General features: G+C 45.5%; 2 protein-coding genes and 1 non-coding gene across 3 annotated transcripts; all 3 read right to left on the reverse strand.

The window, feature by feature from the left end:
* Window positions 1-19,040: 19,040 nt before the first annotated feature.
* Window positions 19,041-19,113, reverse strand: Trnak-cuu. Its single transcript has one exon. It is a non-coding gene; the product is annotated as a tRNA-Lys (tRNA).
* Window positions 19,114-33,434: 14,321 nt separating this feature from the next.
* Window positions 33,435-40,351, reverse strand: LOC115321854 (mite group 2 allergen-like Ixo r 2). Its single transcript, XM_040221695.2, has 4 exons — window positions 40,157-40,351; window positions 38,785-38,889; window positions 37,589-37,758; window positions 33,435-33,746 (listed from the first exon to the last, which is right to left on the reverse strand). Exons 1-4 carry the CDS (start codon window positions 40,233-40,235, stop codon window positions 33,666-33,668), a joined length of 435 nt encoding a protein of 144 aa, XP_040077629.1. The 5' UTR covers window positions 40,236-40,351; the 3' UTR covers window positions 33,435-33,665.
* Window positions 40,352-63,150: 22,799 nt separating this feature from the next.
* Window positions 63,151-71,490, reverse strand: LOC115329202 (mite group 2 allergen-like Ixo r 2). The gene is made up of 4 exons (XM_040221694.3): window positions 71,179-71,490; window positions 70,501-70,605; window positions 69,272-69,441; window positions 63,151-63,449 (listed from the first exon to the last, which is right to left on the reverse strand). The coding sequence occupies exons 1-4, from the start codon at window positions 71,255-71,257 to the stop codon at window positions 63,369-63,371; spliced, it is 435 nt and encodes a 144-aa protein (XP_040077628.1). The 5' UTR covers window positions 71,258-71,490; the 3' UTR covers window positions 63,151-63,368.
* Window positions 71,491-71,910: the final 420 nt, after the last annotated feature.

A 71,910-nucleotide genomic window follows, 5' to 3' on the forward strand; every position in this document is an offset into this window, starting at 1 on the left:
ATCGAACCTGGGGTGGTTCGCGACATCCCTAGTTACAAGTCAAGAAGGTAGGAGAAGCTCCTCCCACAAGTGTGATGCGCCTGTTTCAAATCTCTCCGCAGTCGAAAGAAGAGTTCACTGGAAACACTCCTTGTTGCGCTTCAATGGATTCCCAATTGTCTCCGATCCCACTTTTTAAGAAAGCGACCTTTGTATTCATCGGAGAGGAAACCGAGCCCCTGAAAGCAGCCTTTGTATCCATCGGGGGGGAAGCTAATCCCCGAAGGTCGTATTTGTTTCCGTCGGTGGGGGAGAACTCTAATCTCCCTCTCGCGGCTTCTACAATGCTAAGTCAAAGTCGAAAGATAAAGCAAATATGTACAGAAAGGCAAGACCCCCCTCGCGCGTTGGCCGCGACGTCAAGGAAACGGTGGGACGCTATTGGATGCGGAGGTGGCGGAGGGATATCTGATTCCCTTTGAGGGGCATTTGCCGCTACCTTCTTAACCTGTAACTGACTATAGTTGCTCCGTGTTTTGTAGTGACGGGCCGAACTTTTGCCGAATCAAAAGTTCGGAGCCGAATCTTGGGGTTCGGCAAAACCGAACTTCTGCCGAACATTTCTAAAGATTCGGCCAAAATACATTGTTGCCATACTTAATGTTGGTATTTAGTTTTTCCTGGAGAAAAAAAAATTTTTTTTTTATCCTTAATTTAAATGCAACATGTAATGGATATTGAGAGATATATATTACCGAAGAAAGTGATATTCTACAAGATAATTGTATCGGTGTCGTTTTTGTGTGTTTACTGGCAATTTCAGTGACTGCTTGCAGAAGTGGTGTTACAGCGAGGTTGGCTAGTAGCGAGCGTGGTGCAGTCACGAATCACGCTACGAGTGTCTCGGTTTTGAAGCATCATCAGCGCAGGCCTGCCAGTGTGTCTACATTGTTAAAATGAAGGCAATAACACCGCGTTTTTGCTTTCCCTGGGATCGGTGGCCGAGTGGGCTAGGTGTAGCCCGAAACAACCCATTCCCGTTTTAACCCATTCCCGTTTTGACCCTTTCCCGAAACAACCTTCCCGTTTGAGCCCGTCCCGTTTCGACCCGTCCCCGAATCCCCCGTCCCATTTGAACCTGTCCCGTTTCAACTCGGTTTCGAAACGCCCTTTTTATTTGAACTTGTAGCCGAAACACCATCTACGTCTGAGTCCGTTCCGTTTGAACCTATTGGTATAAAGCCCCACACATCTCAACCTTTTCGCGAAAAGTTCTAACCCTGGTTTGCGCACCTTTTCTGCTTAAGAATGTGCCCCTAGATGGTGTTAATGCAATTGATGCAAAGGTGCAGGCGAGCTATTTAGCTATGCTATGAAATACTTTGCTTGTCAACGCATTCTTAAAGTATACAACGCTTTCAGACGAGCTTCAACGAAATATATTTGTACTTGAATCACTTAAAATGTTTGTTTCGAGATGGTCCCCAAGATGTGTAACTATGAAACGAACTATGTACACTACGCGACAACGTTACCGCGAACACGATGTTGACGATTTTACTTCGAAATGGTATTAGAAGGTACGAAATTGTACCGCTTAGGTTAGTGGCCCAGATGAGTACTTTCAAAGACACTAATAATACTGATGGCAGTCTTTTGATTTTTCGCGACAAACAGCGAAAACCAACAATCGCTTGTTCGCGCTAACAGTGTCGCGCTCTGTACGATAATGAAGTCTTAGAATAAGGTATAGGCAAGCACTATACGCAAAAATCAGCGTTACCTTAGGTTTTATGTCGCGACGCTATTTTTAGGTTACCCAAACCGCTTGCGTACGTTATTCCAAAACTTCCTTATGGTGAACGGGATATTTCGAAGAGTAGATAAATCAGACAGATTGACAGGCATATGACTGCGACTTCATTTTTTTACGAGTTCAGACACAGAACCCTCGCGCACACAGGCAAAAATCCTAAACCACAAAATGCTATCGTCTTGGTTGAGGAAGTCGAGCAGGCAAATCGCTCCATCGGAAGGGTAACACTTAAATTTTGATAGTTCGCGGCTGTCCCCTGGTCCTCTCAGCACCACCATTTGCAGGCTGCTGCAGAGATATCATTGTCAAGGCCTCATCCCGTTTGATCAGATCGATGAAGCTGTAAATGTTCGGTTGAGCCCTCCCTGACACAGCGTTTATCTTACGGTGCCATGTCTCCAAGGTTGTTTCGGGAGCGGGTTAAGTGAGCTGGGGAACAAGGAGGACGGATATTGGACAACTGAAACTAATCAACTGTTAACGAACAATACAAACGAACCGACCCAATTGATAACGAACGATAGCCGAAGCGGGAAGGTTCTTTCGGGAAAGGGCAAAATGGGAAAGGATGAAACGAGAAGGTCGTTTTGAGCCGGGTCGAAACGGGAAGGTTGAATCGGGAATGGGTCGAAACGGGAACCACCCAGTAGACAAGCGCACATCAGCTCGGAGCTCGTGGAGCAAAACCTCGCGCTGCAGAACCCAGAATCCCTGGTTTCAATCCCCACCCCTGCCTGTTTCGATCTGAATGAAGATCATGCCAGCGTCCGGCGCGTGCGGTCGTGTATCACAACAGTGTGGTGCACGTTAAAGACCCCACGCTAGCGGTTTTACTGCACTGGCTAATCTGTCTATGCTGGAAAAAGTGGTGGAGAAACTGCATCGTGACGTTGCCGGTGGGAGGAGCCTAATCTCCATCGCCAGCAAACTACATCGGAAGAGAACTGCACCGTCACGTGTCCGGTGACGCCGCCGAACAGTTGCGATTGAGTTGAAACTACAACGTTTTTTTTTTCTTCCTAAAGGGAATTTCGGAGAATCGCCCAGTAGGCTAGCGCACACCAGCTCGGAGCACGTGGAGCGAAAGCTCGCGCTTCAGTACCCCGGGATCCTGGGCTCAATCCCCACCCCTGCCCGTTTCGATCTGGATGAGCATCGTACCGGCGTGCGGTCGTATATCACCGGGCTAGCAGTCGTACTGCACTGGCTAAATTGCCTATCTAAAGTGGGTAACAATGTCGCCATGTTCAGGCAGACTAACCTCCTGCTGTATAAACAACTAACGACAAATTTTACTTTTTGACTATGTTTGACTGCGTTACTGCAACTTCTCTCGTGCTGCTCGAGAAAAAAAAAAAAAAGGTTTCTTCGGGGGCTAAATTTTCGGTGAAGTAGGAAGCAAAAAAGAAGAAAAGAGAACATTTCCCTCAAGTGCGGTTCGTATTAGAAGAGGAGGAAAAAAAAATCAGTTGTTAGTCCCACGGCGTGCATGGTCTTTTCTTTATGTGTATGTTTATTCTAGTTCAGCTGGCCTTACTTGAAATAGTTGGTTTAAAATAAAGCATATTTCACTTTCTTTCTACCTGAAGTATGAAAGAACTAGCTCAACTTAAGCCTGTTACCGTTGCTTGCTTGGCTTTTCGCTCAGCAAAATCACTTATACGGGGTGCACTCAAATGAAAACACAATCGTGTTAAATCGTGTAAGAGTATTTAGAATATTTATCGATAACGCCGTTGAACTTGCATCCCTCGAACAACTTCATTTTTGTGAGCGCCTTCTCTGCTTGAGTTTGTTGTAAACACAGCCACTTTGATCCGAGGCAATCGAGGATAGCATTGGTGACATCACCAAGTACGCGACTCACAGAGCACTGGAGAACACCAATGTTTTCGTTGCTCCCGACGGTTCCCTGGAAGCCGCCAGCGGCGTAAAAGCGTAGAGCTGCGAGGACTTGTTCGGCCGTCAGCACACGGGGCCCTTCACGACAACGCTGGAGCTTTCCGCGAAGCTGGTCACACAGCCAGCGAGTCACCCCTTTGGTTCATCCGGTATTCGCCCACCAACCTCGCATCGCTCGTCTCGAAAGCATCCCGGTGATCTCTAAAAACTCAATCCGCTGGCGAACCCAACAGTACAGATGCATATGTTAGGGGCGTCATCTTTTACGATGCAGATTGATCTCTGGCTTCGTATCGACCGCTCAGTTAACTGCATCGTCAAAGTGCACCGTGACGACAGGGCCGGCCTTTGGGGTGGGCGACCTCTGCAGCCGCACAGGGCGCCATTCATAGGGGGACACCGAAAGGGCCGCCAGGCCATGCAGGACTCATATCTCGAGGGGATAAAAACAAAAACAAAAACAAAAAAAATCGGATCGCTGAGGGCGCCCCCCCCCCCCCCCCCCCCACACACACACACACATGTACAAAAAGCTGATGGAGCTCGCTCTTGGACATTTCGGCCGCAAAACCAGTGACTATACTTTGTTTCACTTTAGGTCCGAGCGCGGCCCATGTTACGAACCGAAGGGCCAATCTAACGGCGAAAAAGGCACACCGTTATGGCGTGGTCTCCGCAGTTGATAGAACTCAAAATTCAGAAACACGCCGCAAGAATCCCGAAAACCGCTAAAAATCGCTAAATTTATAATGTTGCACAGGAGTGGCCGAATCACCGAAGGAAGACCCTGGCGTCCGACATGAAGCTCGAACTCTTGCAGGGCAGCTCACGGACCTTACATAGCAACCACCCAGCTGCTGAAAGCATGCAGTGATTACATCGACAATAATCACGAAGTTGGGTACGAAACTGCACTGGCAACTGCGAACGGTCTTGCCGAAAGCATGGGTGTTGACAAAGTGATGAAACCGGCCCCTCGACTACGGCGTAAAAAGCGCCAATTCAGTTATGAGTGCCAATACGAGGTTGATGATGTCGAGACAAAATTCAAGCGAGAGTTCTTCTACGAGGTGATTGGCACCATAAAGTTATCTATTGAAGAACGCTTCACGCAGATGGAGCAGCACGTGAGCCTCTGGAGGTCCCTGTAGGACCTCACCCGACTTCCCGACAAAGCAGGACTTCTTAAACTGCGCCAAGGCCTTGCCCATGCACTGAGACACCTAGAAAGTGCAGACATCGTCGGTACAGATCACTGCGAAGAGCTGAGCTACCCATGCAGCCTGCTGCCCACTGGATGCAGTGATCCCCAGGACATCCTCTAGTTCATTCTGCACAACGATCTACGTGACAACTTTCCTTATACGTGGGTGTCATTGAGGATCCTCCTCACTTTGCCAGTGTCAGTGGCCACCTTAATTACAAAAGCGCAAAGCGCTTTTGTAATTAAGATGTCTAACCAACTAGCCCAACAGATAATTTTAATTCAGTGGCCACCGCTGAGAGGAGTTTCTCAAAATTAAAGCTTATTAAGACATACCTAATATAAACCATGGAAGAAGACAGGTTATCGTCACTGGCAATTTTGTCCATTGAAAACAGGATAGTCTAGCCTGGATATGTCGCAAGCCGTAGACCAATTTGCGATGTTGAAGGCTCGGAAGGTTGCTTTCTAGGGTATTTGACATGGTTAACTTGTGCTTTTGTTTTCTCTTCTTATCAGATGTTAGCTTGCTATGGGAGATCCACAGCTGAAATCTGGTTAATCTGAGAAATAAATGTATTTTGGACCATTTGATCACGGTGCCAACAGAAGTCTCATTACTCGCGAACGTCGTTTGTTTTTAGGTTGTGTTTCTCGACTGACAACGAAAAAATCGCGATCATTCGCGCTGGGTCACTTTGGCATGTTTACTTACAACGTGCAGTTGGGTGCGAAAATAGGGGGGGGGGGGGGGGGGGCGCCACGGCCACAGTTTGCCCAGGGCGCTGGCTGCTCTAAGGCCGGCCCTGCGTGACGACATTTTGACGTTACCGCCAACTGCATTTTTACGAGCATAGCTCGAACTGCATAGGGAAAAACTACATTTCAACGTCATGTTTCGTGACCCTATAGAATAGCCAATCAGTGCCCGATGCATTTTTGTACATCATTTAGTTTGCGTTCCAGCATATTTCAAATCTACAGCTGGAACTGGGAGACTCGTCACCCGTTGAGGCGCACCAAGTTCTAAGCTGTATAAACATACACACTTCCTTCTTTTTTTTTTTGGGGGGGGGGGGGGGGTGGGGAGGGGGGGGGGGGTGGAGTCAGCGTTTTGTGAGCGAGGACGAATGCAACAGTTACTGAGCCTTCACCAGAAGAGGTAATATTGTTGTTAATAGGCATGTTTTTCTATTTGAGTCACTTGACGTCAGCTTTGCGTGTAAGTGAGCGTCCCATATTCACAACGTCTCGTCTCTAACCTTTAAGATGCCGGTTTCTCGTGTTAGGACACGCACAGACTTTTAGGAAGATGGCGAGAGTTAGGAATAATGGGGTGTGCAGTTCGTCGAGCATTATAGTTCTGTGTTTAGTTTTATACAGATGCATAATAATCGCGAAATAACGCTAATTGAAAAAATCAATACTATTTTATTTTGGCACACACTACTTCTGAGCCGAAAACAGGATTGTTATAATTGCGAGGAGTGCTTTAAAGTAATTGTGAGCCAATGTTTCAACTACCTCGTTGCATCACTGGCAATTTTAAATGAAAATCCCGTTATCCAGAATGTACCGCATCACTTGTCGATTGCACAGTGGACTGCGTACATTACTGGTCGATCTTCTATTCTAGAGGCAGAACATACTACAGGTCAGTTTGAAGCGCAAGTCAACAATTTACGTACATACTTCTCGAATCAGTGAATTTCGGAGCCTACCCTTCGTAGAGAGGCTGGGCTGCTGACGACCAGGTTTAAATAGTGATAAGAAAGAACACATGTTTAAAGTGGTACAATTGGAACGAGTTTAATGAATCAAGATCCTGTGCGCATATTCGGCGCGTGTCGCGTGCATTCTCTCTGCCGGACGCTGACCTGAGTCGGTCACGGCGCTCTCTTGGCACTCCGAGGAGGAACATTTTTTTTTTCCCGTTTTGCCTGTAGCGATCAATGTTCGTTTCTCCTTAGTGGCAACGCAAGCTCGCGACCTCGATCTGCTTTTCGCCAGCTATAGGAGACTTTACTTTCAAAGATATATCTTTTCTGCGTCTACTGTTCTTGCTAAAACAGCTGTGGTTGCGAAGTGTCGGACCGCGTACACTTCCACAAGTGACAGGACTGAATTCCACCCACAACGGAAACAGAATCCCACTCCTTTGCCTTCATGTCCCTGAACGCTTTGATGCCAGCTTTTGGGAGCTGGATTAGTTCCACGTTCGGCAGTTCAGTGTTCGGTGGGGCAGCCATCTCTAACGCCGACTTGATCACCGGCGTGGTGGGCCGTCGGAGGTTGTACGACGCTGCCTGGTGGTTAACACGACCCCCGATTCTATCGCAGGCACCCTTGCCATGTCCAGTTGGGGGAAAAAAAATACACTTCGCTGACATGTACTTGTTGCTCTGTACTGCAGCTTATGTAGTTGGTACTTGTGCTTAAAGTGACTCGCTGCACCATCACTGACGTAGGTCACATAAGCATACGCAAATTGGATTTCACGATTCTCCGAGCCAGTGTCATATAAATTAAGTTACAAACAATATCATTCAATCGCAATTTTTTTATTATGTATCTTCTTTTTTTACGCGTTGTGCGGCCCTCCATGGCGGCGGATCTATTGGCGCTCACAGGCGGCGCAGGTTCAGGTTCTGCGGCGCCCTACTTCCCATATCATGTTCCCGCCAAGGTTGTAGGCTGATCTGTTCGCAAAGTCGCTCCGGTTGCTTCCTTTACGTCGCGTAGAGGGAGACGCTATACGCCGGCTGTGGCAACCGCGTTAGCGTCAATTTTGCCACATTTCTCACTTTATAACTTAAACACTTAAATATTGCATTACGTTTGTGCAAGCACTGTTAGTACATATTATAAACGTTAATTTCAGAAAGATTAAAGAATACTAAAGATGTTTTTTTTAATGAGTTTCAAAATAATGCATATTTAGTTAAATACCCCTGTGTGAGCCATTCTTGTAAATTTTTCCCGCTAACCAGGACAACAATATTTCATGCAGAGATGAACTATATACAGGCCAACACACTGTCAAAGTTTGAAAACCTTAGGTTTTATAGATACGGAGAAAAAAACTTTAATCCAGAGCGTTATTGCGCAAGTGTGTCGTATTTGCGATTTTGTTTCTCAAAATAACGACCCTTATACTCGATGTAGTAATACTGTTGGTCAATCCTTCCTATACGTAATTTGTCAGTAAATATTTCTAGACCCGTAACCAGAACAGCTTTTTTTGGGAAGCCGCCCGAAATGTCAACATCGCGCGATACGCAAAACGCGCGCGTGAGTGAGAGGGTGCTTAGAATTGTTTTTTGCAAAGACAATTTTCTTTTCCAGAACAAGGGTTGGTTTTATTATTCTGGGCATGGAGCCAGCAAAATATCGACATCTTGTAGACCCTGAGATGAGGAACGATAAAAGAACGGACGAACACAACGAAATTTCAATGAGTTGTTTTGTTCGTCCATTTTTTATTGTCCCCCTCCCCTTCTCAAGATCTACAAAATATCGATTAATTACCAGCTCACCTACGCTCTATCGCTGCTAGCAAAATTTATTTTTTCATCAAATTTAAAAATGGTCGCCGGACATGGTTGCTCGATCTTATCTGAAAATGCCCACCAGCAACTGATGTAGGCTGCAGGGGCAAAGAGTCAGAAGTTTGACTTGACAATTGCCTCTGCAGCCTTACTGTTGGTACACGGCGACGTACAACCAGGGTTGTAAAAGTTACTTCAAAAATGTACCTAAGATACAGTTACAGTTACTCATACGAAAATGTACCTAGGTGCGTATCTAGCTACTCGCTTAAAAATGTACCTAGGTACAGGTACAGTTACTTCAAAGATACTTTTTATTTTCACGTCAAGTATTTTTCTCAAATTTGTCACATTATTATTAAAAGTAAATCCTTTGTATACTGGGATGTACACAAAAACAAGTTCGATAAACATGCTTTATTGGAGTCAATGGGCCCGCCCTGTTCCCGCCCTGTTCCCGTGCCTAGCTACCAGCGAAGTCAAAGCTAGCGCGAGCCCAATGCTCTGTGCATTCCTGAGTCCTGACTCGCGCGTGGGCTCGTGCAGAGTGGGCACCGTTACGGGCTCCATGCGCGCGCTTGTAGCTTCGGCTGCGCTCGCACCGAAGCAGAAACGAACTATAGGAGGTATTCACTGGACGCCATATTTGAGGGCTATGTTTAGAGTGCATGCTGAGAACGAGCTCACATTAGTAGCCTGCCAAGACCGGCAACCATGATGGTGCTAAATGCACGCTCCAAAAGGACTGCGGAAGCTCGCCGTCAGCACGCGCTCAGCAGCAGCGCACGCGGATATGGCCGCCAGTGAATACTCCCTATAGTTGAGTTGCACCAAACTCTGGATGTAGTGCCGGTAAAGCCTCACCGTCCTTTTCGGAGCACAAAGCACTGCGCGACTCGCGCGGCTACGGTGTCTGCTCCGCGGCTGTCGCTTCTCTGCAGCGCGTCGGTGCAGGCCGAGGAGCGCACTCAACGGGTTAACTCGCCGTGATCCGATCGTGACTTCGCCAGCACATCTAAAATGAATCGGAATTTTTGAAGCGAATATCAAATACCGCAATATTGGAAGCTGCTGCCCAAAAAACAACTCTAATCTGAACTAAAACATTCCACAACAGTGAGAGTCGTTAGATGCTGCTGCAGATACCTTAAAAGAAGTGCAGGCTGATAAAACTAAATATCCTGTACCATCAGAACTCAGTGTAACATATTTAATTGTATTTTTTATCTGACGAGCAAATAAACTTTATTTAAAAAAATGTTTTTTTTTTGTGTTTACTTTGTTGAATTTTATATATCATGTCTTAAAAAGGCGACAGACGCTGTGTTCCAATAATAGAGATGGACTGTATATAGCAATGCAGCATTATTTCATTATCAAGTAATATGCCAACATATGCCGGACCCTGCTCCAAAAGGGCCACTACCTGCTCCGAAACAACATTTTGCCTGCTACAAGGCCTGCTCCAAAAGGTCAAATGGCACTTCCATCACTGTGTAAGGTTTGTTATGCTCCCTACTATGTGCGCTTACGTCCGTCAGTCGGCCAAGAGATTGACGTTGCGTCGCACGTCAGGGTAGCAACTTTTCGTGCCTACAATACGCCTGCTACCGATTTCTCGTTGTTCTAAACTGCGGATGTTCGGTAACTGGGACTTAGAACTTTGCAGGACCCCTCGAAACCGTTGTTTAAAGTCTGTCCCTGCGTCAACTCACTCTTCGTTTTCGACGTGTTAAGACCCATTCGCCACTCTGACATCACCTATATAGTATATATGACGAAATAGAGGTCCTTCGGTAGAACAACGGAAGCTTTATTTTCGACGTTTCAACCGGAGTCCGGTCTTCATCAGAAATGGGTAACAAAAAAAGGTTTGGTCATACTTATACAAAATTACGGTGCAGGTCCACTTTTCATGGCGTCTGGAGCGACGGTAAGAAGTCGTTACAAAGATGTCCGGGTGCGCTAGGTAAACTAGGCTTCCGAGAATATGAACCGACCCACAACAATTATCTGTAAGCTGCCTTGTCATTGGTCATTTAGATATCGTCTTCATTTTAGTTTTACTGGAAGCAACCACGTTTTTCCCTTTTTAATGCCCGCAGGTCAGGAATTTTCCGCCGCTGTTGACCATCTTTGGCGTCTGGCAGAAATATCGTTTTCGTCTCAAGTGCTAATGCTGAAACCTAGTTGGACTAGTGTCCTGCGCCGCTGAGCTGTTCTGATACGGTGCAATAAGTATTAACTAGTCATGCTTTGCTTTTTCAAGAGGTCTCACAAGGAAGCACTAAAGAGTGTCGACAAGAACAAGACTAATGTCGACGGGGTAAAACGGAAAGCCGCGGCACCCAAGGAAAGACCCGAATGTAGCACAGGGCCTCCACAACATAGAATAGCAGCAGCCCAGCCATCAGTGGCAGACTACATCAGGAGCTCGAAGTCCCCGTTCGGCCAGAGTACGAGTACTTAGATTATCTGCCCTTGATGTTTGTATCCTTCTACTGCTGCATTAAGTTTTGACAACGAAGCCTGCCAGTTTTGTTGTGCTTAATTATGTGAAATGAACATTTACATATCTAAGGTCTCCCAATACTATTTTCCGCACGTAATTATAACTGTAACTCTGGAAGTAGTATTTGTAGGGGGTGTTTTAGAAACCAGAAGGGAGTTTCTTCAAAAGTAGCATTTTTAGTTTTGTAAAGTGCAAAATTTGAGCTCGATTTATTGCGTGGAAACACTACGTGATGTTAAATTGCTTTGCGACTGTAATTATAATTTATTTTCAGTTGTATGTTATATTGTATTTTCTATGATTATGACGAAGTGAATAGAAAAGTACCTGTGAAAAGTAACTTCACTTAGTTACAAGTTACTGGAAAATGTACCTAAGATACAGATACAGATACTGAGAAATGAAAGTACCTAGGTTTGTACCTCAGGTACAACAAAAGTACCTAGTTACCGATTTACAGTTACTTGTACCTAGGTACTTTACAACCCTGCGTACAACACATCAAGCGTTAATATTGCCGCGCGCGCAGCTGCCCAAGTAGACAGCGCGCGCGTGGCCTAACGGTTATCGTGCCCAGTCCCCACGCGAAAAGCCAGGGTTCGATTCCTGGGAGCGGCGCATCTTTCCGTTTATTACTGCAGACTAGTATTCTGGTAAATCCAAGAATCCTGTCGCTTGTTCGAGGTCCGAATGTTCTACGCGTCGAACTTTCTACGCCGATTATTCCATAAGCCCACGCATGTACATAAGGGGCTCCGCCTTGCGAACCACAGTCAGTTTTCGCCCCAGCGTTCGACTCGGCTGTCACGCCGACTTCGACGCCGGCGACGCTCTACTTTCTTTATTTTTGGGCACAAGTTTGCCCCATTAAACGTTTCGTTTCTTCAGTTATTATCGCTTCATCACTTGTCATTCGTGACAATATTTAGTTTTCAGGTTTTTAACACTAAACTAAAAAATAATAAAAAATAACAAAAAGAACCATCATCAATTAATCACACTATCAAAGATAGCATGGATGAAGAAAGAATAAAACAATTAAAACGGAGACAACACAACCACATGTTTTAATGTCGTTGTGTTGTCCCTGTTTTAATTGTTTTATTCTTCATCCATGACTTAAACCAACACGCTCTTCTCCCAAGCAAAGATAGCAAATAAATAATATATATTAGGCACATGACGACATATTTCGGTACATGACAGGACTGTAAAGATAATAATCGTATTACCTCAAGGATGACCGAAATATACAGAACACAGGACCCCAGAATACAAGCAAAATTTTAATGCAGTAAAATATTTCTAATTGTACTGAGATCCACAGTCACTCGATATTTGTCAAATTATGCTTCTGAAGTTTATTTAGAACAAATGAAAGATTATACCTCATTTGAAACCCGTAATTTGTACGATTTATTGGTATTTTCCAATGCTCCCCCTCACGAACGTCGTACACCCTAATATTTGGTGCTAGGTTTGAAATATGTCCAAGGAAAGGCTCGTTAGAACGAAGGGCAGATCTTAATCGTGTCAGTAGAGTATACCTATATAGGTCTGGGACAGTTATTAGACGTAGTTCTTGAAACAGTGCAGGTGTATGTGTGTCGAAAGGAACATTGAGTACTGTGCGAACAGCCTTTTTTTTTCAAGACGGTGTAATTTGTTAGTATTTGACAAAGATGTGGTACACCACACTACATTACAGTAGCTCAGATCGGGTACAGAAAGGGCATTGTATATAAGCATCTCTATGTGACGAGGCAATAAATTTATGAATTGACATAGTTCTCGGAGCACTCTTGACGGATTTTTAACAACATTATTAACGTGAGAGTCCCGAGACATTTGTTCATTAAAATAGACCCCGAGCGCCTTAATGTTCGGGACAATTTCTATGACCCAGGGGCCCAGGAAAATATTAAAATAAAAAAGAAACATGTCTATTTTTAGGTTTAAAAAGGACAGCCTTGCTTTTGCTCGTGTTGATTATTAGTGAGTTACCTTCACTCCAATCATATAAATCCTCTAGTGAAGCATTCGTTTCATTAACAAAACATTCTATTTCTGTACCTGAAAAACAAATACTGGTATTATCGGCATAAATGATGAGGGACGGGGCTTTGCTGATATTAACAATATCGTTTATGTATAGATTAAATAACGAAGCACCTAAAATGCTTCCTTGCGGTACTCCAGCTCTAATGGGCAAAACAGAAGAACTGTGTGCATTTATTACGGCATATTTCTGGCGAAATTTAAAGTATGGTTGTAAAAGAACTAAAGGTACGCCACGAATTCCATATAGCACCCGAGCTTTTTTTATTAGGGTATGTGGTCGATACGGTCGGACGCCTTCGAAAAATCAATGAAGACGCCTATAATTAACTTTTTTTCTTTAAACGACTTTAAAATTAACTCCTGCTCTAGCAGGGCGAACTCCGTCGATCGACCTCTAGAAATTAATGAAGATTTAATGCGGAAACTTGTAGCTCTATTGTGAATAATCTTTTCAAGGCATTTCGGAAACACAGGTAGTGTGCAATACTTGCCTGTGATTCAAGTATTCATTTTTGTTTTCTTCTTTAAACTAAACAATAACTTTTGCAGTGAGCATCTTTTTATGAACAATACCACTGGACAATATGAAGTTTATAATGTGTGTTAATACAGATGAGAAAACGTCCAAAACGTGCTTTATTGGTTTGATCTGCAAATCGTCTATATCAGTGGAGTTGCTGTTTTTATGAGATGACATAATTGAAGCTATTTCATTTTGATCCGTTGTAAAGAAAACTGCTCTGCGTTCGTTTCTAGGCTTCATATACGCTAATGAAGGTATATGTATGCTACTAACAAGGTTAGTCAAATAACCATTGAAAGCTTCAGCGAGGACTTTTCCTTGTAATGTTACCCCATCTCTTTTTATTACGTGCATAGCTGGTTTAGAGGGACACCGTTTTAATACTTCATTTAGACATTTCCATACCACACCTGTTCTATCTATTCATGACTCATTACATAAATTATAAAGGTTTGTTTGTTTTGCTTGACGCAGATCATTGTTCAATGTATGTCTAAATTGTTTCAAAAGAGCAAGGTCCTCACGGTCATCTGTTTTAAGAAAGACTATTTTTTTCTGTATAATTTTAGCACCTTTTATTTACCCAGAGCTTGCGGTTTTTTAAGTTGTTTTATTTGTTTATTTGGAAAACACTCGTCGTAATTTTTTTTTAAATATTCAAAAAGTCATCGTACGCTTCATAGGCGGTTGTTGCAGAGAATACAGAGTCGGAATTGGTGCTAGAAATAATTAAGCGTAATTGTTCTAGTGTGGTGGGATTTATTCTTCGGGTCAGTGGCCTCGGGCGCAGTTTTGTTTATAAACCTAATAATTCGTAAGTGATAAATAGACCATAACCTAAAACACCAACACTAATGCGACTTTCCTCGCGATTTGTCACGAACACATCAATCAATGTTAATGACGTGGTTGTGACACGAGTAGAAGGGACAATGACATTACGAAAGTTGTGAGACGTAAGTAAAGTAAGAAAGTCGTCTCTAAAACACGATTCCTCTAGCAGATTTATATTCACATTTCCACCAAGCAAGAGCTCACATCCTTCCTTATTTGCAAAACAAAGTAATGTTTCTAAAAATTAAAAAAAAAAAAAAATACTTCAACGTTCCCGCCAAGTGGACGATACAAAAAAAAAAAAAAAAAGAATATATATCCTGTTTTTTTCTAATACAAAGTATTTCATAGTTCCGTGTCACGATAGAATAATCGGAAGGAATTACGAGGCCAGAAAAGTTTGCTTGCAACGAGACACCACCTCCAGTTAAGTCCAGAAGGGATCAAGGGTTCACCGACAATTGGTGGTGAACCTTGTTTCGAAACAAACACCTGTGAATTGATGCCGAATTCGTCGATATCTGTGGAAGCTATGCTGCATTGTGCTTGTGAGTCGTGCTCGTAAATATGGTGACGCGTACGACAGGCGTTTGGTGTAGGCTGGATTGAATCATTTGTCTGGACTTATTCCAAGACCTTCTTGGCACGTTTTTAATTCCTCTCTTAATAATCATATACTCTATCAAGATTGCAACCGGACCAGGCGAAAGGTTGTGTGCGGCGTTTATATTCCAGATTTTTTTTTAAATATATAAATTTGTTTTAAGGAATTGCTTGGTTTATGATAATACATCTCGCCACCAGTACGTATTAATGATAAATAATGAAGTAAAAAAATATATATTACGTTCCTCGTTTCTCCCGTTACAAGTAGGTTTTTTGTTTGTAAAAATGTACACTCGTTTCGATGACTCGTTTGGTTCAATAGTACAGCTCGCTAGTTAGTACATATAACTGAAAAATAATGAAATGAATATATGCACACACACACACACACACACACACACACACACACACACACACACACACACACATATATATATATATATATATATATATATATATATATATATTGCGTTCCTCGTTCCTCCCTTTACGCGTTCCGGTTACAAGTTCCATACGGGAAAAAAGGAACTCGTTCCCGTTACATTTAAAGAAATGGAAGGTATCGTTACATATGCGTTACATTTGTATTTTGCTGATTACCATATTTAGTTAGGTCGAGCAAAGTTTTCTTCTTTTTTCTTCTATCTATCCCATCAAAATAAACAGGAAACGTTATTTTTTCTGAGAGATGTATCACAGTATTACTTGATTACTGTTATTTAACTTCTATTACCGCTCTTGAAATGTTGCATGTATATTGTGTTATTTTAAGTATTATATAATGTTTTGTATATGCAATCTTTGCAACTGCTGCGTATTATATAATGTCTTGTATATGTAATCCTTGCAACTGCTGCGTGACTGTAAGGGGGCCGAGGACCCGTCAAGCTGCTTGAACAGCTTTTTTCCTCAGCTCCCACCATACTTATATGGTGAATAAAGCTTGTTATTATTATATTAATAAATGACACCATACGAATTTGAATGCGTGATGAAAGGGCACCAGGAGAAGAAAACAAGTGGAAGCAAGGTTTCATTTGTTGAATATTCACGTTTACAAATCTCAGCTTTTAACCATATTGATATTTGCCATGGGCGATCTAGACGACCCAAATGTACTGTTACCCCACATTACAGGAGCGTTTTACAACAACCCCAAACGTTTCAATCTAACAAAGTCCCTTGTTCAGTTGCTTTTCGATGTTGCTGTCCGCTAAGCGAGACGACGAAGAAGAGGGTAAAGCTTTTGGAAGGTCAGTCTTGAGAAATCAAGTCCTTCTTCGCGAAGGTTGGATTCGTTGTTCAGTTTGAAGCTGGGGGGGACGGGGACAAGGGGAAAATGAATAAAGGTTAAATTTTGTGAACAATGTTCAGGATACAAGGGTGCGTTCGTTGTCTGGTAACCTGTTATTTTGTTGTAACTGTAGGTCTTTTTGTGGAAGTTCGGTGATGGCTGTAGTCGGCCTTAGATTTCTGGGTACATGAGGATTTGTGGAAGTGAAGAAAGTAGCCGAGTTAGAAACGACCCTCTTTTTGTGTCTTTTCCTTCGACTAAAAGTTTTGCTTTTGGTACCGCAGTCTCGGACACTGAAAAAAGAATCAATGTCTACTAGCTCTCCTGCACCCGACTTTTACCAAGCGTTGGCCACACAAAATAAACCCTAAGATAAATAACCAAAAAGTTAACAAAATTGTACTAAAATATTAAGGTGGGCTAGTTGGCTATGCAATTTAGAAATAAATAGCGCGAAGGTCAAGTACAAACTGAGGGAACAAGCGCGAACTCACAACTGTCGTTTTAATAATCACACAGAAGACGAGAAAGAGGCAGGTTTCTCTCTAGTCTTTCCTTTCGGCATGAAGAAATTCCCAAAATGAAATTGCCTTGATGGGAAGAGGAACGTACGTTGAAAGAACTGAGAAATAACAGTAAAGAAAGGGAAGGGCGTTACGTTAAAAAACAAAAACAGAAAAAACCCCAAAAAACTGAGAATTAGCAGAAAGAAAGGAAGAGGAAGTTGTTCACAGTAAACCAATGAAACAACATAAAGTAGGAAAGTTAGGACAATGAAGTTCTTTGTCAGTTAATGCCACTGATGGTGCACTGACACACGAGTTTTCCCTTTTTTATGGTCATTGCCTCGTATAGTTCCCTGGATTTCTTCTGACGGAACCTTCGAAGGACCTTTGTCTCTGTAAGTATCGGTTTGCAGTGACAGTCTCTTACGTGCACTGTTCACGTAACCTGGTGTTCACGCACCGGCCAGACTGACCAACATATACTCTGCCACAGGTGAAAGGTATTTCATGTATAACCTGGCTTTGGCAAGGTATATATGTTTGCTTGTGCCTCTGGTCGCATCCTTTGCGACATTCCTGTGGGGGATTTATCGTAGGACAAAGCTTCTTTAGCTTGTCTGGCGCTGAAAAGACGACAGGGATGTCATACTATTACCTGACAGCCACCTTTTTCAAGTGTGACACCCGGTGAATGTACGGTATCACAGCCGGACGTTGTCCTTTGTTCTTCGCTTTTTCTTTTTGTCTGTGGATGTTGATCATTCTTTCTACTACATCGTACAAGGTGGTACTAGGATAACCAGAAGGCTTGAGTCGGTGTATTTGTGTCTCAAAGCTCTGTCTTGCCTCGTGGTCACATTACGTTTTGAGGGCTGCGCTAAGACAGTTTTTGATAATTGCCATTTTAATGAGTTTTGAATGGGAGGACTCATATGGGAGTAAATGTTTTCTTGATCGTGGCATGTACAGTCGTCCTCAATATGAGCGTGAACACGCCGCCGTCGACCGATTGGTACTGCCAGCTCCAGCTAGCGGCGCTTCCACGAGTCACTGCGAGAATAAGCGCCTGCGCAGAAAGGACGGATGGGCTGTTACGAGAACATACGCCACCCCCTTTTGCATGTCAGTTTGGATAAGGCAGTGAGTGCAGCTTTATATATTTATAAAAATTGCGCGGTCAGTGCAGATGCGACCTTCCACGCGCGCTCCATTTTTCTGATCTCGCTTCGTGCGCTATCTTTTCGTTAACGCGGAACTGATTTTTTTTTTTCTAAGGAGGCGTGCATGTATTTTTTTGACGAACAAGCATGATGGCGCGCCTTTGACCCTGTCTGATTGGTCCGATTAGCTCGTAGCATCGGCTGCGTCTGAATTTAAGGTGAAAGGAAGTATAGATAAAACGTCTTCACTTATACCAACTTCAAGACCCAATCATAACGCCCCCGATTCCTACTTCCTTGTCAAACAGATTTGTTTTATACCATCAAGAGTGACTATCGACTATGCCGACACGCACAAGCTACACAGCAGGATTTGCCGTCTAAAAAGCGCAGTCCGTGGCCGATTGCTTATCACAACCAGCGCTTCCAGCTATGAATAAAACAAAACAGACGGGCCTGCGGGCAGTTTTAAGATTCCAGAACGGGGGTGATACACGCTATCGCAACAGCGCATCCGTCCTTTCTGCGCAGGCGCTTATTCTCGCAGTGACTCGTGGAAGCGCCGCTAGCTGGATTCGGCAGTACCAATCGGTCGACGGCGGCGTGTTCACGCTCATATTGAGGACGACTGTACATCCAGCAAGTGTGGTTTAGTTGGAAAATGATCCGCAGATCAAGAAATCCTGTTGCCTGTCAGTAGCTCGTGTGTAAAGTTGAGTCCTTGTGCAGTTTCAGTGAAGATTGAACGTATGTTGTTGATTTGTTGCTCGTCTTATTGGTGATTATTAGAACGACAGTTAGATAGCACTTGTTCCGTTAGTTTGTACTTGACCTTCGCGCTATTTATTTAAAAAAAAGAAAGTAAACAAGATCCTGTTCTTCGTCTTTATGTTTTTTAAAATTTCGCTCTGGAACATAAAATAAAAACTGCCACACTTAAAAAAAAAAAGAAAAAAAAGAAGCGCAGTTTTTTTTTTCCAGTAAAAATGTTTAAAAGGAACCGTTCCAGGAACGCTGTTCTGTATAACAATGAATGCACGAAAATAACGCAACATCTGTATGTATATATATATAGATATAAAACAAAAAAGATTACGCCCAACGTGGGGCTCGAACCCACGACCCCGAGATTAAGAGTCTCGTGCTCTACCGCCTGAGCTAGCCGGGCGACGAAAAGGAACGCAAAAACGTGCAAAATGATGCAAAAGCCGCTCAGAGCGTTTCGGTCTTACCGCTCATTTACACTGGAAACAGATCCGCGATCGCAACGCGGTTGCGAACGCGGTCGTATAAAGATCCAGTGCAATTGCACGCGCACTGGATGACATCGAGTGCGCGTGCAATTGTACTGGATCTTTATACAACTCGTTCGCAACCGCTTTGCGAAAGCGGATCCGCTTCCAGTTTGAATGAGCGGTTAGAGTTATTACAGTAAACGCTAGAGGTTCAGGTGGCGATAGTGTGCTGTTGCCAGAGTCGACAGCAACCAGTAGAAATTTGACTACCGGTAATGCATTCCTGTAGGAAACCGGAAATGCGTTTTCTCTTCGCGCTCGCTTATAAGAGCAAATATTGCTTAGTGTTATCACAGAATAAAAAGTTTGGAACGTTTTACAATCGCATGTACAAAAATACTTGTGAGAGCGTTTTTCTTCGAAATTCATGGCATCCAAGGCTTCGCATATATGATTCGTGTTGACTTTACAGAATGCTGTTGTAAGGCACGTATTTACGCATATGGTCAATGCTATGAAGCACACAAAGTGAATCAGCTTGACAAAACACAAAAAGGATGCTAATATATGCGAAATCAAACAATCGAAACAGACGACAAGAACGGAGCATGGAGTTATGGAACGAAGAACACGTACTGGATTAGTAACAAACTGTGCACGAATGCTATTACAGCATGAATAAACCCTACGCACTTTTTAATTGTTATTTTTGCATGAATTTATGGCTTTTTTGATATATTATGCTCTACAACATAGACCTGGGCCTGAATTTTTGCTAACTTAAACGTCGCTGAGTAATAAAAAAAAACAAAAAAACTATTAACTAAATAAATTACACATGTTTAATGTGAATAAAGCTACATAGTACCCACTACGTGTAAAGAAACTGCGCTGATTTCTATTATTCCCTGGCGAAGAGAAAAATACCACGCACGTTTTCCCATAGGAATACTGTGATATCGTGCCAAGTGACGTCGTGCGGTGACGCGCAGGACCAGCGACAAGCCGGCGGTGTGATATCGTGCCAAGTGACGTCGTGCGGTGACGTGCAGGACGGGCAGGCGAGCGTGCGCCTTACCTTCTCTTTCCTTCTCTTAAGCGTCGATAAGCATCGGCGCTGAACTATTTAAGCCGCGCTATCGCTTCAAATAAACCTTCTTGTTGTTGGAGCTGCTGTCTCTGCTTGGTCACTACAAATACACAGGAAGACTGGAAAAGTAGACCGGTTGCTGTCTGCTTCAATTTGCAACCGGAAGTCCCGTAGACACTAGCGCCAACTGAGCCTCTCGCGTTTATAGTAATACATCTATTGTTTCAGTGGACTCGCGGGACCGGAGCGACTCGCGTAAGGAGTGTGGTGTAGATCCCAATAGGTGTCGACACCGGCGCATCGTCAGTAAAGCCCCTCTATCCTGGGAAAAGTGGCGCCATTCATTGTCTAGCTCAGCGCTACATCATCGCTGCGCTGTGCTGCCGTGATCTTCCCAAGGGCTGCACGTTGCACGTGCCTCGTGCATCGACGCACCTTGCGCTACTTTTAAAACATAAAGGGGCTTTAAAGGGGTACTCCACCGATTTTTTGAGCTACCTCAAATAACTATATTTTCTGACTCCCCGGCCTTTACTCTCTCCGGTATGCTATTTAGAATCGCGAAATTCATAATAGTTATGGCGAAATCGGCAAATGAAAATGATGCAAAAACTAACATTCAAATATACGCGCGCTTTTCAGGGCCGTGACGTCAGTGGCAGGCAGGCTTGCCAGTCGAGCAAGCAGCCAGAAAATAGAATATGCCAATCATTTGTTCCGTGCTGGAGCGCGGGTACTGCAGCGAGCTTCCCAAGCATTCATTTGGCACCATGAAACTGTTTCGAATCAGTTTAAAACAAAATCTACAGCCCAAAGAGTGAACCCCTGCCTTCCACTGACGTCACTTTTTCATTGTTGCCAGTAGAGACTTCGAGCTTGAAAAACACGGTGAGGACCAAAACTGTAAATTCAATAACTTCGCGAAAAAACAATATTTTGACCTAATATTTGGGATACTATTTTCGCGATGTTTGTTGGTTAGTTTATCAAAATTTCAAGCGAATCGGAGACAATGAAAAAATCGGTGGAGTAGCCCTTTAATGGCCAGTAGGGTCAGAATGGTTGTGGTTGTGCGTGTGCACCGCGTGCACGCGCACGCGCGGCGGCACACGCGGACTGCAGCGACTTTCTGCTGCCCTGTCGGCTGCGTTGACGCGATTGTTATCTACACGCGCAGCCTCACAAGTTCCCAATATCGAGTCGCGCCGGTCCAAACACTACCCCGTATTCTAGTACACTGTAGGTTAGCGGCCTCGCCAGCCTAGCTGGTAGAGACTACGGTGGCCGTTATCTGGCGCCATAATCACATATAACGGGTGTATATGTGATTGTGAAAGTTACTTCTTTGTGGTTTGTGCAGGTGAGTTATTTGGCCGGGGGGAGGGGGGGGGGGCAGGGTATAGAGGGCTAATCGTAATGATCAGTCGGCGAATTAATTATAATTAGTTAATTAACTTTTTAATTAATGAAAATAGACATATGGTTTCGATCAGAAACTTGCTCAGCGTCATCGAAAACCACTAAATCAACTCTTTTTAGAAGGACATAGGCATCAGAATTAGTTGGGGGGCTAGTTGGTTGAACATCTAGACGGTGGTTTAAAAGCGCAAAGGACTAAGAAGAGAAGAAGGGGACAGGACAGAGCGCTTACTTACAACTGTCAAATTTAATAGAGCATCTAGAGAAAGACAAGGTGGAAGTGAAAAAGGAGAAAAGAAAAATGAAATAAAATTAATGTCACTGCTGCTATTAAGAACATATTTGGTTTTAGAAATCGAAACAAAAATATTTTGACTGCAGCTGAAGGCAAAGTACTTGTCACGTAAAAAAAAACTGTCTATACAGCAAAATGAAAAATAATAAAAAATTGAATAGTAGGAAAAAAGAAAAAAGAAAAAAGAAAAAAAAAAGAAAAAAGGACAAACTAAAAAGGCTCTGCCCTAAGATCAATTGCCAACAGCATCAACAGCAAGAATGCAGTGTAAAACATCGACTCAAGTATGTAGAATGTCAAAGTGGAGTGATATATCAAATACCATTTACTTGCGGCAAAGTGTATGTAGGTCAGTCGGGGCGATGTATCAATACGAGATTAAGAGAACCTGCCCAAACGTTGAAATCGGCACCATCGGGACATCTTGCGGTGCACGTCAGAGACTGCAAATGCTCACCAACATTCACCAACACCAAAGTTCTGAAGCGGTTCCGTGACAAAAACATTCGAGAGCTGTACGAGGCTCAAGTCATCCTCACCAGTGGCGACAAGTGTATAAGCGCCCCATCAGTGACCCTAACACAGAAAGAACTTCAGTTCCTTCGGTGTATGCCCTAAAGACTTGAAACACAAAAAGAACTTCAGTTCTAGCGGTGTTTTACCTCAAGACTTTTTAGCCGGTCCCTCTGCCTAATGGTTTTTTTCTTTTTTCCTACTATTCAATTTTTTATTATTTTTCATTTTGCTGTATAGACAGTTTTTTTTTTACGTGACAAGTACTTTGCCTTCAGCTGCAGTCAAAATATTTTTGTTTCGATTTCTAAAACCAAATATGTTCTTAATAGCAGCAGTGACATTAATTTTATTTCATTTTTCTTTTCTCCTTTTTCACTTCCACCTTGTCTTTCTCTAGATGCTCTATTAAATTTGACAGTTGTAAGTAAGCGCTCTGTCCTGTCCCCTTCTTCTCTTCTTAGTCCTTTGCGCTTTTAAACCACCGTCTAGACATAGGCATATAACGCCAGAACAGTATAAATTACGGCGTTCCGTACAGACGCTCAATAAACCGATCTCACGAGGAGTTGCGCGACGCCACCGCTGCCGCGGTGCATTCTGGTACCTGCAGTTCTCCCCAGTTTTCCGGCCGCGTCGGCGCGCATTGTACGCCCGGCGTTTGGAAATTTTTAGGTTAGCACGAGACTTTTAGCCAGGTGTTGACTCATGGCTTTCAATCGATGGCATCACATGTTGTATGCCACGGAGCTATAATAACAGCACCAGGCAAAAAGGCCTCGTATATTATGTCTTCCCGCAAGAAAGAAGCATGACAAAGAAAGGTCGACAGAGCCGGACAGAGCGGCAGAAAAAAAATGGCGTTTTACGTTTTGTTTCGCGATTTGCTTCATAATGTATATCCAATTATTGCACGTCAGCTAAAATATGTAAGATTACAGGGCACGAGACATACAGCGTGCCGAAGTGTTCCGTAAACTGGAATCTCTGACCATTAGGGAGTTTTCGTAGATCATTTTCGCCGCCCCGCAAGGCCCTCCGCAACCCGCTACGATAGCGGGAACTCCAGAGTCAAAGCTATCGGCGCGCAGGCGCAGTAGCAACTTCTTCGTTGTGGAAGGCTTAGCGGAGGAGGCAGCGCGGTCTACGAAAACTCCCTATTTGCTCCGTAGCGGCCTATTCGTTGGTTTATCTCAAATAGGACATCCGCAATGCTTTGCGGAGGCCGTTTTAATACACTTCTTACTCGGTGTATTTTGGTGGTTATAACTGGTATTGCGACGACATGTTTCAAGCACAACTGTGCTTCAAAAGATCAGGACATTCACTAAAAAAGAGCAGCGATTCCCGATATGCACCACTTGATATAAAACAACTTTTTCTCGGAAGCCCAGCCTTCAGTTTTTTTTTCCGTACCTACGCGAAAAGATTACGTAATGCAATTTAGAAGTGCAACATGTACTTACCACCAAAAATGTAACAAACGAACCTCATTTATTTTGTGGTGGTCTATTAGGCTGGTGTTACTGATCCATTCTGCACTAGCACCAGTCGAGACCGCAGAAAAAAGCTTCCCCCGTCGGGGCGACTGTTAGCGTTCGGATCTTGCGCAAACAAAATAAAACTGAATAGAAACTGTGCACGAAAAATCATCTCCACCCCAAGCTTTCAGGTATCTCGCATGGTTGCTTATTTTTGGTAGATGCCAATTATTACGGCGCGTCAGGCATGGCCTTTCTATAGATCAGTTCTTTGTGTGCAGGCTTCTCCGGCTGTTCATCTGTACTCTGCCGCACAGGCTGTCAACCCGAATGAAACAACTTTTAGAAAACTATCGCGGACCGAGAAAGTCTATTTAGCTCCTCTTACTTGATGGCTGATTAAACGTTATGCACAAGACTGAGCACCACCAAGCTCAGTTTTTCATCACATTTGATGCTGTTCCGTGGTGCTACACCGAGCCGATTGTCCCTCGAATTTTCTTGTTTTTTGCTATTGCACTAGATGTTACTTGTTTGCAAGGTAATTGAGACGTCCGAGGAGTCGGAATGCTCGAGTAGTGGCGCCGTTCTTTTTTTGTTTTGTTTTTTTTTCGCGGCCGCAGTGGGATTACCCCGTGAACGGCAGTGGGCTTGCGCGTTCACGAAGGCGAAGAAGCAGACGACAAAGCGATTCTAAAGCGATAAGACGACTGAAACTGCTTTTCTGCACTTCCTGAGGAAAGTAAGGCATCACAAACAACACAATCTTATGAAGTAAAAACATGCAAGAGATTCAAGGTGATACCGGGGCGTGTCAAATGATAATCTATGATTATGTAGGTACGCGCAGCCGTATGTAGTAGCCGGGAAGCCGGGAAGGGATGACTACAAGTAGCATGGCGGCAGCACCACTTCCGGAATGCGCGCGCCTGCGCAGTTCGCTTGGTGACATCGGTCTATTTGGACGCGTTTCAAGGTTTCGATGTCTTATCTGAGTGCATCTCTGTGCCCGCGGTCCTGCTTTCCAGTGGCTGAGACGTGCAACACACGTGCGCCCAACTTTCCTCCATGCTACGAGGGAGGCGATGGGGTGGCTTCGCGGGGGGCAGGACCACGGGCGCAAAGATGCGCTCCGATAAGAAAGCGAAACCTAGAAACGCGTCTAAATTGAGCGCTTCTTTAGAACGCCATAAAATGATGCTCCTGCGTTATATTCTCCTAAAAAGAGTTGATTTAGTGGTTTTCGATGACGCTGAGCAAGTTTCTAATTGGCACCACATGCCTATTTTTATTAATTAAAAAGTTAATTTAACGAATTTTATTTTAATTCCGACTTATCGTTACGATTAGCCCCCTATACTATGTCCCCTTGGCCGTGTCACTCACCTGCACAAAACGCATTAATTTAACTTTCACGGCTTTTTAAAAAAAAAAAAAAAAAAAAAACCTGTCAAGTTAAAAAAAGATAAAAAAATAGTCATACTGCGTAACCTGTGTTTTCAAAACGAATAGTAGCCCTGATTACTTTTAAAACAATTTGAACTGCTGCGGCTCTGGCTGCGGCTGAAAAGATGGCTTTGGAGCTGTCGACTCGGCGGACGGCGGCTGACTCGGCGGATCGACGTTTTGTCGTTTGTTCTACGGTTACGTTGTGTTCCACGTCATACCGGTTACGCCGACTTGTTATCTTGTCCGGGCTTCTCGCCATTCTTCCGTTGTTAGAAAGGTGAGTTTTTGTTTTCACCATATCTTGTTGGCTTTCGTGAGGTTTTAGCGACGTATAACGCTAAGCCTAAGCACTAGTCTTTGCTACTCTTTGAGCAGTTTCAGAACGCAGAGTTAATTCGGGGTCACACTGCTTATACATCATACAAAAGACAGTCTGCTAACAGCAGTCATTGCGATATCCGTGGTTTAAAGTGCTGCATGCAGAATTTCTCTTTAGAATCGTTGTCATACGGCATTCGAAGCATGGATATCGTGGTGACTTAGTTTCGAATCTGTTTTCAGATTGACTTTTGCATGATGTAAAGCAGTGTGACCCCGGCTTCAAAAGACAGGTGGCATGCAGGGAACGCTATCACGCTGTCCCTCTTCGTACATGCTAAATTCAGACAATTATTTTTCTTTTCTTTTCAAAATAGCTAGGAAATGAATAACTAAATTCGTGTATCTCCCAATACAATGAGTGAATATTTTTGTTTTCCAGGTTATGCCGCCAGGATGTTTGGCTAAAGCAGCTACTGTTGTGTAGCCTGCTGTAATTGAAGTTTTCACTTTCATTGACGGGATTTCCGGACATGTATACTGAAATCGTTTTTGCATAGAATGTGTACTGTTTGTGAATGCCTAATGCACGTTGCTTTTCTTTTCTTGTTTTCGTAATCTGCGAATAATTATAGAGACATAACTGTCCATCAGATTTGATTCGGTTTCGTTTGTCATGAAAATAAATTGGGTCGATTACTACCTGGTGTTGTTCTTGAGACACTTAACATTTACCTACAAATGGGTTTCTTCATTTGTAAAGTCCGTTTTAACTTAATACGGTCTTGTGCATGATATCTTTCTCCGGAGTAGTATTTACACAGAGTAATATAGTGTATTTACACATAAGGGTAAAGTAACTCCAGTTGAAATTAAAATACTAAAGCATAAGTAAAATTTCGCGGTACGCTAGGTGGCGCAGGCTACCGCCCTATACACTCAATACCTCTAAACTTGGTTATCCATCCGTTTAATCAGTCTACTTTCGTGCCTCCATTTATTTATTTGTCTCTACAATGGCCACTGGGAGCGCTCAATGGCAGGCAAATCGGCCGCTAGGGCTTATATGGAAGTGTCCACTCTATTCCACCATGGCGTTTCTTTGGCAGAGTAAGTTCTACACCGCCTCGTGTTGGCGGAAAATGTCCTTTCAATAGGTGTTTATTTTATTTTCGGTTGCAACCAAAGCTTCGCAAGCGTAATCCAGAGTTTCACCACGTTGCCAATGACAAGGCTTGATTGTTGGACAGGCAATTGTTGAAAGCTTTGTATTAATATTATTAAAAAAAGTACAAGCTCCGCGTCTTTACAATATATGGTTCCTGTAGAGCTCTGTTTGACCAGGTTTGCGATGGCGTCGCAGTGGCAGTGACGTCTTCCATTCAGAGCTAAACAAAGCGGCAGTGATCACACGAACCGCGAAATTAGCGCGGCAGGTCTCTTCACAGCACTGCACAAACGGACGCCAAGGTCTTTTCACAATATTTCACGCTGTTTGCATCACCGCCGCCCTATTCCTGCTCCCCCTTTTGTTTTCCCTCCTCTCTGTTTCGCCAAACGGGAAGCCAGAACGCCGTCGACGGAGCTCTGTTCCACAAGTTGCATTGGCGAAAATGACAGCATCGAGTCGATGTGTACGGCTCTCCGAACGAATGCCACAATACAAAACGCGAGGAGCGGCGCCGCGTCTGATTGCCAAAGACGCTCCCGTATCAAGTTGCCTTGGGTCTGCTCCAGAAACAATTCGCAGCCCCTCCGTCTTCGCGACCATCGATCACTCGTGAAGCTTGTCCGGCCATCCCCGGGTGATGCGGGATGGAGTACTTTCTTCCGTGCTCGTACCGGAACGATAGATTATTCACTTGTTTGTTGGTTTCAGTTGGCACCTGGAGTACATAAAAAAAACGTTGTGCTGACAAGCCACCCCCCCCCCCCCTTTTTTTTTTTCCGTAAAAAAAAGAAAGAAAGAAAGAAAGAAAGTTTTAGCAAAAAATAATCACGACGAGGTTTAAAACAGCGATGTAACGCATTGAAATAGCTTCTTTAACCTGCTAGACAAGCCTGTAACTAACCGCCACACATTTAACTGAAAAAGAAACATTGCTAGTTTTAAATAGAAAAAGAAAAGTAGAAATGTCTTTCGCAACGTTACAGTCACTGATCAGCGGCTCAAAGCAATTCCGGAGATTGGGAGTCAGAAGATTGGGTGGACGTTGATATATGGTGTGCGGAAACCGATCTGCAACAGCGGTTCCTATTGCTTTTTTCTAAGTGCGGTTAGCCGTCACATTTACAAAGAAAAAAGAAAAAAAAAAAAGTAAAGGTTTAGAAGCACAAAACAAAACTGCGAATCGCTGTCATCCGCATGGCCGCCTCTAAAGTGGACGTGGCAGTACGAACGGTATGGTGACAGGAACAAACAAAGGCAACGTCACGAATGTCTTTTCAAGCAACAATCAGACATGCGAAGCATTTCGATCCGTTTTGGCTGCGAACACGTTCTACTAACCTTTCTAATATGGATATTTTATTCTGGCTTAGAAGAGCCGCGGTGCCGCAGAAAGGCAGGTCGCTGCAAGTCTCGCGAAATAAAAAAAAATACCGCATCTCCACGTGGTGAATGATGTTGATTGGGGCGAAGCTCGGGTGGTGCTGATAATACTGATTTTGGTCATAGGTAGTGCTGATGGTGCCGTTTTCATTCATGTCAGTAGAAGAATGTGTGGTTTTCTTCTTTTTCTTTTTTAAGAAGACAGACGGGATGGCAACTCAGAGCCCCCTATTTTTTTCTTTCTTATTTATTTTTTTTTTCATCTTTCTTTCTTTTTTTTTTTTTACTCTCGCTGCTGAACTCACGAGCAGGGGCACTCCCGGCGGCGGACGGACATACGGACACGGCTAGCCCCTAAAAGCCCTGTCACATTGAGGAAACACGGCGGAAACATCAACAAAGCATGTTTCTCAACAGTCGAGAAACATGTCGGCTGACGGCTCTGTTGCCCGACCACCCTGTCACATTGAGGAAACAGCAACACAACATGGACGACAGCGACAATGTTGTCTCGGTGTGACAGCTTTTGGCAACGGAAACCTCGGCAACTTGTGTCGGACGACACGTGTTGCCCATTTCGGTGGCTGAGCGAATTTTTTTCCAGCAACACGGAATCTTCCAGAGCCAGCTCCCGCATCAAATTCTCATAGGCACCCTGTTGATGCACTCTTGCGAGCCACTCGTTGATCCATTTTGAACGCGGCTTCTTGTGCGGCGGCAGCTGATCGTCAGAATCACCTGAATCGATGGCACAAAGAAGCACCAAAGCAGAAGCTGCTGCTGTGGCCGGCGCGTATGCCATCCTGCAAGGGTCTAGCCCTGTAGCAGAACGCAACCGCCAAATCCAGAGAACACGAGATGGTTCGCGCGGCTGATGAATCGACTACGGTAGAGAGACGGCGATGAGACGGCGATCCAAAATGGCAACGATTCAAGGGGCGAGCGGAGCTAGCGCATCTGAGCCTAGCCGCTTATACTTCGTTTCAGCTTCGGTCCAGACGCAGCCGATGCTACAAGCGCGAGCAGTGGCCCAGAACAGTGCTTGCACTGCACGAGCGCGCGTGCTTGACAGGGATGCTGAAAGTCCGGAGCTCGCGCTTGTAGCTTTGGCCGCGTCTGGACCGAAGCTGAAACGAGAGCCGAGCCGGCCGGGCAGACGAGGGCGAGAGAGAGGCAGCGCGCAGGAGAGGAGGCAATTTGTGTTCTTCCGACACGCTTTCCCGGTGTGACAGGATGTTCCCCGAGTGTCGGAGAACAAGTTGGGAAACAGGGTTTTCGGACGACAGCAACATGTTTCCGGACTGTTGCTGTTTCCGCAATGTGACAGGGTCCCCGAAAATATGTTTTCCTCGTGTTGAAGGACAAAGTTCTCCGACTGCTTCCGCAGTGTGACAGGGCCATAAGGAGCTTCGCCCCTAAACAAAATGACCGCATCTCCACGTGGTGAATGGTGTTTATTGGGGCGGAGCTCTGGTGGTGCTGATAATACTGGTTTTGTTCATAGGTAGTGCTGATGGTGCATACGCATTTGAGCATTTGACCGCAGCGCCCTCTCCTGTATAGGCGTTGAGTGGCCACATGCAACGTTTCATCCTTGACATCCCCAGCTCGAGTTACTACCACATCTCAGAGCCCCCTACTCGTCCCGCAGTCGTGTCCGAGTGGTTAAGGCGATGGACTAGAAATCCATTGGGGCCTCCCCGTGCAGGTTCAAATCCTGTCGACTGCGCAAAAATTCTCTTTCTTTTTTTTTTTTTAAGTAGACAGATGGGATGGCAATCAATGTGAGCACGGACGACGGACAAGGCTAGACCTTAATACAGACGACAAACCGCAACTTGAGGCACCGTTTCAAATTCAGGCTCATACACCCTTTCTGGCACGGAAAGCGGCAAGAGTTGCGCGTCAGCCTTTGGCGCAAGATTTAATGAATGTAAACAACCTCCAACGGCAGAGGAAGCCGCGGCCGGGCACAGGCTATGGTCCCGCCCAAATGGGGCCAACTGAACGGCCCGGTCCTCCATCACCTCGAACAGACTGCGCAGGAAGACGTCGCCACCGACACGCAAGGTAAGACATTAGAGAACTCACCCGTGACTTTTAATAATACTATTGGCACTCTGGAAACTTTTAGATAAATTATGGTTGCCAGTAGTTTTACAAGCGCCCGCGCGCTTAAACAGAAAAATATTGTGTGTAAGTATTATCCTCAGTAGTGCTGCAGCAATGTAACAAGATGTGGCGAAAAAAAAATTGAGCACGAAGCTGACTGCCGGGTTTCGTCCCACAAGCTCCTGCGGCTTTGACGGGACCGATTGAATGTATTGTTTTAAAGTGTTTAAAGTGTTTTAAAGTTTAAATTTGTACTAATAAAAATATCATTATTATTATTTGTGCGAATTGTGGACGCTGTATTAACTTTCCGTAGTATTTCAAATAAAAGTCAGTCCTCGTATTAGTACCACATCTCGGCTTCTCTTCACTGATAGGACTGTTCCCCGGGAGCGTGAACCACCTATCGCTCAGTCAGCGGTCCACTTCTTCAAGAGCGTCACTATCGGCCTTTCCAACGCATCCGGGCAGAAAATGCTGAGTCACTTAAATGTGAACGCTTGCGAGGCATCTCATATTTCGCGGAAAAGGGCTACTGCGCATGCTCAGGGCGCGTTCCACAGCCCAGTAGACCAAGATGGCAGCGCGCAGAAGGCAAGTATCGAAAATGACTTTATGGTCGATGTGAAAAAGAGAGCAGGAACAAGCTCCTCTCACAAAGCCCTCGACTCTTTCCACTTTAGCAGAGCGTACGCTGGAGAGGAGGCAAGTCCCTCCTCGCCTCCTCTCGTTCACTCTGTTAAAGGGGTTACGACACGCTAAAAATAATATATGACATAACAATACTTACTGCTAGGACCCCTTGTGTATGTTCCTATAATCCTGCTAAATTTGTTTTGAAAATGGCGCGATAGTTTCGTGGATAAGTCGATTTATATGCGGGTCCCTCTGAGGGGCGGATCCGGGCGGAGCGAGAGGCTGGATACGTAGCCAGCCTCCCGCGCGGCGTCCCCTTGCACGCACTCACAGGCTTGGCCCTCTTGGCGTCTCGAGCTTCAGCTTCCTGTTTACCTACCGCGTTTCGAGCATGCGGTCCGTGACGACTACGTCAGCGGCATCGCTCGCCGCTCGCCTTCACAAAGTGTTCTACATTGATCGCATCAGCGATGAGAGTGATTGCTATCAAGAGATGTTGGAAACTGGCGACCAGCTCCAGCGACGATAGTTACGGACGAACTCGACATGGTCGCCATCGTCCGAGACAGTCTTGCAGGCGCATGCGGGGCGGAAGGTCAGCGGGCCGGAGGCGAGAGCGAGAATAGTGTTCGGGTTGCCGATTTGCGTGAGCGGTTTTGATCGTATCGCGGCGAGGAGAGCTTGGGCAATCATGGGAGCGCATTGAATGATAGAGCGTTCATGATCACGTGGTTTATGGACACCATGGTGCGACTAACTTGGGCAGTGTTGCCTGGTCGCCAGATGAAAATGATACAAATTCGTAAATTGGTTATTGCAATTACCAGACTCTATAAATCGCGTAACTTGGTGTATATATTAAATAGCCTATGAGCACTCCATTTCAAGAATACTCTATCCGTTTATTTTTGTGTCATAGCCTTTTCAAACTCCGGATTTGTGCAAACATTTCAGCGCTTTGCTTAAATAACTTGGGAGTTGGTGTCTCGGCCTTACTGAAGTAAAGTTTTAAAATTGACGAAGAATGAGGTCTTCCGCACCTCTCAACTCCGTCAGTGAGCAGCGAGAACTCACCCGCTCGCGACCACGTGACCGCTTGCTTGCACAGAGCGATCAACATGGCGAAAAGAGGAAAGTCTCGTCCGGGTCCGGCCTTCCCCGTCCGGCTCTGCCCACGTCCCCTTTCGGCTTTTGGTGGCTGTTCGCGGTAGCAGATGAAGCTGGCGGTTTTGTTGACCTCAGATAGATGGCGCCACTAAACTCCGTATAATAAGAGTTTTGTCGATGATACCAGTTCTTTGACGCATTTATATTCATGTTGGAAGGACAAAATTTATGAGAAAACCACCTTTTTGTCCAGCAGGTATTTGCATAACTTGCTATTTTTCTACAAGTCCCTCATTGACGTCACATTGCGTGGTTCTCATTACCGCTGTATGCGGCTAAAGGTCGGGAAGTATTCTCATTTTCGCCTCGCGAATACGCGACGGAATTACAACATTTCCAAGGAAGGACATGGGTTTTCTGTCCTTTGTGACAAGATAAACAATGTCAAAAGTAGAAGATGCCAATTCTTTCAAGGTTAAAGGAGCGATGCAACAATTTTTGTACTTTGCGCAAATACCGCTTAAAACGGATCCCTAACGTTAATGACTTATGAAACACGCGTTCGTTTTTCACCCCACGCAATAGAAGTCCCAGAAAAAAATTAAAGACAAACGAGCAGCGTTCACCCCCTCAACTCGCAGCTAGTACAAGCGGCCACGTGATCTGAAGCCGATTATATGCCGCCAGTGTTGATCATAGCCACGCGCTGGGGTTGGCAAAGCGCAGGACACGCGCTGAGTTCCAGACATTGTTATGGCTCGGCTGTTGTCTTCGTTGCAGCGATTGGACACGGGTCACTACCCGAGGTAGCGATTATCACGAGCCCAAGTCGAGTGCCCACGCAATGCTCGGGACCAATCTATGAACCGCATTCAAACATCGTCACTTGGGTGTACTGCGATCCCCACTGTACGTCACCAAATTTTGCGAAGGAGAGATTGAATGAAAATGATCGCTTTTGTCCTTGAAATTACACCGCAACAAAGGAGTTTCTTGGCCAGTGGCGTTGCGTGCGAGTATCCTTGAGTCCCAGGTGTGCCAGTAAGCTCGTGTCAAGTGAAAAACATTTCAATTGAATATCGTTGCACAGCTCCTTTAAAATCGTTGCACAGCTCCTTTAAGGGTGGATATGCTTTGTGCGAGGTGCTTGTCCTTCCGTGACAGGATTCGCAGAAGTCTGCGACAGGCTCTCAAGGTGCCTTGCTGCTGCTCTTAGCTGAACGGCGGGACTACCATAGAATGTTCTTGAGACCCGGCCCGGCGCTACAGCGAAAAACATACAGTAAAACGTGAACATGGACTTTATTACGCTTAGTGATTACGAAACAAAATGAAGCACGACCAAGCATCCCTGATCGTGCGAGTCGGTGTCTCGGCGTGAAGCAGTTTCAGTGGCGACCCTGCACGCTGTTGACATCCTCACCGCTGAAACATGACGTCACGGAACGATGTGGGTTTGTTTCAGAGCTGCGGATGACGGCGGAAGACTGCGGCGAGATGACCGGGTGCGATCTTCACTCGATGACGATGTCCGTTTTGCCGCAGATGCTGAGTCCCTTGTCGCCAATCACCTTGACAGTGACTTCAGTCTTCAGCTGAAAACACCGGCGCGCGCGACAAAGCACGGAAATTAGGGGGTTGCTCTTCCGAACCTCTAGTCGCGTAGAAAGTGCGCATCCTTCGGTTATTTTATTGACGTATACGTGTATAAATAAATCACTCGCAGACGCGCTAAACTGGAGTGTTCATGGTCCCCGACAAATGAAAGCAAGAAAGAAAAAAAAAAAAAGAAGAAATATATTGCTGCGTTAGAAAAAAAGAAGAGCAGAATTATGAAGTACCGACCACGGTTCTAATCAAGACAGATGGTAGCTTGCGACATAAATCGATTAAACGGTAGCAGAATCTATTTTCTCGGTGTATCCGCGCGTGGTATTAGCGGCGAGATGTTTTGGTGGCGCCCTCCCATGGTTCCCTCTCCTAACGTCATTACCTTGCGAGCAGCAAGTTCGGTGGTGTTTGTAATTAGCGTGGTGGAAGCTTTAGATAATAGCGCTCTCAAAGCAACCCTGCAAACGCCGTTAAAATTGAAGTTCTTCAATTCATCTTATTTCCGTCGACGGGAAATCCTTTGCTGACGTCATAGTCAGCATTCGGCCAATCGTGGCAGGCCGACCACAGCGTCGCTTTCAGCGGCCACCATTGCGCGACCTGTCACCGCATGTTGATGCCGGCGTCCTTCTCTGCGGATGGCACGCTACAATGTCCTTTTGAAGTGCACCAAGCATGACGAGTTCGCCGCTGGAAACAATCAGTGAAGATGGCAGGAGGGACAGTGTGCTCCGTTCTCCATTATAGAACCGGACCTTGGAAAGCAGAAACCTTTAATTCTTTCGGTTCCCTGGAGATCAAATCACGTAAGTAAACAACTTCGACGACTCGCTTCTCATGCTGACCTTTCATCGTCAGAGGTAAGTTGACAAGATGCTATCGTTTCAGATGTCGGGAATGGGTCGTTCGCTGCAGCAGGTCGGGTGTGTAAACGTATATCTGTGTTTGTGGAATGCAAATCTGTTGTAGATATTTGTTCAATGTTCAGTAAATATTGTTTCAACAAAAAAAAAAATTGTCGAATGACATTTATGAGTAGAATCTGAGTTCGCATCTTCAATAATTATCATTGTAGGAATCCTAAAATAATTCGTACCAACTTCTTTCAAGGCCAGCTCATCTATTAGGAATAATGTTGACTGTCTGCGAAGTAATGCAAAATTATTCACAACTTTCTGAATATGTTTTCTGTTGCCTTGGGCTGCTGCAAAGCACCATCTATTCACAATTTTGAAAATTTGCAAATCACTCCATTAAATCGTTTCATATCTAATACACAGAATCCCACTCCTGATTTCAGAATTTTGCGCCAGCCAGACATTCCCGAAACCAGCACTCCGAAAAATTGCCGACATACCGAGCTCGCGAAAATGGGGTTGTTTCCTCAAGGTGCCTTCTGGGGCGCTTTAGGGGTAATCATAGTAGCAATTACTTTGCGGTGAAGTATATGAAAATACATTGCTGTGCTTGCTAAACGTGCTTGTTGTGTCAACATAGTGCCTTAATATTAGTTGGTTCGTACTGCTTTGAAGTGCGATTACGACTAACCACACACATAAAAGCAGCTTTCAAAACCGCTCGTACAAATTTCGATACCCGGTGATCGAGCTACATGCTTGCGGTTTTTATAAAAGAACGTAGACACAGAGCTCACCCTACGTGTATTCGCTCTCCAAGTGAGTCACCAATGAAGTGTCCGCTGTTTTTAAATTCAAGAGACGACCTACGTCGCCGCGACCGAACAGCGTGCACGCATTGAAGGAAGTTCGGGCGGTAGTAAAATATCCCGCACCTACAGACGGCGCTAGTCACCAGCCGATTCTAAAGGGGAAAACCGCAACGCCATGACACATCCAACCAATCAAAGTGCGAAAAACCTGCTGCCTCCGAGGCCATTGTGTTCTCGGGGACTGTCCTGTATTCCCCCTAGTCCAGTATTTGGTTACGCTTAAATCCTAAATGCATTCTATTGGCGTAACGACGGCAAAACAACGTTTTCGCCCATACTAGAAGACTTGTATTCTCCGGTTTTTTTTTAGCGTTTTGTGTTTCCAGTGACGATGGAATTACTGGAAGTGATCAAATTCAAGATGACGCCGCCCTTGTGGAGAATTGGTACATGGTAAGCACTTTTAGTAGATCCGTTCGGATCTTGCGAGAAACTTCCTAACCCAAAGAAACCGAAAAAAAAATACAATAAATTATAAGCTTGCCCTGCAAAAAAAAAAAAAAAATGGCCTTAAATTTTGAGTGTACGTTGAACATCGAGCCGTAATCGTAAAGGATTCCGTGGTCAGGTGCATGCCCTTTTTATTTAGTACGTGAAATTTAAGACATACGGAACAATTTGAAGGCGTTTGAGTTTGACGTCATTCAATGTCGGATAAGGAAACAATGTGATGCTCCGAAGTCGTAAACCTGCCAGAGACGTCCGCGAAATTTTTGTTTTTTGTTTTATCACAGTAGACCGGAAGTTATGATATACTTGTTGCCTTCTAGCCGCCGTTGTTGTTATTTTCCCAATGGGTGTTGGCGGGACAACAGAAAGTGGAACCTTGGTTGAGTTTTGTTTGTTTGTATCTTATTCTGCCTCGGGCCTTTAAGGTGTAAAATAGATACATCAAATATGCTTTCCTGTAGAATTTTGCTCTATGGCGCGAAAGATAAAGATAAAACGCTAAACCTTCTTTTTAAGCTGGAACTGGCCTATCACGATGCAGATTTGTTTTAGACGTTTCATGGGCGTTCGCACGACTATGACTATCAGTAGTCAAAAGGAACGCAAAGCGTGAGTTCCGTATAGAGGTGTGAAGCTACAGGATTAGCTCTCTCTTCAAGCACTTTGATCAAAGTCTGCTACTGAAGAAACTTAATTTGATATGACTTTATCGAAACCCAACGAGGAGAAGTCATATCAGCCACAACCTTTCATCTATCAGACAGGTCTCCAAATATACATTTTTTTATGTTTAATTTTTTGCAATGCACAGTTGTTTCTTTTGTAAATTATTCTTTCAAAATATGACCACGATCCATGACCGCGCGTCTACTTTGCAGCTATTGTGCGCCTACATGACCAATCATTACGATCTGCGTATGAAATCTTGACAACGACGAGGCAGAGAGAAGGACACCCAAATGCTACCTACACTGCGACACAAAGCATGATGCGTCACCCTAAGGTTTTTATGCAATAGGGAACATAATATGTTTATGGAAGTGAACTCTTCCCCTTCCCGAGCATCGTGGCTTTCTTGGGTGTGATCAGATATCCACGTGCTTTTTGAAAACATAGGCGTGTGAACCTCGCAGGCATGAAGCGCGAATATTATTCGAGAAATTTCGGTATGTATACCCACTCCTAAATTACCACGCAAACAAAGTTTTTTTTTTCTTTCTTTTTCACTCGATGGTTTTTGTTTTATACCGTGATCTAATTTTGTACGCGAAGAAAACGAACTCAACGTTTTGGCGGCCCGAGCGATCTTGCACAAATTGGTGAAGCCCGGATGTGAAAGCGGGTTACTGAAACGAGATCGAAGGTGAGCTGGTTTAGGACTGACATTGTAAACCCTGTGTTTGCTCCAGGGTTTCTACGCTGTCAAAAGAAGGTTGCTTCGATTGGACGTGTCTCTGCCGCGGAGCCCGTTGCTCCGTAAACTGTCACGAGTGAACGCTTGCTCACGCGTCGTACAGAAGACACGGCGTTCGCTGCCTACACGACGACGGAGATACCTGCAGACATGCCTCATGCATGATCGAAGGCGAACATGACTGCAGACTGTTTCTTGCACCATCTGTTAGCAGCGTGGCCTTACATACTCACACTCATCAGAGAGGGCACGGAGAAGACGGTGGTGGTATTGTACGTCCGTCCCTTGACCACGGGGCACTCGACGGTGCCTTTGCACAGGTCCGTCTCGATGCCAGGCACCGGCATCTGGAAGCCGAACACCTTCACCCTAGCGTCCAGTGTCGCCGTGTCGGTGTCCTGGTCTGCACGCCAGATGCCACGTGGTCAGTGCCTAGCAATACCTACCAGGCTGTCTGTACCGCGCAGACGGCTATATAGCGAACGCGACATCCGCTGTTCGCATTTTTCTCGTACAATGGACAGACGAAGCTCGCCCTGTAGTGCTTATTGGGTTCAATCCCACCTCCTGTCCGACCTCCCCGTTTTAATGTACAGCGCCCCCCCCCCCCTCCCCCGGCCCCACACAAACACACACACACACGCACACGCACACACACACACACACAGACACACAAATATAAATAAAAATATGTTTAGTTCCTTCTTTTTTTTTTTTTTTTTGCAAAATGAATTTACGTATTTCTCGATGCTGAGGTCCCGTCGACCCAATGAAGGAACCACTATCTTAATAGAAAGTTATAGGGGATTTTCTCGAAATTTCAGTTAGAAAATTGCGAATACACGCAGTTGAGTGGCACCAGTTACAAGGACGGATTTGTCGGAAGATGTCTCGTAAATCTTGAATAAACTAAAGGTTTGTTTTCAATCTTTGGAACCCGGTTGGGACCGCTAGCGCTACATTGGGCAGAGGCTGAGCGTTTGGCGATCCGTAATTCAACCGTGCGACAAAAAAAAGTACTTTTGTGTGCGTGTGTGTGGACACGCACGCACACACGCACGCAAAACTAGGAGACCTGGAAGAAGACAGGTCGGAACGTCTAACGTACGTCGTACAGCACACAGCGCGTACACTGTGAAACACTGCTGAACGCAAACAGGCGAGTGCGTTTTTTTTTTCTTTTCGTTCTAAGATTGAAGGGCTCTGATCGAAATAACTATAATGGACAAAGTGCTCTCTTGGCACACCTGAGAGCTAACATTTGGTGACAGACAATGCCCTGTCGAAATAAAATTGAAAAACAAAATCGCTCATGTCATGTTCGCACTAACAGTGTCGCGCCGTGTACACTGCAATGACTTCCTGCATTATTATTTTTTAAAGCAGGCGGAGTCAGGCGACTGACTCCGTCAGAGACACAGTCCCTTACCAGCAACCATAGTGACGTGAATCTTGGCATCTGTCCCCATCTTGAAGACGCACGGATCGGAGTCGCAGGGCTCGACCTCAACGCTGATGAGCTTTCCCGATCCGCCTGCAAAAGTCAAAGTTCGTTTCGTTCTCCTCCCCGCCCACGCACGCACACTTTTACATTGCAAACAAAGTTTAGATGCAAGCTAGAAATGCGCAAGAAGCTTCGCCTCCGGTCGGGGCTGGTTGCTTTCCGTCATGGTTTAGTTGGGCGTTCTCGCGAGACCCCGAAGTGTTACCAAAGGCTGCAAGCTCGGGCTGGAGGCGGGGCTTCCGACGCCTACTTATTGATTTATTAATTATTAAATATGCTCCAAAATGAATCTGAATTTTAAAGGAGCAGTGCAACGATTTTAACGTCGAAAGAATTTGCATCTTCTGCTTTTGATATTGTTCACCTTGTCACAAATGACAGAAAACACTCCTCCTTCCTTCGAAATGTTGTAATTCCGTCGCGTAATTGCGAGGCAAAACTTAGAATATTCCCCGACCTGCAGCCGCGAGCGGCGGCCATGAGAAACACGCGCCATGAGGTCAATTGGGGGTCTTTTAGAAAGATAGCAAGTTGTGCGAATACCTGCTCGATAAAAGGTAACTTTTCTATAAATCTTGTCGTTCTAACATAAACATAAATGCGACAAAAACCTGGTATCATCGACAAAACCTTTATTATACGGAGTTTTAGTGGCGCCATCTATCCTAGGTCCACAAAACCGTCAGCTCTATCTGCTACCGCGAACCGCCCCCAGAAGCCGGAGGGGGAGGGTGACCGAGCCGGACGGGCTACGGCCGGACCCGGATGAGACTTTCCTCCGTTCACCACATTGTTCGCGCGGCGCCCGCCAGCACGTGGTCACGCGGTCGCGAGCAGATGAGTTCTCGTTGCTCACTGATGGCTCTAGAGAGAGAACTTTACCGGAACCCCGCGCCTACCCCATCGACGTCACTGCGCACGTTATCCGAAAGACGATATACGAGTTGAGAGCTGGCAAAAGCCTGGATCTTTTTTCATTTTTTTAATAAAAACTAGGGTATCCAGGCAAATTCTGTTTTCTGTAGTTCACTTCAGAAGTGTCAGGCATCAACTTCCACAGTTATTTAAGAAAAGCCCTGAAACTGTTGCACAGCTCCTTTAATTCTTGTTCCTTTTCATTGTGTTTCTCTTCTGCATGAAGCAAGGCCAGGCAATTTAATGAATGAATGCATTACAGCTCCATACTTAGTTTCAGCTTGAGTCGAGACGCAGCCGGCGCTACGATCGAATGGCAATTACAACTTGACTTTAGTCAAGCAAATAAAGAAAAAAACAAAGACAGGAAAGTTATTCTTACCACAAGGTTTATACACGGCTTTCCTGCGCTGGCAGGACACAGCGCTGACGATCAGCAGGAACACGACGTAACGGAACATGGCTGTGGGCGACTGCAATCTGGGCCGACTCCAGGCTCATACGAGAAAGAGAGAAAGTGTTTGGAAAGGAAACTCCAGCCACTATTTAAGTAGAGGAGGACCAGGTGACCAGGTTCACATTTCCCAGCGTCTACGGAATATATAACCCAGATATCTTATCAGACGCGTTTGTAACGGTACTGCATTTGCGTCAAACATTTGGCCTTGATTGCTCCTGGAATTACTCTTTCCAAACGTGGATACCGATTCTCTGCACACCAGCCGGTGGGCAGATAATGAGTACCCAACCCCTGAAAGCACAAGTCGTAACGTTCACACGCAAAATTCTACCTGTTCTCACTGATTACCATCTCGATAATAGTCAGTATTCACTGGCGGCCATAACTCTGTGCGCGAGTGGTGAGCGCGTGTTGACAGCGAGCTTCAGCAGTTCTTTTGCAACGTGCATTCCACACCGTCAAGATTACCGGTCCTAGCACCCTATTAGTGTGAGCTCGTTCCCAGCATGCGCTCTAAACAGTGACCTCAAATATGGCGTCCGGTGAATACACCCTGTAGGAAGTATTCACTGCACGCCATATCTGTGGGTGCTGTTTAGAGCGCATGCCCAGAACGAGCTCACATCAATAGGCTGCTAGACCGGCACTCTTGATGGTGCGGAATGCACGTTGCAAAAGAACTGGGGAAGCTCGCCATCAGCGCGCGTTCAACATTCGCGCACACAGCTATGGCCGCTAGTGAATACTCCCTATACACTCAAGCCGGGGTCAGACTGCTTATACATCATACAAACGACAGTCTGCAAACTGTTTCGAACGCGAGTTACCTCGAGATCCGTGCTTCGAATGCCACGTGGCAATGAGTGCAAGGAGAAACTTGGCCCGCGGCTTTCGAAGCACGGATATTGATATGACTCGTTTTTGCAGACTTTCTTTTGTAGGATGAATTATTATACGCGTGTTGTAGGTGCGTGAGGTTAATGTTATGCTGGAAGAGAAATTGAACTATTTTAATAGTCATGTCCTGTTATCCTGTCATCTCCCCTAAAAGTGAGAATTGTTACCCGTTTTAGTTCTGTGCTTTTAGATGAATTATTTGTGTGCTTTGTGTAAAAGTTAAGACCCCTTTCGAAAGACTGCCCTCTGTTGGCAGATGGGGAATCCCTGCACAATGGCGGACTAGAGCCGCAACCTCACGGCACATGTTTTGCATTTGATTGGACGAGAAGGCAAAAACACACCCAGAGAAAAATGTGATGAGCGCAGTGATGTTGCACTTCCGACGCTCCTTGACTGGCTCCTCGGCTCCTAGTGCGGCCCCGCTCCGACGTTGGTTTCTTTATGGAATGACTTGCACGTTCCACGATGTCAGTTATTGTGCCGGTATTGTGCTGTACTTCCTAACTTCTAATAATCGGCCCGTGACTTCCGGGTAACGTATTTATGATCTAACTTAGCTAAACATGACAATGCAGAAATGAAAAAAAGTATTGTTGTGTTTTAAGGCCCTGCATTATAATTCACCGACAACCGAAATCTGTGCAGCTGTTCAATACGAATTACACGATGCTTGAAAAAGAGTTCCTTAGAAGGATGCAAAAAAGAAACACTTGAAACAATTCAAATGGCTCTCTTTTACGTTAGCAGTAGTCTTGTTAAGTTATGTTTTGTTGTTTGGCCCCAAACTAAATGACATGATACATAGTGAGTATAAACCAAAGAATAATATAGAAGCAATTTTACACTTATTGTTGGAAAGACACAATGGTTTCTACAAAGGAGACCAATAGATTTACTAGATTTTGTATGGACATATTCAACGTTCTCATTCCATTATAATGATTTAGGGAAAGTACACTCAGTGTTTTTACCAACTTTACCACCTCTAGTGTTGATGAGCCTAAGGTTATTTGAAACGGATAAGGTATTTCTCTACTTCGAGGTCGAAATAGCACATATTTAGTCTTTTCAAAATTTATTTTTAGTCCATTTACAATGGTTCACGAGTCAATGCTTGAAAGAACTCATATTGCTTTCCTTTCTATATCATCTGCTGAGCCACCTTTAATAAAAACTAGTCGTATCATCGGCATAAGAAATAAGGTTTGCATGCGGTACGCAATTTTCACTGTCTTTTATGAAGATTATAAACAAGAGTGGCCCGAGCACACTACCTTGAGGTACACCAGTTCTAATTTTTTTTAATAGTTGGAATATAGTTATTATTATTAACGAACTGCGTACGGTACTGTAGGTATGACTTAAATAGGTCTAGAGCGGTTCCACGTATACCGTAGTTTTCTAGCTTCATGACCTAAATTTTGGGAATAATTAAATCGAACGCTTTGGAGAAGTCAATATATACACCCACGATGAGTTCTTTATTCTCAAAACATTCTATAATTTGTTGCTTTTGTACTAACAGTGCTGATTCAGTTGAGCGATGTTTTCGGAAACCGTGGTGACTATTAGAAATTATTAAAATTTTTCTAGGTAGATATAAAGTCTTTTATGAATGAATTTCTCAAGAACTTTAGAAAAAATGGATAAAAGAGAAATAGGTCTGTAGTTTTTAAACGTGTTCTTATCCCTACCTTTGAACAAAGGGACAACCTTAGCAGACTGCATTGCTTTAGGAAAAACGCCAGAGGAAAATGATACATTAAACATAAACGTTAACGTTTATGTTTAATGTATGCTTAATCACTTTGATGTTAAGATCATCTACATCTTGACTCCTGGAGTTCTTCAAGTTTCTAAAAACTGCAAAAACTTCATCCTTATCAGTACGGCTCACAAAAAAGAGTTTTCGAAATTACGTTTCATATAGCTGCTAGCGTCAAGCCCATCTGGAGGTGTAGCTATATCATTGGATTGGCTAACAAAATCATTGTTAAATGCATTCGCCAAAGCATAGCTGGACAAATGGTCTTTATATTATCTAATATTTGACGCTCGTGGTGAGGACGCAAGACCTTATTTACCCTTTCCCAGAGTATACGCGCGAATTTTTATTATCATCTCTTGTAAAGAGGGTTGTGTAGAATGCGGACTTCGCGCGTCTTAACAAGCCAGTCAGTTGGTTACGGAACCTTTTGAAGGCTCTTAGGTCTTCGGAGTCTCTTGTATTTAAAAGGCGCTGGTACATGCCGGTTTTCTTAAGCACTTTGTGCAACAACTCTTTCGTCATCCACGGCTTGCCCAATTTTTAGAGTTTTACGGTTCTATAAGGGAAAATATCATTGTACAGCTTTTTAGATGTTCTTAAAAAGGATTCATATGCACACTTGGCATCTAATTCCAAGTAAACTGTTTCCCAATTTACAGCGAGTAAGGCATCCCTAAACACCTCCATTGTGACATCAGTAACATTTCGAACGTCGAAAGTTTTTTTGTAACGGGTCTTTTTCTGCTCCACGAGGTTTGTTAATCAACAGAACTATATGTAGATGGTCGCTGATATCAACGCTAATAACATCAGCTATTATAGAGGATACATCAGAATTAGTGACAAAGCAATCAATTAACAAAACTATCAATCTATGGCGCCAGAAACCGAAAACGGGCAAAAATGGGCCCCATTTTCCCACGGAAAACTTCAAAAAATCGCTTATAACTTACGAATAAAATATCGGTTCGTTCTGAAACTTTGACATCTGGTTCGGGCCTCTAGCGCTATACGGAGCGCAAGCCTCGTCTGCTTCCTGCGCAGGAGCTGCGGTGACGTCAGAGCGCCGAGCTCTGATTGGCTCCGATTGGAAGGAGAGGGGAGTACCACCTGCACGATCCTTCCCATCAAAGCCAATCAGGGCTGGCTGTTCTGACGTCACTGCAACCCCTGCGCAGGAAGCAGACGAACTTGCGCTCCGCATACTTTTGGGTGGAGAATGAGCGTTTGGCGATGCGTAGTTCATGTTTATAAAAAAAAAAAAAAAAACTTTTTTTTTTTTTGGGGGGGGGGGGGACATTTTGTACTGAGTGACATGCTTCTTTGAGCATTGAACACGCTTCTGTCTTCTCATCACAAGATAAACTTTTGCCAGCTTGCATGGAGTGGAGAAAACAACATTGACATCGTACTTAAGTACGATGTCAATGTATTTGACGACTTTCGTAACATCATCGTTCAAGCACACATCCAGGGGTGGCCAGGGGGGGGGGGGGGGGAGGGGTATGGGACCCGGGCCCCCTCGATATTGTCACGGGTGGTGATTAAAAAAACAATAAATAAACAGGAAGAAATAAACGTTTAATGTGGCGAACTTGTGCCAAAAATAAAAGAGTACAAAAGATAATAATAAAGCGTCGCGAGCGTCGAAGTCGGCGTGGCAGCAGAATCGAACGCTGGGGCGAGACTGACTCGACAAGGTCGCGGGCGGCCTCTTATCTAGAGTGAGTCACTATCTCGAAGATTCGGCGGAGAAGGTTCGAGCGTAGCGCGCTCGGGGCGAGAATGAACAAGCACTTTCTAGAACAACAAAAACAAGGATGAACGATAGTTATGTCCGCAGCAAGAATGAACGAGAACTTTCTACAAGTCCGTGACCCTGCGCGCGGCAATATCTTCCATTTTGCTTGCTGGAGCCTCCTCTCCCCCCTCCCCCTCATATAGCATTTTGTCATGGCCCCCCCCCCCCCCCCCCCCACCTTCCCCCCGGGCCGAATCAAAATCCTAGCTAAACATATCCCCAAGTGATCATTCTCAATAACCAGAACATCGTCTGGTATCTAAATATCCTGACCGCATGAATCTCATTACGCCTTCCAATATGTGCATGCCCATGGATTCTAGAAAAATATAATACAAAACTAGGGCTACAGAGAAAGCCACACATATACCCGCTTTCTGCACATAAAATTCATCATCAACGTTGACGACCGTCGACCGCAGATAAAATTCCAACAACGCTAAAAAGTGGTCACTTTTGACACCCGTAGAATTTTGAAACCCAATTTCTCTCGATTAATTGATCTCATCCCCAACAACGTTAAATAGTCCTCCGTGTGGAACCGAATAAAACAGACCCTTTACATCAATCGAGAATTCTGAATGTGTGTTCGGCAATCCCATCTGTTGAACTTTCACTATATTTCATTTAAGCTCGGAAAAAAAAGGATCATCGCTTGCCATCTAACTCAGATGACGCTGTAAAAATCGGCTAACCCGAACTTGGCATGTGCAACCCTCGCAAACAATGACTTGTAGAGGCAATTCAGGCTTATGCGCCTTTCCTGTGAAGAACAACTCCCAAAATCCTTTCACCGCCTTGTTCGTAGCTTTTCAAACGTTATCGAGTTGCAATGTCTTGAGCAGCCTAAGTGCTGCTGTCTTTTGTTGTTTAGGAAGAAAATTCTTCACCGGCACGAAACTCTTTTGAATAGTGGCAGTAGCCTTGTCCTGGAAAAGGCCCTCTGGCAGAACGACGTAATCACCCCCTTTGTCCGCCTCTACCACGGTCCGCCCGCTGTCTTTTAAAGCACAAACCACTTTCTCGAAGGAAGTCTTTTTCTTTGGCCCCCGACTCGCTGTGCGCCTCAGGCTGTCCACACCATCGTTGATGGCTCTCTCTCGGGCTTGATCCCCCGCACGGTCAGTCACCTGTGGTACCATGGCAAGAAGTGTCTAGACGAGGGCTCATAGCTGTATTTTGGTCCCTTCCTCAGAATTGCTTTTACTACTCCAGGCAGGTTCCCATCTCCCTGAGCGGTGACATGGTTAGCAGCTGTAGCTGCGTTGGTGTGTCTCTTTGCCACACCAACGCAACCGGGCTCTTTGGCATATGAGCTTTGTTGATGGGTACGCTTGCTTTGGTACTCTGCATACCGGCGTTCGTCAGTGCGTAAGTATCACCCCTCGTGTACCCGCAGCCAAACTGACCTATCTTGCAAATCCTTTTTGCGTGGCCACAAGAAGCCTCAAAAACTACGAAAAGAGCCCTCAACTTTAGAAATGAATTCCGAACTAGTCATTTTCGTTTGTTTTGAGTTTTTTTATGATGCCTTTATCACAAGGGGTTGGCAAGATGGGCAAGAGTGTTCATGCATGTGTGCTGGGTCGACTGAAATTAGTGCCAGTGCCAACCTGACCCTTATCAGAATGTGATCTTTCACTTGGGTTTACTCCATTTACTGACCTGACGAGGTAGGAATGACCTCGTATTGTATGCTTGGGTTCTATGATAGTACAAGTATCATATCTCACATCAATATAAACGTTCCAGCTCGGCATTCCCGTAGCAGTCGCACATTCGCCATAGATCCTATGCATTGTTTATCTCCTCCGTAGTCGGTGAAAGCCCAGGAATTCAGGGGAAACTCCTCCCACGTCCTTTCCACTATAGCAAAGCGAACGCTGGAAAGAGGGCAATCTCCTCTTTAGCCTTTGCTCTGCTAAAGTGGAAAGGGATGGAAGGAGTTTCCCCTGAAGTCTTCACCTGCCACTGACTATAGTTGGCGTTCAGAATTTTTTTAATGCCCTCGACTCAACCCATCTCGTTCAACGATGACCTGATGTCTTTCGAGAATATAATTTTCTTTGTTTAGTACGTTGTTAGACGACTGTGTTGTGACATTTGTTTCGCCCACTGACTTTGTGCACCACCGTTCTAAACGTTTGACTGTTGGTTGGCATTGTAAATAAATAAATGAATAAACAGCGGTAGAGCAGGCGAGTTTGTGTCGGTTTATAATTTTGTCTAAAACACCCGAGGCTAAATGAAAATACGTAGGGCGATTAAAAGTAAAAAAGAAAGAAAATAAAATTAAAAAAACGACGGAAGATAACGTTTAAACATTTTACAAAATAAATACTGAATTCTACCACCTGGATCAAACTGGTAGAACTCAATTTAACAAACCATTAAAAAAATGATTTTCGTCTGCTACAACACTTGCCATAAAAGTGCGGCTAAGGGGTGCAAAAATAAACATTTTCCAATTGCTAGCTACAAATAAGAAATAAAATAAAAAGGAAAAACGGGAAAGGAAGGAGGAAAGTAATGATTTTTTCTCGTTGCCTGATGTGTCCAATGAAATGCGCCGACGACCCAGAACTTCTTTTTGTACTTACGTTAAAGTCCGTAAGAATTCGTATGATTGCTTTGCATTCATCTCGAACTTTGCATTCAGTTACGTTACTTTGCTCTCTGTGCACAAAATTAATGCCACACCAATCCGCGGAATGTTAATAAAAAAAAAAGTGAGAGAGAGAGAGAGAAAAAAAGAAAGAAAGAAAGAAAGAGGAGTCCTGTTGAAGTATTGTGGTGGGTTGTGCCAGATCGTACTCAGACACGATGAAAAAACAGCGCACAAAGGACAGGACAAGAAGGAAACATTATTTTTATCTGCTATTTTTTTTTTTTTTTCAGAAAGTGCGTGCAGTGCGGCATCGGGTAAAGACCGACACACGGCGCGGCTCTGTTTACCAACACGGCCAGAAGGCCACGGATGCGCAAAAGCTATGTTATAACTTATAACAGAAAAGAATAATGAGTACTAAGATAAAGCTCTCGTTCACGATCCAGACCGACGAAAAATGAGCAGAAGCAAAGATAATTCTCCATTTATCGCCGCAACCTTCAAGGCGCAGCAGCGCAAAAACGCGTATACATGCAAAATGCCTTATCTTTCTATGGATGTCCTCGCTGGACCAGGCATGATAACATCTCCGACGTGGTTCAGGTGGGTTCACATTTAACAGCGGGAGCGACAATCCGTCGTCTTTACGACCGCGGAACTGGAGAATAGAGAGTTTTAGTAAATCGTTCCGATACATCCGATAATGACACCCGATAACAATACGATGTATGCGTAAATAAGGCGTCGGCGGAGTATAGTTCATTAGAACGATCCACTAAAACTCCCAAATAAAAATATTTAGTCGATCGGTTCAATATTCTCGATAATGTACCCGATAACAATACGAGGCATGTGCAAAGACGTCGGCCGAGCTTCGGGTATCCCTCTATCGGAGGCATCCGAGCGATCTACTAAACTTTTCTAATGTCTCACGGTTCCCGGGATTTCGACTCGTTCGTCATTCTGTGTGCGGATGACAACGTATATAAGCCGTAGTCACACTGCTTGTACATACATCTCGACGTATGACTGAAAGCTAAATAACAGCCTTTCCACTCTCGTGAAGAAGGAAGACCAGCGGAGTTGTACTCGACACACTGCCGCAACGCGCACGCGCCCGATTCCCGCTTCTTCTCGTCTGACACGCCGCCGATCGTGGATACGTCTCCGGCGAACCAGAGTCGGTCGCACACGGCGCACGTGACGACAAACGGGTTCTCCACGAACTCCCTCCACACCTCGCCATCGCACCCGGGAACTGTTCAGCCGGCGCGGAGTGCATGCTGTCGTCGCCGGGCATTGCGCTTGCTCTTTGCCTCCGTGGCACGATCGTCGTCCGTGGTGTTGGCCCGCCGGCGCCCTTCACATCGCTGGTACCGTTCTCGGCGGCGGCTTTCCAGGCGAGCGATGTGCTCTCCTTTAGCGGGAATCTGAAGCGCTGGCGCAGTGGAAGTCGAGGCGAAAGGGGCTTTGCGGCGGTTGCGGACCCATTCCCGCTGCTGCGTACGTCGCCGCTTCTTCCGCAGCCAGTCTCCTTTCCCCGAAAGGGCGCGCGGCCGACCCATCCTGAGTCCAAACTGAAACTGATAAGAGCGTAGGAAACAGTGCGCAAAACAGACGAAGACGAAGAAACACACGTGACGAGCGCTGCGCCCGTTACGTGTGCTTCTTCGTCGTCGTCTGTTTTTCGCGCTGTTTCCTACGATGAATTTTCACCAACGCGCCCAACTATCCATTCTTCCATGATAGCTGGAAAGGTTGCCGCCATCTATGAGTGACGACGGTAACCAGACTGGTTGTGTGCTTGCCGCCGTCGCTTATAGATGGCGGTAGCTGTCCAAGCAGGTTTGTGTCGACATGCCGGACACGACCCTGGGGAACCTAGCCCTTAACAGCTCCGCTGTAAAAAGAATAGGTCATACCTCGGTGGTTGGTGAACCCATTCCAGCACATCAGTCGGTGGAAGAGTGGACGTCCACTCGCACTTGCGGATCAGACACCGGCTATGCAGTTGCCAGCATGTCAGTGCCTTTCGAAAACCGTTGAGGAGCGTCACCTTGAAACGCTCATTGGGGGTTGAGGAGCAAGTATCCGGAAAGTTTACGAGTCTCTTTCTACTTGTTTTAAATCTGTCGGTTTGTAGGAAACTCAAAATAACCTCACTCAAAGGTGGGAAATAGAAAAAGAAAGTGCACCATGTGCGTTGCTTGAGATAGCTTTCAACAAAAACAATTGCTTGACTTCCGGCGCATCATATTTTTCGTAAAACATGCTAAGAACGTCCAAGAGCAAATCCGCATGACCACCCTTCCATCTTCTTTCCATTAGAGCATATTTTAACGGGACCCCAGCGTCGGCAGATTTGCCCCCTCCTACAAGGGAGATGGGAGGATTTCGGCGCTCTCGTGAAAAAAACAGCTCGTCTGGAGGCGGGAACTCTCTGGTATATTCTCTGTTGGAAAGAGCAGAATGTGTCAGCGTGGGGCCCACTGACACCCTGGGGGCCTTGAGCCGGGGTCACACGTAGCTCATACAGCCCATACAAAAGACAGTTTGCAAACAAGGGTCACCGCAATATCCGCGGTTCGAATGCCCTGCCAAGTTTTCTCCTTGAACTCATTGCCATGCGGCATTCGAAGCACGGATCTCGCGGTGACTCGTTACGAAGCATGTCGTTCGACGTGTCAAATTAACTCCAACTTTTCCGAAGGCCTGTTTGTTTTATGCATTCTATTAAAAAAAATTGTGCCGCTTGTCTACTTGCGCCACTTGTTTCGACGTTAATGATTCCATGGATTCCTGCAATTATTATCCAGTTTAGGATGTTCTTTTTACCTGCAACATATGCAGCGTGTTTCTTTGAAAGCGTTAAGAATACCCTAAAAACCTGCTGTTCGAGATAAAAAAGAAACCCTTTGCGGGAACAAGCTATCAGCCTTGGCAGACGTGAAAGATTGTAAAAAACATACTAATTAGCATGATAATAAACCAACATTATCAAGTTTTTAATTATGGTTCCACTGAGAAACTTGCCAAGCATCATCGAAAAGTACATAATCAACTCTTTTAAGGAAGATATAAGGCAAAAGCAGCATTGTACGGTATTCCGAAAAAAAAAAAAAAAACGCTTAGTTTTGACGCGGTTTTAGATTTCGGCACCCGGCAGTCAGCACGAAGCTGACTGCCGGGTTCCGTCCCGCAAGCTCCGGCGGTTTGGACGGGATCGATTGGATGTATTGTTTTAAACTGTACTAATAAATATATTATTATTATTATTATTATTTGTGCGAATTGTTTACGCTGTATTAACTTTCCGTGGTATTTCAAATTAAATTCAGTCCTCGTATTAGTACCACATCTCCGCTTCTCTTCACGGATAGGTCTGTCCCCCGGGAGCGCGAACCACCTATCGCTCAGTCAGCGGTTCACTTCTTCAAGAACGTCACTATAGGCCTTTCCAACGCAGCAGAAAATGCTGAGTCACTGGAATGTGAACGCTTAAGAGGCATCTCATATTTCGCGGAAGAGAGCTACTGCGCATGCTCAGGGCGCGTTCCACAGCCCAGTAGACCAAGATGGCAGCGCGCAGAAGACAAGTATCGAAAATGACTATAGTCGATGTGAAAAAGAGAAGGAACAAGTGCCTCTCACAAAGCCCTCGACTCTTTCCACCTTAGCAGAGCGTACGCTAGAGTGGAGGCGAGTCCCTCCTTGCCTCCTCTCGTTCACTCTGTTAAAGGGGTTACGACACGCTAAAAATAATATATGACATAACAATACTGCTAGAACCCCTTGTACGTTCCTATAATCCTGCTAAATTTGTCTTGAAATTGGCGCGATAGTTTCGTGGATAAATCGATTTATATGCGGGTCCCTCTGAGGGGCGGATCCGGGTGGAGCGAGAGGCTGGATACGTAGCCAGCCTCCCGCGCGGCGTCCCCTTGCACGCACTCACAGGCTTGGCCCTCTTGGCGTCTCGAGCTTCAGCTTCCTGTTTACCTTCCGCGTCTCGAGCAAGCGATCCGTGACGATTACGTCTAGAGCATCGCTCGCCGCTCGCCTTGTCAGTGTTCGACATTGATCGCAGCAGCGATGTGAGTGATTGTTATCAAGAGATGTTGGAAGCTGTTCATTTTGACTGCGACCCGCTGGCGAGCAGCTCCAAGGACGGCGATTGTCGGACGAACTCGCCGTGGTCACCGTCGTCCGGGAATATCTCGCAGGCGCATGCAGGGTGGAAGGTCAACGGACCGGGGGCGAGAGCGAAAATAGCGTTCGGGTTGCCGAGTTGAGTGAGCGGTCTTGATCGTATCGCGGCGAGAAGAGCTTGGGCGATCATGGGGGCGCCTAGAATAAGAGAGCGTTCATGGTCATGTGGTTAATTGACAGCATGGTGTGACTAACTTGGGCAGTGTTGCCTGGTTGCCAGATGAAAATGATAAAAATTCGTATATTGAATATTGTAATTACCACACCTCTAAAAATAGCATAACTTGGTGTTGAGCATTCCATTTGACGAATAATCTATCCGCTTAATTTTCGTATCATAACCCCTTTAACAGAGCTGTGCAACAGTTTCAGTGCTTTGCTTAAATAATTTGGGAGTCGGTGTCTCAAACTTACTGAAGCAAATAATGAAAAAAAAAAAAAAACGAAAAACGCTTTTGCCAGCATGTTTTTTATTTTAACATTGACAAACGTTGAGGTTTTCGGCACGTCTGAACTCCTTCACCATCTTCCGAATCACGTGCGCCTTGACGAGAAAGGGGGAAGAGCGGGGTTCCGGCCACCAGTGAGCACCGAGAACTCTCCTAGCAGCACACTTCCCCGTCTCATACTTGGGCCAGTTTGGCGCAAGCTTGTGCCAGGCTTGAGCCAAGTTGGCTCTAGCTCGCGCCAGTCTGACCCAAGCCTGGGCTGAGGAAGTGTGTTACTTGGGATATATACGTACGGACCACGTGCTTGCGCAGCGCGATCAACATGACGAAAAGAGGAAAGGCTCGTCCTGGGTAGCTAAACTCGTCGAGCACAACTTTGTGTCCGAAAGTTGCGGAACGCGCTAATTGGACTCTCGCGACGCTGACGTCAAGCCGAGCTAGGTGTCAATTATCCATGCTCTCTCGGTGCTGAAATTCTAGCGAGAATGTTAAACACAAAGTCGTAGCGAGCTCCATCGAAGCGCGTGCGAGCAACACCGTGGTGCCAACCGATTGAACGGCCGCACTGATGACGTCTCGCCCGAGTGTCCCTACATCCCTACGCGGCGTTAGAGTCAATGATGGGTAGATTGTACCTAGGCGGCCGGTAAATACTCTGAACTTTCTCGTCGCAAGATCGTCGTTTGTGGAAGTTATTGGTGACGAAAAAGTGAACTTTCACAACTTTGGGTAGGAGTTATTTGAGGCCAAAATCTTCGCTTCGGAATCGAGGCGAAGATTGAACTTTGTGATGTTGTGGAGCCGTGCGCGGTGTACGCGGGCGGCTTTATAGAGCTCATCTTCCGCCACTGTCAACAAGGCCACCGGGGTCACCCACAGGCGTTTTGTGTAGAGACGTCGGTAATGTTGGAGAGATGAGAAAAAACGGGGGATAACAAAAAAAAAAAAAAAAAAAAACGAAGAAAGAGAAATAAAAAAAAAATAGACGTTTACAAATCTTTGTAATGCAAAATTAGAGCTCAACTCTTGAGGAGGAATAAGGGAGGGTACGGAGAGGAGGGTATGCCCCTCCTCGTCCCCTCTTCCTTTCCTCCCCTCCTCCTCCCATTCAGTTTCTCCGCTAAATTTAGCAGGGAAAAGGACATCACATGACAATCTAGCGGAGAAGTGAATTGGCGTTGAAGTCACGTAGCTGGGAATGGAATCGGTGTTGAGGCCATGTGACGTAAATTTCGCGCTAAATTTAGCGGGCCGGTTACGCCGACGGCGACGCCCACGCCGCGAAACCCGGAAACGGGCGCCGAAGAGCTGCGCTCTAAGGAAAGAATTAAGGTACGACCAACACACACACACACACACACACACACACACACACACACACACACACACACACACACACACACACACACACACACACGCACGCACACGCATACGCACACGCACACGCACACGCACACACACACACACACACACACACACAAATAGGAGTCTCAAGAAGGGCCGTAGAAATTGTTCGGGAGAGAGAGAGAGAGAGAGAGGAGGTGATGGTGGTGAAGAAGGAAGATATTCCTTTCCCCTGATATTTTATTATAACTCTCTGAAATGCTATGGTGGTTCGGGGCTGGGGTAATACCCCCCCCCCCCCCCCCCCCCCTTTCCACCCTTATGCCCCTTGCCCCCTCTCTCGACGCAACTCGGGGAGGGGGGGAGGGGGGCTAAATCCCCCCCTCCCCATCCTCCTGTTTCGACGACCCTGCTTAGAGGTGTTCCAATGAGCAATGACGAGGAACAGCACAGCCTGCAATTTTCGAAATAACGGTTCAAGAGATCCTGGAATTAAAACGGCTCGCGTTCCATGAACTGAAGAGTGGCCATGACAGACTTTCAAGCGAAAGACTCGTGCCAGTGTGCGGGCGCGTTCAGTGACGTCATTTTATAGTTGATACCTTTGACGATGGAGTCAGGATTATCAGTTGTGAACGACGAATTTGATGGTGCGTGTTCAAATCGACGATGTCAAGTTTAGTGTCCTTGCGTTCTTGAAGCATCGCCGCGAATATTGACAACCTGACATTACTTTTATTTCCTTATTTCCGTTGATAAACATACTTAATCCCAAACTGACTGATCTTCGAATATCTACCATTTAGGGCCGGTTGCACCAACGCCGCTTACCTTAACCCAAAGCGGCGCTTTCCTAAGCCGGCTTAGCGCCCTAAACCGAGCTTAGGTAAGCACGGGTTTAAATTCCGGTTGCACCAACGTTAAGCCGGCTTTACAGACGCGCCCCTAGCTAAACGCTGGATTTGCGTAGGGAATCTAGGGACAAACAGAGCAAACTAGGGAACGCTCAGAGCGACGAATACGATTGGCGGAGAGGAATCACGTGATGTAAACAACAAAAAAAGAAAAAAGAAAAACTGCCGTAGTAGTCGTCGTCGGCGTCTGCTTTTCGCTGTATTTCTTCGGTGAGTAACAAATTAAATGCCTCCAAATTCAATCATTTTTTTGTTTAACTTTCAATAACAGAAGTCAAAGCTTCAAATAAACACGAATGCTCTTTACATCTTTGATTGTGTGTTTAATATCGGTTGATAACAGGATATTTTGACAGAGGTAGTAGTTTTCGTGCTCACATTTTGAGGCGAAGGAGCCATCGGGGGCCCCAAATCTCACCGAACGCGAGAAGGACACTCTACTCGCTACATCGCTGAAGACAAAACATCATGGATATAAGTAGGCAGGTAAGATGACTACTAAAACTAAGTCAAGCCTGAGACCGATGAAGTTCAAAACAGTGACGAACTCGCCACGGCAGCTGCGAAAATGCCCGGAAATCTTCGAATAGAAGTCGTCGAGAGGTCAGGTCAAGAGTCCTTGCATCGACGGTACTCGTTGCTATCAGCAAGGTGACAGAACTGCACTGTACCGTCGTTGAACATCCGCTGCAGCCTCAAACGGACTTCAGTTTCACACTGTCGAGTTCAGAAAAAAAAAAAAAAAAAAAAACTCCCACTAGTACATTACATCGTGCCGATAAGAACGGTCGTCTCTTCGCACCGCCTGCCCCAGCCTGCCCCGATACAGCAATGAACGAATCTAACATAGTAGTCGTTACGATTTGTCGTCACCACGAATGAAAGATATAAAGCAAAATATTCCTAAAAAATCGCGATCACCAAAAAAGTTACGGAGGACACAACAAGGCGCAACTTTCAACTGAATTTTATTGAAAACGTGTTCCGGTATATAGTCTCAACCATCGTCACAATGACAACAAACGACAAAGTAAAGGGAAAACACCATCACAGAGCACAACTCGGAAACAACAGTATCTCGTTCTCGGGAAACAAATGAAAGATATAAAGCAAAGTATATAAAAAAAAAATGCGATCATCAAAAAAGTTACAGTTATGGAACGATACAGTTTTCTGAAGCCAAGATTCTACTCGCGAGATAAGGAAAATTCACTGAAGATTGTCTCAAAACTCAGAAAACGAAAGAAATTGAATTTTCGCTGTTTTATTACTTAAAAGCGCCGCAATCTAATGCAAACGGCAGAGGTGTCGACAATCAGCTGATCGCCGAGATCATGTACTGCCACTATTCAACGCGCTGATCAGATTGAAGGATACGCGCTGCAAGTGTAAATAAACAAGGTGGTAAATAACAATACGTTACAGCTATGCGAAAATTAGTAAGTACATACGAATAAGCTCGTTGACAGAAGCACCAACGGGAATACAGACGTGAGCCCCACAGCTCCGTACGTTTCTCGGTTAGGGCTAACACGCCCTGAAAGTGGAGAGCCAACTTGAAAACGGGGGTCGATAAACACTTCACGCGACAATATCTTGCATCCTTGTCACAATCGAAAGTCATTTTGTCGAGACTTTCACGCTGATGTAGCCTAAAACACTTTGCACAACCAATTTCGTCCACCGCGTCGACCGTGACAAACCAGCCGCCATGTTTTTAATCCAGGATTAAGAAACAACCAGAAGCAAAGCGCCCAATGTTGAGCGCTTAAGTTAAGCGTAGTTTAGTGCTAGGTTTAGCGATAAGCGAGTTTGGTGCAACCGAACGAAACCGAAACTAAGCTTAAGTTCCCGGCTAAGCTCCGCTTTGCGTTAAGCGACGTTGGTGCAACCGGCCCTAAATGATTTTATCCCGCCGATGAAGGGACAACTGCCCGGAGGCGAAATTCGCCCGAACGTGGACAACGGTAGTCGGCTGGTTGTGACCTAGCCACGTCAGGCTACACTTTGGCCACCGAGATAAATCAAAAGAACGGCAGGGACGCTTTTTTGTAAATTCTGCTTTATCGGCGGAAATAAGAACGATACCAGACTATCAACTTCGACGGGGTTGATTTTAAAATGCAATTCACAAGCATTCATCGTGCTTTTTAGAGACCATCAAACATGACGGTCGCAGCTGATAATCTTTGTTGTGACGTCACACGTATGAGCCACGGTCGTCTCCGCGCGCTCTCTAGTGCTGCTCTTGTTCGGTGCCTAGGGAGGCATAGGGATTTTTCGTCCCCTCAACAAAAAACGTCACGAAGACAGACGGATCTGCGGGTTTGTTAGAAAAGAAAACTTCGCAGCAATCTTTCGGCTCCTCCCCCCACTATGTCATAACACAAAGAATATTTTTGTTGACGAGTTTAGCGACCCTGGATAGCTAAACTCGTGGAGCAAAACATTCTTCGCTTTTTGACGTAGCGGGGGGAGTGACCAAAAGAACGCCGCAAAGTTTCCTCCTCCCTGCGCGCGCTCAACTTCGCAACTTTTGACGAAAAATCCCCCGCGATCCCTAGGCCGTGCACGAGAGCACGAGACAGCGCGGGGAGGCGGGCGTTCGGGCCGCTCGCTGTACGTTGTCTTTGAGCTCTCTAGTGCCGACAATCCCGTCATCCCTCGCCCAGGCAAGGAGCGAGAGCAGACGACGAGAGTTCGTCTGCTACGATGCGGCATTCGCACAGCGGAACTGAAAGAAAAAGTTGGTTTTCTGCTCGAAATCGCGTCCCGCGGGCCACAAACTCAAACGCGAGCTTGAATTGTAAGCGTCTGATATTTCACGAAGGAAAGAATCGACGGCCTGTGTTTTATTTGAAAAAATTGGAGTCGTTTTGTAGCCGTACAGACGCTGAAACCTACCAGTGTGTAATGAAAGACCCAGGACAACCACAGAGGCCACGAGATCTAGCATTGTGTATGGGTGAAAATGTGGAACCTTTTTTGACAAAGCTCCCGCAGCAGAAACCTGTGACGCACTCACTCAGCGTCCGGGAAGGCTAAACATGGAGTCGTTGCCCGAGACTCAAGCAAAGTCATATTCGAACGGCAGCTACTTGCCCCGTCATATTTTGTTTTGAGAAGGGTCTCGTTCTCAATGCCCTCACCAGGGAAATAAAAAGTCTCACGAAACGTATTGCTAGATGTTCCAAAGCACTGGATTTAAGCCGTATCCTTTTAGTGGTTCACTCATAATACTATGCTTAAAACAAAGCAAGCTCTTGCGCGTACAGTGCCATCAATTTTCTCAAGTGTATGCTGTTTTGTAGTCAGCTGGTTTCGGAAACTTACGCCGTCTGTAGATATCTCTGACAGCCGAGTTACTTCATTGGAAGTTATCGCAAACGTAAGTCCCACGTTGCAGCAACCAACGTTTATAGATAAACGATGGCAGCGACTGGCACTCTCGCATTCCCACCCATCACGTCGCACAAAAAGGCGCTAGTTTTGGTTTGAGATCGTCATTTTTCTACAACATCTATGGCAACAGCATCAGTCTGCACTCGGTGCATTCGGCAAGTTCGTTCGGGGCCTGTTCTCCGTGGAGCACTCCGCGGGTGTAATGCGTTAAAACTCCCACAGTGCAAGTCTGGATCGCGAATTGGGAGCCCGTCACTGGCCTCACCGGCAGCCATTGCTTGACGACATGCAATACGCCGCGTCCTGTCTAGTTCTCCCTTCGTTTTCGTCCTTGTTGTTTTGGCCTATTACACCATGAGGCAATACACACAATTCTAAGGGTGAAACACGCAAAAATTGGAAGCTTGTACGCGATGCTCGAAGGCAAGCATTTTATGACGTGCTGCGATGATTATGTCGGGTTCTTGGAAATCAAATAGACATTCGTCAAGCGTTCTAACATCGATTAGAAAAAAATGGGCCGGAGCACCACTGGCTCTACCGACGTCGCTTGCTTCGGTTGCTAAATAAATGGCACGTTTAGCGACTGAACGGCACGCTCCGAGTTTCAGTTTGTCACGGAAGCCCTCACAGCAGTTCAAAGAAAAAGCTTTCACCATGAAGTACTATGCACACGCGGCTAAAATGATGCGAATGTCCCAAGTAAAGACCTTCTAACTTATCGTTTGCTGAGATTTGATTACTCCGAAATCACGGATGACTCCACAATAACTCTCGGTAGCTCTTGTCTCATTAAACACATCGCAGTTAACGCCCAACAAAATCGCTCTCGATCCTCAACCACACAACATTTATTTAAACAAGAGTGGTATTCTAACGCGTTTAATATCCTTGCCCACAATAATAACTGTTATTTTCGGAAACACGATAGAAGTTTCATGGTCGAGAACAACCTACTAACGTAATAAAATTGAGTTTTCCCGTTTCTCCTATAGCATGCATAAGATCGTGTCAAGCGATGACTGCAGGTGGTGCCGCTTGATCCCAGCATTACAGGCCTCTATCCGCGATCTAGCCTCATAAGAAATCAGTGGTGCCAGTGCTATTAGACATAAATCGTTTATTTGCATCAGTACACCCATACCTGCCGGATGTCGGGACGAGGCGCAAAACCGTACATCCGGCCAACATTGGAGCCGGTTTTCGGCCGAAATTGCCTCGACACTCGCCAAGAAGCAACGTGCTGTTTCGGCGACTCGTTTGTGTACTTTATTTGTTCAGTCATATTTTTGGGTCCCGGGCCACTATGTACACCTAAAAAAAGTAATGTACTGTGTTAATTACACCTTGACGAGAAGCAGACACGTAGCCAGAATTTTGTTTAAGGGGGGGGGGGGGGGGGGGGCGGCGCCCATGACAAAGTTTTCTATGATGGGGTGGGGGGAGAGGAGTCTCCAACAGAATGGAAGATTTCGGAGGGGGGGGGGGGGGCGGGTCTTATGGCTCCCCCCCTCCCCCTGGCTACGTGCCTGACGAGAAGGGGTATTGTAGTTTTAGATCTTTATAAAAAGGTGTAGTGCATTTTCACACGTTCTAAGAAACGTGTTTAAAAAATCACACATTTTTAAAGGTGTGATGGTTTACACTTTTTATAAGGTATATTGCTACACTTATTAGGGTTTTAGTTATGGGACACCCCACTTAAATGTATAGCCTGACGAGAAGGGATATTTTAATTTTACATCTTTACAAAAAGGTGTAGTGCATTATCACATGTTTTAAGAAACGTGTTTAAAAAAATCACACATTTTTAAACGTGTGAGGTTTACATTTCTTTTATAAGGTCCATCGCTACACTTATTAGGGTGTTAGTTATGGGACACCCCACTTACATGTATAAAGGTGTGAAAATGTTTAATGTGTATATACCTCTAACGGAAGAAAATCTCTTTCAGGTGATTACATCGCGTGCCGATGAAACGATCTGTCGATGACACGTCGTTCGATGAACTGATTTGACCGCCAATGAGTGACGACTGCCAATAGAATTTCGGAGAATAATTCTGCCGGCTGCCGGGAGACTCGACCCTACCCAAGAATTACCTCGGTTCTTGTTTGTTTCCCAACATTCTGAATTGTATACCACCTTATTAGTACCTCTTCGGATATTACAAAAAAAAAAAGGAAAAAAAAAAAACGATGGCAGGCGCAAACTCTGACAGCCCGGTTCACAGTCATGTGAGAGACTGACAGGTGCTCGTCAGTCGCCACCCTGCCTTGAAAGCTTGAAAGCTTGAACCGGAGCGTGCAGAGAACTTGTTCCACGGTCATGGTAGACGCAATTGTCTGCCTCCTCAAAGTCCGGGCGCCGAACGAAGCTAGTCGCAGACTCGACGCACAACGGCTTTCGATAGCCGGTACTGTCGCCGAAAGTCGTCGCCGGGGAGTTGAAAGGCGTCCCCGGTGGTCTCAGTAGCGACGCCGACGGTGGCGGAAGATAACCTCGGCCGCAGCGTACGGCACCGCCATCTTGACAAAGTTTAACTTCGCCTCGATCCGAAGCGAAGATCTCGAACTCAAACCACGGCCCTCGCAGTTCGGAAACGTCACTTTGACGTCAGCGACAACTTCGACAAACGAGGTTTTTATTAGAATACAATTAAATGCAAAGGTGCAAGCGAGCTGGACAAGAATGGTGAAAATAATCCCTGGAGAAGGGGAACAAGAGGGACAAAGGACAAACACAAATCTCCAAACACAGATAGGTGACTAGTGAGCGACCGAAAAAATCCGCCTGGTCCGGGTATCGAACCCGGGACCTCTCCATTACAGGTGGAGCGCTCTACCAACTGAGCTAACCAGGGGTTAGACGTCAGTGGAGCAAACGGGTTTTATCAGCCGCCACCAGTCTAACACCAACAAGGGTGAAGCTTGCAATTTAAGGTTATTATTAGAATACAATTAAATGCAAAGGTGCAAGCGAGCTGGACAAGAATGATGAAAATAATCCCTGGAGAAGGGGAACAAGAGGGACAAAGGACAATATATATAAGGAATATATATTTTGGAAGGACACGATTTTAGAAGAAAATTACCTTTTTATCAAGCAGGTATTTGAACAACTTCCTATTTATCTACGAGTCCCCCATTGACGTCACGCCGCGTGGTTGTCATTACCGCCGTGCGAGGTGCTTGTCCTTCCGTGACAGGATTCGCAGATGTCTGCGACAGGCTCTCAAGGTGCTCTCGCTAGGGTGACCACCTTCCTGCTAGTGAAATGCGGGACACGCTGACCGGGGGGGCAGTGTTATCACATTTGCGGGATCTAAGAAGGATACGTTAGAGAAAATGTATTACCACGCACACCATGAAATATGGATGAAAGCATATTATACACCTGCATGAACACTGTATTGCGGCGATTATAGTGAGTTCGTTTCACACGCACTGGCACCGTTCGAGTTCTCTCCCAGAATGCATCGCACTCGCAGAGTGTTGCACGGAAAACTGGACTCAAACGAACTCGCCAAATGCACCGAGCGCAGAAGACTGATGCTGCCGCCATCTATGTTGTAGAAAAGGTACCGACCTCAAACCGAAACTAGCGCCTTTCTGTTCGGAGTGATGGTGGGAATGCAAGAGTGCAGTCACTACCAACGTTTATCTACAAACGTTGAACGCTGCAACCTGTAGTTTATAGTTGCAATGGCTTCAAGCAACTCGGCTGCCGTAGAGATAGTTACAGACGGCGTAAATTTCCGCACCCAGCTGTGTACAAAGCAGCTGGTTGCGATCTTTCAATTCTTATAACCGTTTACACTGAAGAAAACTGATGATGCTGTCCGAGCAGAAGCTTGATCCGTTCGAGCATGGTATTATGCGTGAACCACTGAGAGGGTACGGCTTAAAACTAGTCTGTTGGAATATCCAGCAAAACCTTTCATGGGACTTTCGATTTCGATCGTCATTACAGGTGGATCAGATATTAGCCTTGGTGAGGACGTCGAGAACGAGAGTTTTCTCGAACAAAATTCGACGGGGCAAGTCAGCTGACATAGGTAAATTTTAAACATGATGATGTTGCCCAAGCCTCGGGTAAAGTCACTATGTTTAACTTTCTCTGATGCTTACTTAGCAATCAGAGGTCAGCTCAGGGAGTTTGCTCGACAAATTTTCAATTTTTCACCCGCACACGGATGTTGATAAACATCTCGGGGGCCGCTGGTGCGTTTGTTCTGAGCTTTTCTTGATACACTGGTATAGTTCAGCGTCTGTACGGCAACAGAGCGACTTAAAACCTGCAAATAAAGCACTGTTCGTCAATTGCTTCCTTTGTGAAATAGCAGACCCTCACAATTCAAGCTCGCGTTTGCTTCCGTTGCCGGCGGGACGCGATTTCTGTCAGAAAATCTACGTTTTTTCCTTTCGGTTCCGCGACACATCGTAGCAGACGAACCCTCGTCATCTGCTCCCGCTCCTCGCGGGCCTCGCCGGAGCGAGGCATGACGGGATTGTATTTTGGCGCACGCCCGATTTTCTCGGTGCAGCGAGTGCATGCACGCGTGGGGTGCCGCCGCTGAAACGAACTCGAAGAGTGCAACTACTCGTGGAGTTTATGCCGAAACGAACTCGTTTTACGCCGCGAGTGGGCACACGTGGGCACGAGTGCCGTGAAACAAACTCGCTATAACCTGAAATAATTCTGACACCCAGTGATGTATATATTCTTTTTTACATGACAAGTTATTAAATCTGTCTAAGTTTAAGACATCTAAATTGACTGCAACAGAGCTCAATGCATCAAAAGTAAACAAGAAACACTAAACCTTTTTTCGGCTTATTGTTTCCTGTCGATATATTTTTACCAACATCCTCTTACTCATTCCAGAACCCTATGTTTTTATTAAAACTGAGGCTTAGACGAGTTGGTCCATACTCAATCAAAAGGTTCAAAGGATAAAAAAAAAAACGAAGACAATAAAGGCAGAAAGACGACAGGACAGGCGCTAATTTTTCACTAAAAATATTTCACAGCAACCCTTTCGCATTGGCACAGTTTGATTCGAAAATAATTACAATAATTTATATTTCATATTTTGGCAAGAAATTGTCTCACGCAGTACTTTTTCTCCAGGGAGAGGGGCACAACAGCACATGCGCGTCGATATCCTGCAAGAACGAAGCTCGCTTCCTGCAATGCTAGTATAGTAAATAGCGTACCATCGCAATTCACGCGATTACCAGCGGCCTCCACGCTTCCCAGCACCCCGTTGTTCGGCAGCGCCATGAGATAAATTGTGAACTTTACGACAGCGTGAAATGCGGGACATTTTTAATATTTTTGGTATATCTTGCGGGACGCGGGACACAAGCCGTCAATGCGGGACAGTCCCGCGAGTCGCGGGACTTGTGGTCACCCTAGCTCTCGCTGTTCCACTTAGCTGAACGGCGGGACTACCATGGAATGTTTCTGAGACCCGGCCCGGCGCTACAGTAAACAACACACAATAAAACGTAAACATTGACTTTCTTACGCTTGTTGTTTATGAAACAAAATGAAGCACGACCGAGCATCCTTGATCGTGCGAGTCGGTGTCTCGGCGTGAAGCAGTTTCAGTGGCGACCTTGCACGCTGTTGACATCCTCACCGCTGCAACATGACGTCACGGAACGATGTGGGTTTGTTTGAGATCTGCAGATGACGGCGGAAGACTGCGGCGAGGTGCCCGGGTGCGATGTTCACTCGATGATGATGTCAGCTATGCCGCAGATGCTGAGTCCCTTGTCGCCAATCACCTTGAAAGTGACTTCAGTCTTCATCTGAAAACAGCGGTGTGCGCGACAAGGCACGTAAATTAGCGGGATGCTCTTCCGAACCTGTAGTCGCGTAGAAAGCGCGCATCCTTCGGTTATTTGATTGACGTATACGTGTATAAATGACTCACTCGCAGACGCGCTAACCAGGAGTGTTCGAGGTCCCCGACAAATGAATGCAACGAGAAAGAAGGAAAGAGAGAAGAAAAGTATTGCTGCGTTAGAGAAAGAAGTGCAGAATTATCAAGTGCCGACCACGGTTCTAATCAATGCAGGTGGTAGCTGGCGACATAAATCGATTAAACGGTAGCAGAATCTATTTCCTCGCTGAATCCGCGCGTGGTATTAGCGGCGAGATGTTTAGGTGGCGCCCTCCCATGGTTCCCTCTCGTAACGTCATTACCTTGCGAACAGCAAGTTGGGTGGTATTTGCAATTAGCATGGTAGAAGCTTGAGATCATAGCGCTCTGAAAGCAACCCTGCAAACACCGTCAAAATGGAAGTTCTTCAATTCCTCTTATTTCCGTCGACGGGAAATCCTCAGCATTCGGCCAATTGTGGCAGGCCTACCACAGCGTCGCTTTCAGAGCGACGACTATCAGCGGACACCATTGCGCGACCTGTCACCGCATGTTGATGCCAACATCCTTCTCTGCGGATGACACGCTACAGTGTCCTTTTGAAGTGCACCAAGCATGACGAGTTCGCCACTACAAACAATCAGTGAAGATGGCAGGAGGGACAGTGTGCTCCGTTCTCCATTATAGAACCGGACCTTGGAAAGCAGAAACCTTTAATTCTTTCGGTTCCCTAGAGATGAAATCACGTAAGTAAACAACGTCGACGTCTCGTTCCTCATGCTGACCTTTCATCGTCAGAGGTAACTTGACAAGATGCTATCGTTTCAGATGTCGGGAATGGGTCGTTCGCTCCAAGAGGTCGGGTGTGTAAACATAGATCTGTGTTTTTTTAATGCAAATCTGTTGTAAATACTTGTTCAATGTTCAGTAAATATTGTTTCAACAAAAAAAAAAAAAAATTGTCGAATGACATTTACGAGTAGAATCTGAGTTCGCATCTTCAATGATTATCATTGTAGGAATACTAAAATAATTCATACTAATTTTGTCAAGGCCAGCATGGTCTATTAGGAATAATGTTGACTGTCTGCGAAGTAATGTAAAATTATTCCCAACTTTCTGAATATTTTTTCTGATGCCTTGGGCCGCTGCAAAGCACCATCTATTCACAATTTTAAGAATTCGAAAATCACTCCATTAAATCGTTTCATATCTAATACACAGAACCCCACTCCTGATTTCAGAATTTTGCGCCAGCCAGACATTCCCGAAACCACCACTCCGAAAAATTGCCGACAAACCGAGCTCGCGAAAATGGGGCTGTTTCCTCAAGGTGTCTTCTGGGGCGCTTTAGGGATAATCATAGTAGCAAATACTTTGCGGTGAAGTATATGATAATACATTGCTGCGCTTGCTAAACGTGCTTCTCGTGTCGACATAGTGCCTTAATATTAGTTGCTCCGTACTGCTTTGAAGTGCGATTACGACTAACCACACATATAAAAGCAGCTTTCAAAACCGCTCGTACAAATTTCGATACCCGCTGATCGAGCTACATGCTTGCGGTTTATATAAAAGAACGTAGACACAGAGCTCATCCTACGTATATTCGCTCTCTAAGTGAGTCACCAATGAAGTGTCCGCTGTTTTTTTTAATTTCATGAGACGACCTACGTCGCCGCGACCGAACAGCGTGCACACATTGAAGGAAGTTCGGGCGGTAGTAAAATACCCCGCACCGAGAGACGGCGCTAGTCACCAGCCGATTCTAAAGGGGAAAAGCGCAACGCCATGACACATCCAACCAATCAAAGTGCGAAAAGCCTGCTGCCTCCGAAGCCATTGTATTCTCGGGGAGTGTCCTGTATTCCCCCTAGTTCAGTATTTGGTTACGCTTAAATCCTAAATGTATTCTATTGGCGTAACGACGGCAAAACAACGTTTTCGCCCATACTAAAAGACTTGTTGTTTTCTCCGTTTTTTTAGCGCTTTGTGTTTCCAGTGACTACGGAATTACTGGAAGTGATCAAATTCAAGATGACGCCGCCCTTGTGGAGAATTGGTACATGGTATGCACTTTTAGTAGATCCGTTCGGATCTTGCAAAAACCTTCCTAACCCAAAGAAACCGAAAAAAAAAAAAAAAAATACAACGATTTATAAGCTTGCCGTGCAAAAAAAAAAAAAAAAAAAATTGGCCTTAAATTTTGAGTCTACGTTGAACATCGACCCGTAATCGTAAAGGATCCCGTGGTCAGGTGCATGCCCTTTTTATTTAGTACGTGAAATTTAAGACATACGAAACAATTTGAAGGCGTTTGAGTTTGACGTCATTCGATGTCGGATAAGGAAACAATGTGATGCTCCGAAGTCGTAAACCTGCCAGAGACGTCCCCGAAAACTTTTTTGATCACAGTAGACCGGAGATTATGATATACTTGCTGCCTTATAGACGCCGTTGTTGTTATTTTCCCAATGGGTGTTGGCGGGACAACAGAAAGTGGAACCTTGGATGAGTTTTGGTTGTTTGTATCTTATTGTGCCTCGGACCTTTACAGTGTAAAATAAGTACATCAAATATGCTTTCCTGTAGAATTTAACTTTATGGCGCGAAAGATAGAGATAAAACGCTAAACCTTATTTTTAAGCTGAAGCTGGCCTATCAAGATGCAATTTTTTTAGACGCTTCACAGGCATTCGCGCGACAATGACTGTCAGCAGTCCAAAGGAACGCGAAGCGTGAGTTCCATATAGGCGTCTGAAGCTACAGGATTAGCTCACTCTTCAAGCACTTTGATCAAAATCTGCCACTGAAGAAACTTATTTTGATATGACTTTATCGAAACCCAACGCGAGGAAGTTATATCAGCCACAACCTTTAATCTATCAGACAGGTCTCCAAATATATATTTTTTATGTTTAATTTTTCGCAATGCACAGTTGTTTCTTTTGTAAAATATTCTTTAAAAATATGACCACGACCCATGACCGCACGTCTACTTTGCAGCTGTTGTGCGCTATACATGACCAATCATTACGATCTGCGCAAGAAATCTTGATAACGACGAGGCAGAGAAGAACACCCAAATGGTACCTACACTGCGACACAAAGCATGATGCGTCACCCTAAGCTTGTTATGCAATAGGGAACATAATATATTTACGGAAATAAACGCTTCCAGAGCCTCGCGGCTTTCTTGCTTTCTTGCGCTGATCGCTATGATCAGATATCCCCGTGCTCTTTGAAAACCTAGGCGTGTGAACCTCGCAGGCATGAAGCCCGAATATTATTCGAGAAAATGCGATATGTATATACACTCCTAAAGTAACACGCTAACAAAGTATTTTTTTCTTTATTTTTCACTCGACGATTTTTGTTTGATAGCGTGATCTAATTTTGTACGCCAACAAAACGAACTCAACTTTTTGGCGGCCCGAGAGATCTTTCATAAATGGGCGAAGCCCGGATGTGAAAGCGGGTTGCTGAAACAAGATGGCAGGTGAGCTGGTTTATGACTGACATTGTAAGCCCCGTGGTGAGGGTCGCTCGACCAAAAATATGTCTTTAACCCCACCCCCCCCACCCCTTTTAGAAAAAACAACAACAAAACAAAAAAAAAACACGGTTTATTGCAAAGGGGGATTGAAGGAAAAACACGAAATTCAAAAGTTGGTGTTCTGTGTTCGGTCCAGGATTTCTACGCTGTCAAAAGAAGGTTGTTTCGATTAAACGTGTCTCTGCCGCGGCGCCTGTTACTCTGTAAACTGTCACGAGTGAACGCCAACTCGCTTAAAGGGACCATGAAATGACCTTTTTACTTTTTCCAGATAACTTATACATTAAACCGTCAATGTTCACTGAATGCCGAACAGGCATCCGTTTTCGTCTCGGTTTATTAACTGCTGCACAAAAAATTAATGAAATATCGACTTTTTCTTTCTCTCCAACTGACCGCAAAACAAGCCGTGACGTACGCTGTTTCCGGAACCGGAAGTTCTCTCGGCAGTAGGAATGGGAGCGTTAGCGGCGACGAGTTGGGGTGCGCCGGTAGGTTTTACTGCGCTGATGTCACCGACGTATTTTCTGAATCGGCGCCTCTCATCGCCGCATCACAGCTGAGCGAAATTCAACGAGATATGTTGCGCTACAGCGACAGCATGGGACTAGTCCCATACGCCGGTATGCCTGCTGGGAAGTGCAGCGAGTCTTCCGGTGAAGACTCCAGAAGTCAACCCAATTAACTGTCACTGTTGGTAAAAGGCGGCCCGTGTCAGTCGTTTGCAAAGCGACGTAGATGGAAACAAATTGCCGCGGCGTTTTTCGCGGCCTCGGAGATGCAGGAGCGAGCCGACGTTAAAAAAGATACGTTTGAACTACGAGTGTCAGCAAGAGCCACGTAAATACCTGTTCACACTCGGAGCGGACGCGCGCGTTTGATGGAAGTGCTGTATTCGCGCTGTTGGTAAGCGCTTCGGGACCGATCTTTTGCGATTGCAACTCGATACTGACGCGACACTCGGCAAAGAAAGGTTCGACCGGCATTGCACGTATACCTCCCACGAACTGTTATAGCTCGACAGTGACGTGCAGTCTGTCAGAATAAAAATGGCATACCATTAACAAAGTGTACATACCGTGTTACGAAGGTAATCCATACGGCGTTTATTTCAGCTCTATATCACACAAAACAAGAAGATAGAATCGACGAGAGTCCCTTTTCGACGAGTGTTCGTCAACACTGCCTCGGAAAACAAGGGGAAGAGATTGACCTCACCTCTTAATCTAAAATTGAGGTCAGCTATCAAACTATAATACGGGAAGGGTCCACAAGGGTAGCGCGGGCATATTCCATTCAGCACGCCAGCCGGTCGTAGGCAGACGGTCTTGCGACAAAGCAACGCTGCGCCGAGTCGGAGTGCCTGCTAGGCCTATATTCTGAGCAGCTCGCTTCGTCGGAGTCGGTAGATTCGTGGCCAGCGTTCTTGCTCGTCGTGGTCTGTTTTAAGTACTTTTTTCTTGCTGCTTGAAGTCGGCACGCGCGAGAAGAGCACGTAGAAAAATAAACGTTCAGTCAGTCAGAGTTTTGAGAGGGAGGAAATCAAAGGAAAAAAAACGTTCGACGGCCGTCGCGACCCAAGTAACTGAACTCGACCCTGCCCTACTGCGCACGCGCAGTAGTTGCTTCGTTTACCACACGATAGATGGCGCTTGGCTCTCAGCATTATCAAATTTGGCAATTTTCGCCACTCATCTCTAATTATGCTACAAAATGTGGATCTGAATATTATTTAACAAAACTTTTAGGAAAAATTCGCCGGCTATTTATTGTTTACGATCGTGGTGCTGGTGAGGTAGGCTCTAACCCAATAGGCGACGTGGATTCGGCTGACGTGCCCCGTTTCCGCGGATGCATCGTAGTGAAAAGGTGAAGGGAAGAAGGCGCAAAAGAGTCCAGTTTTCTTTTAAAAGTTCTATAGCAAATAATTTTTTTGGTTTCCTATTTTTGTGTTTTTGTGTTTCTTTTCACACCTTTTACGACGTGCGGTGGATGAAATTCGATTTTAAAATCATTTCATGGTCCCTTTAAGCCCCGGACACACTGTTCACGCGTCGTACAGAAAACACGGCGTTCGCTGCCGACACGACGACAGAAATACCTGCTGACATGCCTCGTGCATGATCGAAGGCGAACATGACCGCAGACTGTTTCTTGCACCAAGTGTTAGCAGGGCCGCCTTATATACTCACACTCATCAGAGAGGGCACGGGGAAGACGGCGGTGGCATTGTACGTCCGTCCCTTGACCACGGGGCACTCGACGGTGCCTTTGCAGAGGTCCGTCTCGATGCCAGGCACCGGCATCTGGAAGCCGAACACCTTCACCCTGGCGTCCAGTGTCGCCGTCTCGCTGTCCTGGTCTGCACGCGAGATGCCACGGGGTCAGTGCCTAGCAATACTTACCAGGCTGTGTGCACCGCGCAGACGGCTAATATAGCGAACGCGACATCCGCTCTTCGCATTTTTTTCGAATAATGGACACACGAAGCTCGCGCTGTAGTGCTTATTGATTTCAATCCCACCTCTTGTCCGACCTCCCCGTTTTAATGTACAGCGCCGCCCCCCCCCCCCCCCCCCCCCCCGGCCACACACACACACACAAATATAAATAAAAATATGTTTTATTTTTTCTTTTTTTTTTTTTTTGTTGCAAGAGTGAATTTACGCATTTCCGGACGCTGAGGTCCTGCCCCAATGTAGCCTGAGTGGTCCCACCCAGACTCAGGAGTTTTAAAATAATCCATTATCCTAACAAAAAGTTATAGGGATTTTGTCAAAATTTCAGTGAGAAAATGGCGAATACATGGAGCTGAGTGGCGCCAGTTACAAGGACGGATTCTTCGGAATATCTATCGTAAATCTCGAATAAACTAACGGTTTGTTTTCAAACTTTGGAACCTGGTTGGGACCGCTAGCGCTACGTTGGGCAGAGGCTGAGCGTTTGGCGATACGTAATTCAACCGTGCGACAAAAAAAGTACTTTTGTTTGCGTGTGTGTGGACACGCAAGCACGCACGCAAAACTAGGAAGCCTGGAAGAAGACAGCTGGGAACGTCTAACGTACGTCGTACACCACACAACGCGCACACTGTGAAACACTGCTGAGCGCAAACAGGCGAGTGCGGTTCTTTCTTTTCGTTCTAAAATTGAAGGGTTCTGATCGAAATAACTATAATGGACAAAGTGCTCACTTGGCACACCTGAGAGCTAACATTTGGTGGGAGACAATCCCCTGTCGAAATAAAATTGAAAAACAAAATCGCCCATTTCGTGTTCGCACTAACAGTGTCGCGCCGTCTACATTGCAATTACTTCCTGCATTTTTTTTTAAAGCAGGTGCGTTTTATTTTAGTTGGTCGCGACCCTTTCGTTGGAGTCAGGCGATGCCGACTGACTCCGCCAGAGACACAGTCCCTTACCAGCAACCATAGTGACGTGAATCTTGGCGTCTGTCCCCATCTTGAAGACGCACGGATCGGAGTCGCAGGGCTCGACCTCAACGCTGATGAGCTTGCCCGATCCGCCTGCAAAAGTCAAAGTTCGCTTCGTTCTCCTCCACGCCCACACACGCACACTTTTGCATTGAAAAAAAGTTTAGATGCAAGTTAGAAATGCGCAAAAACCTTCGCCTCCAGTAGAGGCTCGTTGCTTTCCGTCATGCTTTCGTTGGGCGTTCTCTCGAGACCCGGAAATGTTACCAAAGGTTGCAAGCTCGGGCTGGAGGCGGGGCTTCTGATGCCTACGTAATGATTTCTTAATTATTAAGAATGCGCCAAGATAAATCTGAATTCTTAACTCTTGTTCTTTTTCAGTGTTTTTCTTCTGGATGAAGCAAGGCCAGGCAATTGAACCAATGAATGCATTACAGCTCTATACTTAGTTTCAACTCGAGTCCAGACGTAGCCGAAGCTACGATCGAATGGGACTCGGTCCTTTTCTGTTCATGATTGGTTCAGTGATGATAGGAAACATGACGAACACCATGATGGTGCGCTTTTGACGATGTCTGATTGGTCCCGTCAGCTCGTAGCTTCGGCTGCGTCTAGACTCCAAACTTTTGTCTAGTAAATAAAGAAAAACAGGAAAGTAATTCTTACCACAAGGTTTATACACGGCTTTCCCGCGCTGGCAGGACACAGCGCTGACGATCAGCAGGAACACGACGTAACGGAACATGGCTGTGGGCGACTGCAACCTGGGCCGACTCCAGGCTCATCCGAGAGAAAGTGTTTGGAAAGGAAACTCCAGCCACTATTTAAAGGGGCACTGACACCCCAAAGGTCGTATTCTTTTTTATTGTCTAAAACGATGCAAGTTGTAGTCATAAACACGCAAAAAAAAACCGCATCGCGAAAAAAAATTTTCCCGCGCGCGTGCGCGCTTTTTTATTTTTGGCGTTTATATTTCCCGCGCTAACCTCCTTGCTTCTTTTGATCGGTGACGTCAAAAATCAGGAAATTTAGAAGCTTTGAAGGCGACATTTCTATAACATTTAATAATGGCAATCGTAAAACATGTTTTTTAACGCAATGACGAACGCACTACGGCCTTTCTTTTTGAAATACCAAAAATCAAATTTCGGTGTGATGTCGCTTCCTAAATTTCTGTTCTCCCTCGGAAACCTTGGCGGCGCTCGAGCAGAGGCTTATCGCCGAGTCGCCGATCGTTCCCCATCTCAGGGTTTACAAGATGTCGAAGAAACCGGTTTTTCCCCGCGCCGGCTCCCTTCTATCCCGCCTGCTCACCTCCTCCCCTCTTCGGGTCGCGGTAGCAATGGCGCTTTGCTTCACAGCGTGGTGCGGAGGTCCGAAAGAAAGTCGAGTCGCAGG

Source organism: Ixodes scapularis, unplaced genomic scaffold (assembly GCF_016920785.2).
Source record: "Ixodes scapularis isolate PalLabHiFi unplaced genomic scaffold, ASM1692078v2 PGA_scaffold1__304_contigs__length_218370807, whole genome shotgun sequence".
Lineage (NCBI taxonomy): Eukaryota > Metazoa > Arthropoda > Arachnida > Ixodida > Ixodidae > Ixodes > Ixodes scapularis.

What these genes read in the sequence shown, in the direction of transcription:
- LOC115321854 (XM_040221695.2), bottom strand. Translation starts at nt 40,235, where the DNA reads ATGTTCCGTTACGTCGTGTTCCTGCTGATCGTCAGCGCTGTGTCCTGC. An exon ending in AGCCGTGTATAAACCTTGTG is followed by an intron (nt 38,890 to 40,156) that starts GTAAGAATAACT and finishes TGACTTTTGCAG; the next exon opens with GCGGATCGGGAAAGCTCATC. An exon ending in CCGTGCCCTCTCTGATGAGT is followed by an intron (nt 33,747 to 37,588) that starts GTGAGTATGTAA and finishes CGGTGTTTTCAG; the next exon opens with CTGAAGACTGAAGTCACTGT.
- LOC115329202 (XM_040221694.3), bottom strand. Translation starts at nt 71,257, where the DNA reads ATGTTCCGTTACGTCGTGTTCCTGCTGATCGTCAGCGCTGTGTCCTGC. An exon ending in AGCCGTGTATAAACCTTGTG is followed by an intron (nt 70,606 to 71,178) that starts GTAAGAATTACT and finishes TGACTTTTGCAG; the next exon opens with GCGGATCGGGCAAGCTCATC. An exon ending in CCGTGCCCTCTCTGATGAGT is followed by an intron (nt 63,450 to 69,271) that starts GTGAGTATATAA and finishes CGCTGTTTTCAG; the next exon opens with ATGAAGACTGAAGTCACTTT.